General features: G+C 42.5%; 1 long non-coding RNA gene across 1 annotated transcript; it reads left to right on the top strand.

Moving 5' to 3' along the window:
- The first annotated feature begins 13,104 nt into the window (after positions 1–13,104).
- Positions 13,105–51,419, top strand: LOC132344249 (uncharacterized). The gene is made up of 4 exons (XR_009493437.1): positions 13,105–13,251; positions 17,696–17,758; positions 50,980–51,024; positions 51,115–51,419. It is a non-coding gene; the product is annotated as an uncharacterized lncRNA (long non-coding RNA).
- Positions 51,420–72,089: the final 20,670 nt, after the last annotated feature.

Raw genomic sequence — 72,089 nt, forward strand, 5'->3', positions numbered from 1 at the left:
GTGGAAGCAAACTGGCTGAAAAGATAGAAAACAGAGAGAGCAGTGCAGACAGGGTGCAAAGACCCTGGGCCAGGAAGCTCCACGACACTCCAGAGACTGGATGAAGCTCAGTGTGGATAATATAGAGGAGGATGGGAAGAGATGGAAAGTGAGGATCAGAGATGTGTCTGATGGAAGGCAGGGGAAGAAGGAGAGAATCACCTCTTTTGCTCACCCCACCTTCCAAGAACCTGGGGAGTCTGAGATCCCCAAAGAGAACCTGTCTGGAGATGGAGTGACCACAGGGGTCTCTTTGCCATCCTAGCCCCTTTTCCTTGTCTTCCCCATTCTCATGCACATGCTCTCTGTCACACACACACACACACACACACACACACACACACACACACACACACCATGCTTTTTTCCACTTCTAGGCCTCTGTACCTGCTCTCCTTCTTGCCTGCAGTGCAGTTTCCCAGGAGCTCCAGGCCACTGTTCAACAAACATTGTGCCTCCTCTGAAATCTTTCCAGACTGAACAGCTGAATTCAGTGCTTTCTCCACTATGCTCCTATAGCCAGGAACTCCCAGGCTATCATGATTCTGGCTTGTCCATTGGTCTGTCCCTCTGGACTCAGAATTCCTTGTGGGCAGAGCACATGTGCCCCAGGTGTCTGTATCCAGCTCAATGCCTGGCATAGTTGATGCTTATAAAAATGTTTGCTGATAGAATGCATAAATCCATAACTCATGTTTCTAATAATAGAAAACACATTATTGTCCCATTTAAGTCTTGAATATCCCTGGGTCACAGGCAGTGGCAGCTTAGGATATGCTATTGACCTACCCTGGACTTATACAAGGATAGAGCTAATAATGGAGGTTTACTGCATGCCACACAGACTTCCAAGTGCTTTATATCTATGAACTCATCTAATTCTCACAAGAACGCCATATGCCCTTGACAAGCGAGGAAGGCAAAGCACAGAGAGGTGAAGGAAGTTTTCCAGGGCCACACTGGTAAATGGTGAAGCAAGTAAATGGTGGAGGTAGGATCCAAACCCCAGCAGTTTGACTCCAGATTGGTGCAGCCTTATCAAAGCAACTTCACATCTGTCATCTGTCCCAATTCATTTATCAGGAAACAACAATACGTACCCCTTTGTTATAGATGGAGAAACCAAGGGACAGAGAAATCAAGTTGTTAGCTGTGGTGTCCAAAGGAAAGGTAGCTGAGATCGCATTCCCATCCAGCCACTGTCTGCGCCATGCTTGGTTTCTGAATATGCCTGAAGAAAGTACAACTCCCCGTGAGATCTGTGCCCCGGGCCCTATCCCACACGCCATCTCAGGAAGCTCTTTTGAAGGAGGGGAGGATAGGAAATCTAATGCTTGTTTGGGCTTCCCAGCTGGCTCAGTGGTAGAGAACCTGCCTGCCAATGCAGGAGACACAGGAGACACAGATTCAGTCTCTGGATTGGGAAGATCCTCTGGAGGAGGAAATGGCAACTCTCTCCAGTATTCTTGCCTGGAAAGTTCCATGGACAGAGGAGCCAAGTGGGCTGTAGTCCATGGGGGTCACAAAATGTTGAACACAATTGAGTGACTAAGCATGAATACTTCTTCAATATACAACCTAGAGGCAGAACTAGATGCTCTAGTTTCCTTCTTTGGATCCCACTGTGATTCCCTGTTGCTTTCCAAAGTTGGAAGGGGGTAGCACTGAAGAAGCTGAAGTTGAATGGTCCTATGAAGACCTACAAGGCCTTTTAGAACTAACAACCAAAAAAATGTCCTTTTCCGTATAGGGGACTGGAATGCAAAAGTAGGAAGTCAAGAAACACCTGACGTAACAGGCAAATTTGGCCTTGGAATATGGAATGAAGCAGGGCAAAGACTAATAGAGTTTTGCCAAGAAAATGCACTGGTCATAACAAACACCCTCTTCCAACAACACAAGAGAAGACTCTACACATGGACATCACCAGATGGTCAACACCGAAATCAGATTGATTATATTCTTTGCAGCCAAAGATGGAGAAGCTCTATACAGTCAACAAAAACAAGACCAGGAGCTGACTGTGGCTCAGATCATGAACTCCTTATTGCCAAATTCAGACTGAAATTGAAGAAAGTAGGGAAAACCACTAGACCATTCAGGTATGACCTAAATCAAATCCCTTATGATTATACAGTGGAAGTGAGAAATACATTTAAGGGCCTAGATCTGATCAATAGAGTGCCTGATGGACTATGGAATGAGGTTTGTGAAACTGTATAGGAGACAGGGATCAAGACCATCCCCATGGAAAAGAAATGCAAAAAAGCAAAATGGCTGTTTGGGGAGGCCTTACAAATAGCTGTGAAAAGAAAAGAAGCGAAAAGCAAGGGAGAAAAGGAAAGATATAAGCATCTGAATGCAGAGTTCCAACAAATAGCAAGAAGAGATAAGAAAACCTTCCTCAATGATCAATGCAAAGAAATAGAGGAAAACAACAGAATGGGAAAGACTAGAGATCTCTTCAAGAAAATTAGAGATACCAAGGGAACATTTCATGCAAAGAAGGGCTCGATAAAGGACAGAAATGGTATGGACCTAACAGAAGCAGGAGATATTAAGAAGAGGTGGCAAGAATACACAGAAGAACTGTACAAAAAAGAGCTTCATGACCCAGATAATCACAATGTTGTGATCACTGACCTAGAGCCAGACATCCTGGAATGTGAAGTCAAGTGGGCCTTAGAAAGCATTACTACGAACAAAGCTAGTGGAGGTGATGGAATTCCAATGGGGCTATTTCAAATCTGAAAGATGATGCTGTGAAAGTGCTGCACTCAATATGCCAGCCAATTTGGAAAACTCAGCAGTGGCCACAGGACTGGAAAAGGTCAGTTTTCATTCCAATCTCAAAGAAAGGCAATGCCAAAGAATGCTCAAACTACCACACAATTGCACTCATCTCACATGCTGGTAAAGTAATGCTCAAAATTCTCCAAGCCAGGCTTCAGCAATATGTGAACCGTGAACTTCCAGATGTTCAAGCTGGTTTTAGAAAAGGCAGAGGAACCAGAGATCAAATTGCCAACATCCTCTGGATCATGGAAAAAGGAAGAGAGTTCCAGAAAAACATCTATTTCTGCTTTATTGACTACGCCAAAGCCTTTGACTGTGTGGATCACAATAAACTGGGGAAAATTCTTCAAGAGATGGGAATACCAGACCACCTGACCTGCCTCTTGAGAAATTTATATGCAGGTCAGGAAGCAACAGTTAGAACTGGATATAGAACAATAGACTGGTTCCAAATAGGAAAAGGAGTACGTCAAGGCTGTATATTGTCACCTTGCTTATTTAACTTATACGCAGAGTACATCATGAGAAATGCTGGACTGGAAGAAACACAAGCTGGAATCAAGATTGCCGGGAGAAATATGAATAACCTCAGATATGAATATGACACCACCCTTATGGCAGAAAGTGAAGAGGAACTCAAAAGCCTCTTGATGAAAGTGAAAGTGGAGAGTGAAAAAGTTGGCTTAAAGCTCAACATTCAGAAAACGAAGATCATGGCATCAGGTCCCATCACTTCATGGGAAATAGATGGGGAAACAGTGGAAACAGTGTCAGACTTTATTTTGGGGGGCTCCAAAATCACTGCAGATGGTGACTGCAGCCATGAAATTAAAAGACACTTACTCCTTGGAAGGAAAGTTATGACCAACCTAGATAGCATATTCAAAAGCAGAGACATTACTTTGCCAACAAAGGTCTGTCTAGTCATGCTATGGTTTTTCCAGTGGTCACGTATGGATGTGAGAGTTGGACTGTGAAGAAGGCTGAGTGCCAAAGAATTGATGCTTTTGAAATGTGGTGTTGGAGAAGACTCTTGAGAGTCCCTTGGACTGCAAGGAGATCCAACCAGTCCATTCTGAAGATCAGCCCTGGGATTTCTTTGGAAGGAATAATGCTAAAGCTGAAACTCCAGTACTTTGGCCACCTCGTGGGAAGAGTTGACTCATTGGAAAAGACTCTGATGCTGGGAGGGATTGGGGGCAGGAGAAAAAGGGGACGACAGAGGATGAGATGGCTGGATGGCATCACTGACTCGATGGACGTGAGTCTCAATGAACTCCGCGAGTTGGTAATGGACAGGGAAGCCTGGCGTGCTGCAATTCATGGGGTTGCAAAGAGTCGGACATGACTGAGCGACTGAACTGAACTGAACTGAACTGAGCATGCTCCAAGAAATTGGTTCCCCCTCAGACATGTACCCTCCCAGCACAGACTAGAAAGAAGGAGTCATTAGCAGCTAAGAATTGTTTTATTTCTGCTGGCAAATATGATAGATCGGTTATCTCTTTGAGGTTGCCATTTTGTCTCTAATGCATATTTCTGTTTCTTGAGGATGATTTCTGTCTTGAGTGACCAGAGCATTGAATTGTGAGCAAAACCATTGATCTCAGAGCCCTGCATATCAACAGACCTCTTGTTCTAATGAGTACAGCACAGTCTTGCTTCTCTTCTTTTTCTTTAGCTTCCACCAGAACTCAACCAAAGAGAGGCAGGGTCAAGCTCTTCCAGATGTAATCACTGGAAAGAAGTACTCTTATCTCAGTGTCTTTAAATGTTAACAGACAAATAGTTTTACCACAGAGGAAACTTTGGATTAAAGTGCTGAAAACGAAAGCTGGGGAAAGGCACCCAAACATATCCTTCATTCCTATATGTGACCTCGATACAAACATTGGTTTCAGGTTGAAACTTGGCGGCAGAGAAATATTTTAACAGAAGTAATTTGAAGCAATAAAGAAGGCAGTTTGCCATTTTTATATAAGTAATAGAAGTTCAAAAAAGGCAACTAAGAAAAAAAATCAAAACATTATTAGTTTGGAGATTGTTATTGTACCCTCATAACTAAAAGAATAAAAAGCTCCACTTTTTTTCAAGGGTGAAATCTCCCAGACAGTTCTAAGCATGGATGGCCACAATAAAGCCAACAGAAAAGATGTAAGATGAATAAGTCTGATTCTCATGTCTGGGGCATGGAGTTAATAGTAAATAATGAAAGCAAAACGTGTCCATATATGTTTTAAAAGCAGGGTGTATTGAGCATTTGTAATACACTAGGAACTAGAGGAGAAGATGAAAAATAAAGAGAAAAAGGAAGATACTCTTTTCACTGTCAAAAGAGGCTAAAAGCCATACACACAAATAATATAAGGGACTGAAGTAAAAACGAGCAGTTCTAAGTATGGGGGTGTGGGGTGGAAAGAGTGCCAGTTTTAGAGTCAGAGAGACTCGGGTTCAGTTTCCAGTTGTCGTCCTGTGTGATGGGGACAAATGATGTTGGGTCTCAGCTTCAGAAGACACACCTGCAAAAGAGGATCATGTGCCTCGCAGAGCCGTGAAAATGAATCCTGTGTGATACAGATGAAGCACCTTTTCCTTCATTCGGCTCACTGCAGGTATCCAGGAACTGATTTCCCAACCCTCTGCTCCCCTGGGATGTGAGTATGGAGCTAGCTGCTGCAATGTTCAGAGAGCAGCCTTCTCCTCCTTGCCATGATGAAACAGAAACCAAACAAGAGAAAAACCAGTTTCCAGGGGGGCGTGTCTCTCTGTCCAAGGCACGGCCCCCACAGCAGGTTAATTTCTCCAGAACAGCTGAGTTGGATTGGGGCCTGTGTTTACCAAAAGGCCTTCTTACCTAACAAACAAGGTTCATACCTGATGTTGTACGAAGCTACCCCCAAATGCCACATTTAATAGCGGCCGATGAAACACTGGTATTCTTTGTTGGGTTTAATACTGCTTTCTAAGCTTTGTATAACACGATACACAGGACACTACTTTTACTATTCTTATCCAATATTATTTTGTTTACTGAATGGATTCTTGAAGAGAAGGCTCTTTTGGGGAAAAGTCACTGCAGATGGTAACTGCAGCCATGAAATTAAAAGACGCTTACTCCTTGGAAGGAAAGTTATGACCAACCTAGATAGCATATTCAAAAGCAGAGACATTACTTTGCCAACAAAGGTCTGTCTAGTCAAGGCTATGATTTTTCCTGTGGTCATGTGTGATGTGAGAGTTGGACTGTGAAGAAGGCTGAGTGTCAAAGAATTGATGCTTTTGAAATGTGGTGTTGGAGAAGACTTTTGAGAGTCCCTTGGACTGCAAGGACATCCAACCAGTCCATTTTGAAGGAGATCAGCCCTGGGATTTCTTTGGAAGGAATGATGCTAAAGCTGAAACTCTAGTACTTCGGCCACCTCGTGTGAAGAATTGACTCATTGGAAAAGACTCTGATGCTGGGAGGGATTGGGGGCAGGAGGAGGAGGGGACGACAGAGGATGAGATGGCTGGATGGCATCACTGACTCGATGGACGTGAGTCTGAGTGAACTCCTGGAGTTGGTGATGGACAGGGAGGCCTGGCATGCTGCGATTCATGAGGTCACAAAGAGTCGGACATGACTGAGCGACTGAACTGAACTGAAAGGAAGGGCTGGATGAGAGGCCATAAGGAAACATCTGGAGTTTTCCCCAGAGACAACCTGCATCTGAATGCAGGAGTTCACCCGGGACTGGAGAGGAGACAGAGCTGAGCAGGGATCTCTGAAGCTCAGAGGACACCCAGGTGCCAGCGCACACCAGCGATCTGCAGGAGTCTGCGACCTCAAGCAGTTCTCCTGTTGGAATGGCCTTAAATGAAAACTGACAGGAGGGTAATGGAAAAAGAACACTGAGCGTGATTTGCCATGAGGATCATCACTGGGGGAGCCCCGGGGGAACACCTGTGACTGCAGCAGTTGGTGTGGTGCCATGTAAGCGCTTTACATCATTTACTGTGTACATGCCAGGCACACACACAGTGTCCTGTGAAGCAGGCAGAGGAGAAAACTCAAAGAGAGGAAGTAGAAGATCCAGGAGTCAAAAGCCAGTTTGACAGACATGGAGTGTGGATCTCTGGTCTGGCACTTGTCATACATGTGAACTTCCTAAGCCTCAATTTCCTCATTTACAAAAAGAAGATATAGGTCATCATACTGCAGTCCTGATGCAAACATTCCAGATGGTCACCATCACGTCTAGAACAATCCTTGGTTTGGAATCACAGTAGATACTCTACAAAGGTGCATAGTAGGTCCTAAACTAAAATGATGGATGGGTGGATGAATGGATGGATGGATGGATGGATGGTCAGCTACAATACCGTAAAGTTGGTAAAATACAAAAGATGGCAACTGAACATTCAACTAAGGGTCTTTCCATTTTCATTTTACCTTTAAAAGAGTCCTGAAAGAGGTATAAGATGTATATGATTAATCTCATTTGAAATATGAATCAACCTGAAGCTGGATTTCAAATAATCTTCCCAAGCTCATTCAGCTAATTTGATTATCCAGCTACTACTAATTGAGCACCTATTCTGTGCCAGGTACTGTTCTAACCCCTGAGGATACAGTATGAAAACAGATTAAAAAAAAAAAAAAAAATCTCCTCCCCACATGGAGCTTACATTCTCCTTGGAGTAGGTGGAAATAGACCGTAGGCAGAACAATCAGTGTACATACTTTGGACCTTGAAGAACTCAGACAAGGGCAGTCATGAAAATCCCTGTCACTGCAAGATCACCTTGATGGCCCTGGAGTCCAAGACTGTGCATCTCTACCACCCACAGATGCCCAAGTAACGGGATCAAATACCCACAGCCTCAACAACCACTTTCTGAACTCAATTTCATTTCTCTTAAAATTGCACATTTAACTGAGGCATGCATGTGGCAGGGGTGATGCCGAAGTGCAAAGGTCCCTCGCTCTGTTAAAGCCTGATCCCTGAGAAGAGCTGACCTCAGGGCCTTCAGACCAGTGGGAAAATTGAGGTCACTCTTTGCTCTACTGTGTCACATTAGTCGTGCTGTGGTTTTATAGCTTCAAGGAAGTGAAGCAGATAGAGTCCCTGACCTTGGGTGTTGACAAGCTAAAGAATAAAAAATAAGCCCCAGGCTGCATGTGGTATCTAGCAAACACCACAGCATGGCTAAAGGCCTGATGCTGGCCAACACTGAAAAGCAGCAACAGTATGTCAGCACTGATGTCGTGATGATGACTGCTTTGTGAAGCGCTTAGTCTACACCCAGGCCTGTAATGAGGGAAGCACATCACAGAGGAGACATGACCTGAAGCATCTGTAAACCAAAGACAGACATAACATCCTTACCTCCTAATTATCTCTTAATATCAATAACCTCAGATATGCAGAAAGAACACTTTAATTGCAGAAAGTGAAGAGGAACTAAAGAGCCTCTTGTTGAGGGTGAGAGAGGAGAGTGAAAAAACTGGCTTAAAACTCAACATTAAAAAAACTAAGATCGCAGCATCCAGTCTCATCACTTCACGGCAAACAGATGGGGGAAAAGTGGAAACCATGACAGATTTTACTTTATTGGCCTACAAAATCATTGTGGATGACTGTGGTGACTGCAATCATGAAATTAAAAGATGCCTGCTCCTTGAAAGAAAGGTCATGACGAACCTAGACTGTGTATTAAAAAGCAGAGGCATCATTTTGTTGACAAAGGTCCATCTAGTCAAAGCTATGGTTTTTCCAGTAGTCATGTATGGATGTGAGAGTTGGACCATCAAGAAGGCTGAATGCTTTTGGACATCAAAAGAATTGATGCTTTTGAACTGTGGTGCTAGAGAGGACTCTTGAGAGTCCCTTGGACTGCAAGAAGATCAAACCAGTCAGTCCTAAAGGAAATCAACCCTGAATATTCATTGGAAGGACTGATGCTGAACCTGAAGCTCCAATACTTTGGCCACCTGATACAAAGAGTCGATTCATTGGAAAAGACCCTGATGCTGGGAAATATTGAGCACAGGAGGAGAAGGGGGTGACAGAGGATGAGATGATTGAATGGCATTATCAACTCAGTGGACATGACTTTGAGAAAACTCCAGGAGATAGTGAAAGACAGTAAAGCCTGGTGTGCTTCAGCTCATGGGGTCACAAAGAGTCGGACATGACTGAGCAACTGAACACCAACAACTCTTCAGCTGACCAGCTTATACTCATCCATTCTCTCATCTGAAATGCTACCTCCTAACATTTGGTGTTACCTCCCTAAATTCTAAGGCTAGGTTGGTGGTTCTTCCCAAGTACTTTCATATAACCTGGCCTTCCTGATCAGTAAACATTATCTGAATAAGTAATTGAATGTATGTGTATAAATGAATCAGACTGTCTCCCAAAGACTCAGTGGCAAAGTAGAATCCTAGAACGTCCGTCACCTATCTCTCTCCTATTCACTGCAGACTTAGATCTGCCCAAGACGTGAGTGTGCTCACTCAGTTTTGGGGGTGGTTGGATGGTTCCTTTGCCCTGAGCACTGTGCAGCCCATGGGCTTTTCCCTCCCAGGAGTTTATTCCTATCCTGGGTTTGTATCTGTATGTTTCAGTCAGTAGAGCTGGACCTCTGCAGACGATACCTTGTCCTTTCTGCTCCAACTCACAACTAGGGCATCTATGTGAATTTTGCTCCCTGGGAGAATGTTTTGACTCTTCCTGATGAGTTATAAAAAGCACAAGGCTGTCTGTGTTATTTTCCTGGTAGGGGCATCAGGGTAGAAGTCTAAACAGTCCTCTGCTACTGGAAATAGACTTGCAAAATCATAACACAGTCATGGTAGAAAGCCCCTGAAGATTATCCAAGTCGAGGCCCCTTTATTTTATATATATATATAGGTGAGGTAAGGTAAGGTGAAGTCACTCAGTTGTGTCCAACTCTTTTCGACCCCATGGACTGTAGCCTACCAGGCTCTTCATCCATGGGATTTTCCAGGCAAGAGTACTGGAGTGGGTTGCCATTTCCTTCTCCAGAGGATCTTCCCGACCCAGGGATCGAACACAGGTCTCCCGCATTGTAGGCAGATGCTTTAACATCTGAGCCACCAGGGAAGTCTTATATATATGTATATATATGTTTTATATATATATATATATATTCCTTGCTTTCTTCCTTCTTTTCCTCCCTCATTCCATCCTTCTATTTTTCCCTTCCTTCCTATACCACCTATTGTGGATCAGGCAGTTCTCTCAGAATTGGGAATTTAATCAGGCAGAAAACATCAGTAAGCTTATAGTGCATCCAGGCCTTGCAACAAGTAGCCAGACCATAATGACACGGTGTGCTGGGTGAGGAGCTGTTGGCTTATTCATTTGTTTAGCTGTTTCAGAACATGCAACACACACATAGGAAATCATGGGCCCCCATGTTTGTGAAGCGGTTGTGTTCTACTGAATGATTTGTCCTCATTTGCAATGTCAGTTAAGACTAAGAAAATCAAAATTTGTGTTCAGTAAAGTTAATATGAGGGAAGTTAATATGCTTCATTGCTTGATAGTTTGGCCCTGGGTCCAGCAAACAGTAGATATTAAATAAATAACTGAGACAGTCTGACCTTGTTTCCAACGCCATTTCTCACCTTGTCTGTATTTACTAGTCTTTCTTCCAAATGTCTTCTGGCTTGACCAAAAACATAAGTGCCACATCAAGAGCTGAAAAGAGACACAGCAAACATAGCAAGGGACAGATAATACACCAGGCCTTCTGCTGCTTACTGTATGTCATTCATTCTCAGCTATGGCCTCTCATGGAGAAGGCAATGGCACCCCACTCCAGTACTCTTGCCTGGAAAATCCCATGGATGGAGGAGCCTGGTAGGCTGCAGTCCATGGAGTCGCTAAGAGTCAGACATGACTGAGCAACTTCACTCTCACTTTTCACTTTCATGCATTGGAGAAGGAAATGGCAACCCACTCCAGTGTTCTTGCCTGGAGAATCCCAGGGACGGGGGAGCCTGGTGGGCTGCCATCTATGAGGTAGCACAGAGTCGGACATGACTGAAGCGACTCAGCAGCAGCAGCAGCAGCATGGCCTCTCAATTGCATATACATTGCCCTATTTTTCAGATGAAAGACCTTAAGGACCATAGAGGTTCTGTGCCTCCCCCTGATGTCACACAGCTGGTAATTGTGAAGCCAGCTGGGCTCCATCTAAAGCACTCTCTAGCTGTGTACCACGAGATCTAAACAACCCGCATTCTGGAATTGGCTTTCACAGCTTTATGGGAATAAGAATTCCACCTTTTTAGGTGACCACTTAAATGAGTCAGGGATGATTTTTATGTTTAAATTCTGGTCTTTCTGTTAAAACGATCAGTCTCATTACTTTAAATGCAAAACCAGTGTTCAACCAGGCCTTTTGAATAACTATACTTAAAACTCACCTCTGTTTCATTGTTTAAATTTACATCTCCAAGGCTCTTTTTCTCTATGATTAAGAAGGCTCTTTGTGTCAGCTCTCAAATTCTGGCAGTGCTGAGTTTTGATCATCTCTCATTTTGATGTTTCCTTTTCACACATCGTGTTTTGGCACATGACTCCCCCTTCATCTTGTAACTACTCCCCAGAAGTGTCTCCCACAGTTACTGAGTCATCCTTGCTGTGAGACCATTATACTCGGGTTTGTTGAGGAAGCAACCCTAATCTCCATCCCCACCCCCAGCATATTAGTTAGGTCACTTGACTTTATAGAAACCAGCCTGTGGTAGCTTAAGCAAAGAGTGGGATTTATTATAAGGAAAATAATTTCTCTCATGAAAAAGAAGGTCAGGGACATCCCTGGTGGTCCAGTGGTTAAGAATCCACCTGTCAACTAGGGAACACGGATTCGATTCCTGGTCCAGGAAGATCCCAAGTGCTGCAGAGGAACTAAGTTCTCTGTGCCACAATTACGGAGGCTGTGCTCTAGAGCCTGTGAGACTCAACTACTGAAGCAGCGTCCCTAGAGTCCACGGTCCACAACGAGAGGCCACCGCAATGGGAGACCCGAGCACCACGACTAGAGAGTAGCCCCTGCTCACTGTGACGAGAGGAAGCCAACACAGAGCAACAAAGACCCAGCACGGCCTGAAATCAATCAATCAGTTAAAAAAAAAACAAGGTCAGGATGGGAAGAGAAGCTCACAGTGCTGTCTGGACTTCCTCCATCACGCATCTCTGCCTCTGCCTACACGGCCACCTTTTTCTTCTCCTTTAAGGACTGGCTTTCTTTGGTCTCTTTTTCACAGGGGAAAAAGACATGGTCATTTCAAGCTTCCAAATGTGTAAATTACAATCCAGCCACCTAAAAAAATCTCATTCTCTGGGTCAAACTTTCAAACTGGAGATCAAACCAGTCAATCCTCAAGGAAATCAACCCTGGATATTCATTGGAAGGATTGATGCTGAAGCTCCAATACTTTGGCCACCTGATGCAAAGTGCCAGCCCATTGGAAAAGACCTGATGCTGGGAAAGACTGAAGGCAGGAGGAGAAGGGGACAACAGAGGATGAAGTTGTTGGATGGCATCACTGACTCAATGGACATGAGTTTGAGCAAACTCCGGGAGATGGTGAAGGACAGGGAAGCCTGGCGTGCTGCAGTCCATGAGGTTGCAAAGAGTCAGATATGACTGAGCAACTGAACAACAAACTTTCAAACTGCTGGAGAAAAAACTCCAAGTCACAAGATAATAGTGCTTGTTTCAAGCAGTAGTGGCCAGAAAGGTTTTCTTTTTGATCAGAGTGACTGCTTCAAGTCTAATCTATGAAAGTGAGTAGGCATGGAGGTGGGCTTAAAGAGAGAATTGTAAACTGACTAGACCCTGAAATAAGTCTGGCATTTTCCCCTTATTAAATCATCCTTTCTCTTGGAAGTCTGCTGACAATGAGGGAGAGGAAGCCAGAATCAAAGACTTAAAGATCACAATGATTGTTTGCCTCTACGGGAAGTTGGCAGTAACTACCACAAAGGCTTCCCTGGTGGCTTAGAGGGTAAAGTGTCTGCCTGCAATGTGGGAGACCCAGGTTCAGTCCCTCAGTTGGGAAGATCCCCTGGAGAAGGAAATGGCAACCCACTCCAGTACTCTTGCCTGGAAAATTCCATGGACTGAGGAGCCTGGGAGGCTGCAGTCCACGGAGTCACAAAGAGTTGGACACAACTGAGTGACTTTTCACTTTGACCACAAAGGCAGGAGCCACACCCATCTGTTCATAGCTTTGTTCTTAGTGTCCAACCTGGTGCCTGGCACTCAATGAAAATGGGAGGTCTGCTAGTTAAATCATTCATAAAACTCAAGGGGAAGGTATTATTCATTACACCCCCTACCTGCTGCCAAAAGAAGAGTAACAAGTGAAGGAAAGGAGATGAGGGAAGTTATTTCGTAAGTTAACATATCAGACTTAGCACTGGGGGGTATTCTCTGCCATGTTGGCCCATAGCATTTGTCTCCCTCCACGTGAGGATTAGATAAGTGTTTTCAGTGTCTAGGATTTTGTAAGTGCTGCTAGTGCTTGGAGAAATCTTTTTAAGGATTTTGAGGCCAGTCCTGCATATAATCCAAGAAGTTGTACCTATTTTAAAATATATGTGTTTGCAATGGAAGAGCCTTTCTCATATAGACAAGCTTGAAAAGGTGAGCAATTTCATGAGTTTTAAATAATTAAAGACTCTTCTCTATATAGAAATATACATATCCCAGAAATCGACACCCTTTCATTTCCTCTAATTGTCTAAATCTTTGAAATGGAAATATTTTAAAAAAATATCTACTTGGGGTAGATATATATCTATATATATTATAGATATAATATCTATATAGATATAATATCTATAATTAAATATAATATATAAATATATTAAATATAATATAGATATTATATTATATATATTGTATATATATTAGATATATATCTAGTATATCATAGAATATATTTGTAGAATATATTAATTTGTTTTATTTTCTGTTATGTGTGTTAATAACTGTGTTTATTCAGAAGGTGGTATACTTACCTGGACTTTGTGTACCTCATTAAATAGAAAAGAGTAGTTTTAGGATGGGATGGGGCAAAAAAAGGCAAGCCATCAAGACATGAGTCTGGTGCATGAGTTCTCTTGCTGAGTTGCTATTTGTTCTTATTCAATTAACTTTACTTATAATGAGAAATTGGACTCAGTGATCTCGAAAATGTGCTTATATTCTATTGTCTTACAATTTTTCAACCAAAAATTATTTATTGATGAAAATAATTATCTGGGAAGAAAATCTTTAAGATAGTTCTAAGAATTAGAAAAAGTTTTTTTGGGGAAAATTCATCTTACAGTGGAGTTGTTTATAATAGGAGAAATTATAGAGATAACCTAAATATCCGATACCAGAAAACTGGCCACAGAAATTTGTGGTCTTTTCCAGAGAGGATGAAGTAAGGTGATCTAAAATGCTAATGTTGGAGCCATGTAGAAACCTGGAATTTATACATAACCATACTTTGAATGGCTATGAGCAAGGCCATGACATTGGGTATAATATAACTCTGGACTCCTGTGCTTTAGTAAAACCCAGTATCTGAAAGTAGGAAGGAGTGGTACCATTCTGTCTTGGGGTAAACCACACTTGAAACAGGAACCAATTGGAGTATGATCGGAGAAGGCATAAAGGATGGTGAGGGAACCAGAAAGAGTGCCCCATGAGGAAAATCTGGAAGAACCGGATATGTCCAGGTGGAAAAGGAAGAAGCTAAGGGATCTTAGCTTCTCCAGAGTTGCCATGAAAAAGGGAGTAGACTGGGGGGTAGGCTCACTTGGAAAGAATTAGGACTAATGAATGGAAGATGCCAGATCAATCTTAACATGAAAGATCAAAGAACATTTTTATAAATCAAGAGCAGAATGTGTTGCCTCTGGAGAAAGCAAGTTCCCCATCATTAGAGATGAGTGGTATGAGTCTGCAGAGATGGAGATGGAGACAAATCTAAAGGACTAGACAGGGGAGATCAAGGAAGGACAAAGGAAATTTCAGGTTGTAGCTGTGAGGCTTGGTGGTCTCAAGAACTCTTGGAAAAGCAGATTGAAGGCAGGAAGTCCAAGGAGAACTCACATGACTTTTTCCATAGGTTAACTCTCAATGTCCTTTTTTTAAAATTATTTTTTATAGGAGTATGGTTGCTTTACAATGTTGAGCTAGTTTCTACTTTACAGCAAAATGAATCAGCCATACATATACATGCGTCCCCTCTCTTTGGGACTTCCTTCCCATTCAGGTCACCACAGTGCATTAAGTAGAGTTCCCTGTGCTCTATGGTCAGTTCTCATTAGTTACCTAGTTTATAGATAGTATCAATAGTGTATATAAGTCGATCCCAATCTCTCAGTTCTTCCCACCCCACCTTTCCCCCTTGTTATCCATAAATTTATTCTTTACATCCGCGTCTCTTTTTCTGCTTTGCAAATGAGATCATCTGTACCATTGCCTTCTTATTCTAGAGCTACTAAAGCCACTAACACAAGCCAGAAGCTATCTGCTTCTCCCATAATTTTATTTGTATCACCACAGTTTCTTTTCATCCTCGTATCGTTTATCATCCACCTTTACAAAGAAATTCATGAAAGGGTCTATTGCCGCCATAATGAGCTCAAATAAGTAAATATATCTAGGACAAATGTGTAGAAGAGTTTATATTTTTCATTTTTTTTCACTTATAGAAGCAGCATTGATTCACTAAAGAAAACCATTTTTAAAAATCTTTTTTTAAATCTATAATTCAAATATACAAATGACCAAAGAAAGTTAACATTTTGGATTTTCCTTCTCGTCTTGTTCTTTTCCTCTGTAGCACATAGATTCAATTTAACATAAAAGATGTCTTTCTGTGTTAGATCTTCCAATAAATTAGCAAGTTAAACATTTCTCTTCAGCGAAAATGCTGAGGAAGGTGCCATCTTTAGAAGAGAAGATGATCTAGATCAGGAGTTGACAGACTTTTCATGTCAACGGCCAGATAGTAAATATTTTAGACTTTAGACTTTCCAAGTCAAACAGTCTCTTCTACAACTACCCAACTCTGCTGTTGTAGTGGAAATGCCGCATGGACAGTCTGTAAGCAAATGGGTATGGCTGTGAGCCAGTACAACCTTATTTATTGAAAGAGGCAGTGAGCTGCATTTACCCCATGGGCTAGAGTTTGTCAACCTCTTAAGTTAAACCAAATGGCCTAACTAAACCAAATAGCCTTTTGGCCTTTAATAGCTTCAAAGCTCTTATCATAAGAAAAAAAAACAAAAGCTTCATTTAAAACTAAGAACATTCATGTCAATGTATGGTAAAAACCACTACAATATTGCAAAGTAATTAGCCTCCAATTAAAATAAATTAATTAATTAAAAAAGAAAAAAAAACTGAGAACAGCTCTGGCAGACTCCTGTGGTCACACAAATCAGGTCAAGTTCAAGAAAGTCCACTAAGATAGGTCTCCTCAGGCAAACTCCAGATGTAGAAATTAAGCCAGGAACCCCAGCTAGAAAACTGAATAATGAATAGTTTTGAAAATGGGATAGGTTTAGAGAATCAAGACAAATCATTTATACCATTTGATGACAGAATCGAGGCAAGAACAGAGAGTGAATATACCTAATGAATTTAGCACAGAACCCAGTATATAAGTGCTTGATAAGTAGTAACTAAATGACTTGCTTGTTCTGTCACATGCTTATTCACTGTCTATGTAAAGTATGTATCAGACATGCATTAAGCATTTACTGTATGCCTGGAACTTGGCTAGGTACTGACCATATGACAATAAGATACATAACAAAATAAAACAATATATAAAGACCAGATCCTTTGATAAATTATCACTATCTAGGCTGTTAAACTGGAGAAAGCAATGGCACCCCACTCCAGTATTCTTGCCTGGAAAATCCCATGGATGGAGGAGCCTGGTAGGCTGCAGTCCATGGGGTCGCTAAGAGTCGGACATGACTGAGCGACTTCCCTTTCACTTTTCACTTTCATGCATTGGAGAAGGAAATGGCAACCCACTCCAGTGTTCTTGCCTGAAGAATCCCAGGGATGGAGGAGCCTGGTGGGCTGCCATCTATGGGGTCACATAGAGTCGGACACGACTAAAGCGACTTAGCGGCAGCAGCAGCAGGCTGTTAAAAACACTAAGGCAGAATTGAAATAAGGTGCTGTAGGAACATGGTACGCATGCCGTTGAATCAGCCTTGGGTGGTCAGGAGAGGCTTTCTGGAGATGATAACTGAATAAGTTCTGAGCATGAATGAGATGAGGCTGGAAGAAGGCTTATGAGTACTAGGGAGGCATATTCTTCAAGGCAGCAGGGTCCTCATACTTGTGGATGGATGAGGGTGATTGCTTGGTTTTCTAAAGATACACATGAGTTAGTGAGGCTGGAAAGGAGATAGCAAGTTGGAAAGGCAAGGAGGCTTAAAATCAAGTCCTGCAGGACCCCAGAAATCTTGGTAAGGAGTTTGCCTTCACCTTCAAAGTGCGGAGCTCTTTTCAGCAGAGAAGTACCTTGATGGTATCTGCAAACTCATGTTATATTAAAAGGTATTCATCAAAACCCTGCTAGTTACTTCTTGCTGAGAGTTGGAACTGGCTTCTATCTGTGCAGTAGACATATGGGGTTTGGGCTAAAGAAGCAGAAACAAGGCAGTTCTAATGCTCAGTCTTCCTTTCCTTCCCACCCCTTACCCAAGTCTGCCTTGCAGTATGGTTCCATCAAAATGTGGTCAACTGAATTCCTTGCTCACAGATGCCTCCACTTCTACATAAGTGATAAAACTCTTCCTCATTCTCTTTATAGGACAGCCATTGATTGAGCTTGGATTTGTCACGGGGACCTTCTACCCAGATAACGGTGATACTGGTGAGTTATATGGTTGTTTACTTCTCATGCGTCACCTTTGGTCATGAGCAGAGCTGTGGTCAGCTTGATTTGAATGGTACTTTTTATTCTTGAGTCCTGTTGTATTCATGATATTTGAACCTCCCGGGCTTGTAGCCTGGGTATTCTGCTAGGCATATAGGTATTCTGTAGACCTTCAGAGGTCAACTTTCTTTAGGCCATCAGAGCATTGCTGAAGAGTTATGTATAAACCAAATATTTGTGAAGCAAATATAAAATCCACATCCTCTAGAGAAATTTATGTTTAAGGGAGTCCTGTTAAAATATGACAAATATTAGCTAAAAAATTAATCATCACTCCTTTTTTTCGCCTTCAACAAGTGATCATCAGTTCACTCTGGAAGTGTACCTTCTGTTCAACAATGAAACTTTGCTGTCATAACTACTTTGGTTTTGAGATGTTGTTGAAATACTGATGACAAGATACAGAGTTTGCCCCAGATTGAGAAAAACCAAAGGGTAGATATTAAAATGAGATCGTTCAAAACTTCTTGAAAAGAGTTCTGACCTTCACATTAGCTGTATTCCCATGGAAGAGCGGAATGTATTTCCAGACATGTTGTCTCTTTTGGTCTCTTCTTCAGAGCATGTTTTATAGTTTTTGACTGATGGACTGGGATATTGTTCTAATGTTTTGTTTTGTTTTTGGAGGGAGTTTGATTTGGAGTTTTGTTTACCGGGAGGCACCTAGAGGTGTGTGATAAGAAGCTTGTCTTGTTTCTATAAAGAAAGGAGTTCATTCTGGAGACTAAGCTGTTTCTTGCTTTCAGCGCAAAATATTCCTTGATGCATAAATTGGGAATAATAAGTGTACTCAGAAGACACAGTTAACGTAACACATTTTTTTTCATACCTGCACATTTTGCCTGTGCTACTAGCAATAATTTGGGGGAAAACAGAAGCAGATTTGAAGAATCTAATTCACTTTACAATAATTGGTTTCTTTTTGTAGTTTTCTTTCCTTGTATTAACACTTTGTCAATGTTTCACTACCTCTTCATGCACTACTAAAGGAACAATATTTGAATTTTTCTGGGGAAGCCGTAATTTTCTCTCCTTTATCCCACTGATATATTTGGAGTCTTAGATCTTGCATTTTAATTTGGGGCTCAAAATTGAAGTCATTGTATTCCTTCTACCAACCTGATCACATATTTCTCCATTCCTTCCTCCATTCCCATCACCACACATCACAAATGTCTTTGTATTTTTACTTTTGGTTCTAAGCCAATTTCATTTCTATTTTCCCATCCAGTACAATGCAATCACCCTTGGATGGTTGGCACACTGTGGAAAACATTGATGTACTTTAAATTTTTTTTCATTTTTTAACATTGTAAGAAAACAAAATCCAAATTTCAGTTACATTTGAAAAATTATCGCATGCATCTTCAAATCCCAAAATGCCCTGGAAGTAAATTGCAAGGAACTTTTCTGGTATGTCTCTCAGCACACCTAGAAGGAATTATTTTCATCTCTACAATGCTGTTTAATCCAGTTCGGTTGCTAACATTAGTATGTGACAGAGCATTACACGTCTTAGTGTAATTATTTATGTAACAGGGAAATAGTACATTAATCTCATTTGGAGTCAATTTTTACTTCTAGGGCAAATTGGGTAGAAGGACTTACCATAAACTCAGCAAAAATATTTCTGTAAATATTCTATGAAGCAATAGATAGATAATAGTGTTAGAACTACAAGAATGCTTAGCCTTTTTGATGATGATTTCAGGCCTTTTTCCTCAGGCTTTTCAGTGCTCTGCTGGATCGTAGCTTCTGCACACAAGACTCAAAATCTGAAAGAAATAATCTAAGAAGCACCATCAGTGAATATCTTGTTTCACTTTAAGGTTAAAGTTTACTAGTTTGAGGACCAATAAATCTTTTCATATCTGGCATTTACCTTTAATGTTAAATGTTCCAGTAGCCACTCGATGGGGCTACTATTTTATGTACTGATGTGACATGAATGCTATCAAAATTAAATTATCCTATAATATTCTGCTGTGGTGTTGCTATCACATACTTATTGTATTTTTCTTAGTTTGGACACCTTGAACCCCTGACATCTATCTCTAAAATATATACCAATATCAGGAATATAAATTTTTCACTTCAGAGATACATTTCTCTCAGCTCTAGAAGACATAGAGTTCTAATTATTACCCTTGTGTCTTCAAAGATTCCTGCCAGAGTTGGCAACTTGGGTTTAGCCATTTGATAATGGATTCTCAGGAGACTAGGATTAAGGCAGGTGTGGAGGTGGCAAGTATCATATTTTATTTTTTTTTAACTTTGAAAGGCAGAGTCAACTAGGAAATGGACCATTAATTCAGATATAGTGTTTGGGGATAGTTATTGATATACATGGAATGCACACTTATTTATGTGCAAATTAACTTTAGAAAACATAATCAGCAGCATCAATATTTCAACCCATATCAGTTCAGTTTAGTCACTCAGTCCTGTCTGACTCTTTGCGACCCCACGAATTGCAGCACACCAGGCCTCCCTGTCCATCACCAACTCCCAGAGTTCACTCAGACTCAATGTCCATACCATCCTATCCTCTGTCGTCCCCTTCTCCTCCTGCCCCCAATCCCTCCCAGCATCAGAGTCTTTCCCAATGAGTCAGCTCTTCGCATGAGGTGGCCACAGTCCTGGAGTTTCAGCTTTAGCATCACTCCCCATATACACACCACTTACTTTAAGTGTCGTGAAAATTTGAGTCTGAACCTGCTTAGCACTTGGGATCTTTTGGCTACCTGCAGTCCTGTGTTGCCTTATGGGGTAAGCTTAGTCTTCATCCTTTTTGACACCTCTGCAAAAGACAGTGTAATTTAGCATAGAAACATGCATATTATCATATGTGAAATAGATCACCAGTCCAGGTTCAATGCATGAGGCAGGGTGCTCGGGGCTGGTGCACTGGGATGACCCAGGGGGATGGGATGGGGAGGCAGGTGGGAGGGGGGTTCAGGATGGGGAACACATGTACACCCATGGCTGATTCATGTCAATGTATGGCAAAAACCACTACAATATTGTAAAGTAATTAGCCTCCAATTAAATAAATTAATTTTTTAAGTGTAATTTAATGATACATGGAGGGAGACCACTGTTTGATCTACATCAGCTGTATGGTTAAATTCATAGCTTCTCCCCGCCTTTTTGCTTAAGCAAATTATCTCTAGAGATTTCTCTTAAAAGTCAGCCTTAGCCTTTGACAGACACACCACAGGCACCTAAGTGTTAGGTCTTCTTGAAACATGACTTATCAACATCTACCTCTATTAGACTTGAAAATTATATGTATCACTTGAAGAGATTAGGTGATTTCCACTGCCTTTCATTGCACTGCCTGGAAAGTACAGGTCATTCTCCAGAAGTTGTAACTTCTTGCTATACTATGACATCCTTGTACAAGCTTCCTGGGGACATTTGGAGCAATTTGTGTATATCAAAATTCAATGTAAAATTCAAAATGGGGGGCTACCATTGCAAATATCTCACCCGAGATGTCAGTCTGAATAGATCTATCTTCTACAAATGGCCAAGTCCATAGATATGCAGGCAATAAAAACTGTCACAAATTATTTCTCTCCCTGGGAGCAGTGAGAAAGTTCTTTCTGGCATTCCTTGTAATACACGTTCAAATTTCAAAATCTTTAAGATATGAAAAGACATCTTAAGATATGATAAGAATTTCCTCTTTGCATGAAAGAAACAGAACATTTAACATTTCAAAGGACAAGTATCTCCTATATAAACACGGAAAAAGACCTAAGCTGTGAAGCTGTGAGCATTCACTCCAGTATCTACAGAGAATATTCTCCACAGTGTCTCTCTTCTGATCTTTCTCCTCCTCTCTTTTCCTCTCACCCTCCTGTATAGTTTTAGGTGTATGACTCTCTCCCTCTGTTTATCTTTCTCTCTGGAAGAAAACCAACTCGTTATTGTTTGGCTGAGGATTTGTATTATAAACTGTAATGGGACGGATTGGGTAGGATGCCCACACATCCAGCCCCAAACCACATATGTGTGGCTCTTGTCCCCATGTAATTATTAACAGGGCTCTGTTGTGTTCAAAGAAGGGTCCAGGTTTGACTGATAAATTGTATGAATGGCTAAGTGTTAACACAAGTTTGTGTGCTCAACGTGCAGCGAGACCAAATAAACTGAAGCGTTGGAGTTTGGAGCAGGGAAAAGTTCATTGCAGGTCCCAGCGTGGAGACTGGTGGTTCAGGCCCTACAAAGCCCCCATACTCCTCAAAGGGTTTCGGCAAAGCACTTTTAAAAACCAGTTTAGGGAGTTTCAAAAGGGAGGGCACATAGGTATACCTATGGCTGATTCATGTTGCTATATGGCAGAAACCAACACAGTATTGTAAAGCAATTATTGTTCAGTTAAAAACAAATAATTTTTTTATACAGCCAGGTTGAGGGGAGGGAGCAGGTTGCAGAGTCTGTGATTAGCTTGTGCACAGTTCTCTACTGGCTGATGGTGAGGCAGCAGGGTAGTGTCACAGGGATTAACATTGTCAGTCCTTGGGCTCCAGGAGGCCTGGGGCCACGTGCTCACAGACAGCAAGACAGTTGTTGTTTAGTCACTAAGCCGTATCCGACTCTTTTGCGAGTGACCTCATGGACTCTAGCCACCAGGATCCTCTGTTTATAGGATTTCCCAGGCAAGAATACTGGAGTGGGTTGCCATTTCCTTCTCCAGGGGAGCTTCCTGACCCAGTTATCAAACTCATCAAACTCGCATCTCTTGCTTCTCCTGCATGGGCCCGTGGATTCCTCACCACTGAGCCACCTGGACAGCCCTTCGGTACTCTCAGTCATCCAGTAATTAACATCTTCCTTTTGTTGGAGAGGGTGGGGTTTTTTACATCTGCAAAACAACTCAGGAAATATGCATCAAATACTATCATCTAGGTGCTTCAAAGCGCAGCTAAAGCAGAGGATATGCGGGAAGGCCTGCCCAGAGAAGGTCCCATGGGATCCAGCTCAGTTACACGGGAGCCCCAGTCAGATCATAAATTGTGGCTTCTCAGCAAGAGCCTGGAAAGTCCATCTGGCAACAGCAAGGGTGGCTGAGGACTACGGAAGCCTCGTTTTCTTGATGACAGCCAAAGGAAACTGGGGTACAAGTTATTCAAGGGAAGGAACGAAGGGGGTCTGGAGGCCTTGCTTGGGAAGGTGACACAGCAGATACTTGCAGACAGCCCTGAGGGGCAAGAGGTACGGTGGCAGGGGAGGCAGACCTGGAGCGAGGAGGCGGGAAGCCAGGCCCGAGTCCCTGGACTTGGCTCCTGCGATGGCACGGATGGTGTGCTGCAGACACCCAGTGGCTCCGGTGCCTCTCTTCTTTCCCTTCGAGTTTTCCAGGAGGGTTGGTCATGTTAACTTGAGAGATGCCAGGTGCTCCACCACCCAAGTACACACAGGCTTGTCTCTACCCTGAGGCTAGATTTCAAAAGCAGAATATCACACTTGTGGGAACCCAGGGTCACCCGAGAACATCAGGGATCAGGACCCACAGGGGAGGCAAAACTCCGCAAGACATAGTCCTGGCCACTTAGATACTTTAAAACCGAGCTGGCTTCCCTCCTTTGTTTAATGAGCAGAGCATTCCCTCACTGACCCCTCCCCCTACTCAGCCTTCCACGTTTTTTCTATTTTGTCTTCCAGTCTCAGCCATCCTCATAAAAGCCTTCTCTCTCCCTTAATTCAAATACATCCTAGATAGAATTTGATGGTCCCCTCTAAGTTTTTTGGAGAAGGAAACGGCAACCCACTCCAGTATTCTTGCCTGGAAAATCCCATGGACAGAGGAGCCTGGCGGCTACAGTCCATGGGGTGGCTAAGAGTTGGACACGACTGAGCGACTTTTCGCTCTCTTAGTTTTTGCTGTTCATTGGCTCAGTCGTGTCCGACTCTGCAACCCCGTGGACTGCAGCACGCCAGGCTTCCCTGTCCATCACCATCTCCCAGAGCTTGCTCAAACTCATGCCCATTGAGTCAGTGATGCCATCCAACCATCTCATCCTCTGTCGTCCCCTTCTCCTCCTACCCTCTATCTTTCCCAGGGTCTTCTGAGTATTTGAAACTGTCTCTAAATGGAATCAGGGGGAAAATGATGTTGATTTTTGAGCTCAAATCTTTTTAACATATTTTACTTTAGATTCACATGTCACTCACTCTCTGTGTAAAAACTACTTTTGATCTAGTGTATAGACCTTTAGCAATCACTCTCTCATAATTTGGCTGCAGTCACTAAATATGAAGCCTGAAAACCAAGCTTCTTCCAGAGGAGGTAGCAAGGGAAGATCTTGGCTACTCGGTGTGTGCTGCAGATTGTGGGCAGGGTTGTGCTCGGATGGGCAGCAGGGTGTTCTGGAGATCAGTCAGTCACCTCTTCAACAAATAGTTACAAGCTGTCTACTAGCAACCAGATGCCCCTGGGCCCTGGGGACTCCATGAAGAAAAAGATGATTAGGCAGAACTCTAGGATGGAGCTTGAAGATCAATGAACCACACGGGTGTGGAAGACAGAGAGCTCTGCCTTCAAAGCCTGACTCTCATTTATTTTTGTTGTCTTAGCGTGGTTTCATTGCTCTGATCCCCTGCTTTCCTCCTGGGGAAGCATGTGGCTACTCAAGAGAGTTAAAGGATTCATTTGAAACAATTTTGAATATTGTGAGAGGTAGGGATGGAGGGTCACAGTGGTTTTTTTGTTTTGTTACAGACCTCTAATTTTTCTAGCACATTTGTTAAAAATGTTTCACTGTTGGTGCTTATGTGACCAGCCCTCCCCCCTCAAAAAAAAATCTTGGGTGCTGCCTCTTTAATGGGCTTTTGTAGGCAAAAATGTTGCACTTAAGTTTCTGCATTTTCAGTGCTGGGGGAGGTGTGTTCACGCTGTGTGTCCCTTTATGGAAGGGAGAGAACAGGAGGAGACGTCCACGGGGCACTGCTGCCTTTTCCCTTATGATCCAGCTGCATATCCTTTACGCATATCCTTTACTATGTCACTGTTACGTCTTAGCCATGGGTGCAACTAGAAAGTAAAAATAAGCAATATTCTTTCTGATGACTGGTGAGGATGAGGAGAGGTTAGAACCCTTGTCCATTGTTGGTGGGAATGTAAGATAGTGCACTGTGGGAAATGGTATGGTTATTCTTCAAAAAGTTAAAAATCAGTTTACCATATAATCCAGCAATTATACCTCTTGATACATGCTCAAGAGAATTGAGAGTAGGATCTTAAAGGGATATTTGTGTACCTGTGTTCCTAGCAGCATTATTCACAATGTCCAGAATGTGGAAGTAACCTAAGCTTGAGTTGACAGATAAATGGATAAGCAAAATGTGGTATATACAGGCAGTGCAATATTCAGCCTCCAAAAGAAAGGGAGTGCTACATGTTGACACATGCTACAACACGGATGAAACTTGATGGCATTATGCTAAGTGATATAGTAAGTCACATGCATAAAAAAATACACTATGATTCCATTTATATGAGGTACTTCAGTTCAGTTCAGTCACTCAGTCGTGTCCAACTCTTCGACCCCATGGACTGCAGCACGCCAGGCCTCCCTGTCCATCACCAACTCTTGTAGTTCATTCAAACTCATATCCATCGAGTCAGTGATGCCATCCAACCATCTCATCCTCTGTCGTCCCCTTCTCCTCCCACCTTCATTCTTTCCCAGCATCAGAGTCTTTTCAAATGAGTCAGTTCTTCGCATCAGGTGGCCAAAGTATTGGCGATTCAGCTTCAACACCAGTCCTTCCAGTGAGGTACTTAGAGTAGTCTAATTCAGAGAAACAGAAAGTAGAATGGTGGTTGCCAAGTGCTGGAAGGAAGAGAGAAGTTAGCATTTAATGAGTACTGAGTTTCAATTTTGCAAGATGCAAAGAGTTCTGGAAATAAACAGCAGCCATGGCTGCAGAACAACATGAATGTCCTTAATGCCACTGAACTGTCACTTTAAAATGCTTCAGATAGTAAATGTTTTATGTATTTCACCACAGATTTTTAAAACTTGGGGAAAAGTCTTTTCCCTCTCGGACTGAGTTGACATCTTTGTTGAAAAAATAAAATGGCAATATAAACAGGAGTCTATATCCATCTCTCTATGCTGTTCTATTGATCTATTTCTTGATCTTTATATCAAGACAATATTATCCTGAGTACTGTAGCTTTATAGTAAGTTTTAAAATGAGGTAATGTTAGCTCTCCAACTTTATTCTTTCAAAACTGCCTTGCATATCTTAGCATTTCCATATAAATTTTAGAATCAGCTTGTGAATGTCTTCCCCTCACCTAATAAATAAATAAATAAATCCTCTTAGGATTGTGCTGAATCTATAGACCAGTTTAGGATGAGTTTACATCTTACATGACTGAATAGGGCATATTCCTCCATTTATTTAGATCTATTTTAATTTCTCTGAGCACTGTTTTATCATTTTCAGCATAGAGATTTTCTATATGTTTTATTAAATGTAGTCCAAAATGTTTTATGCTGTATAAACACTATTTTAAATGAAATCTTTTACAAATTAACTATGAGGATATATAATTACAAGTAATTTAGGCATATTAATATTATACCTTACTATCTTATTAAATGCATTTATTAGGGCTGGTATATGTAGGAGAGTTTCCTTTGAATTTTCTATGTAAATGATTATATTGCATGAAAATAGAATCAGTCGTATAATCAGCTGTGCTCTACTGCTATCAGTCTTCCTTCTTTCCTTCCTTCCTTTTTTTTTTTTTTTTTTGACTTGTTGCTTACCAATATTTCTCTATTATTCTATGTTAGGTATGAAGTTTGCTATAGGATTTCTATAGGAGTGCCTCATCAGGTTACAGAAATTCTCAACTATTCCTAGTTTTTTAAGACTTTTTCTTTATAATGAATGGGTTTTGAAATTTGTAAATTTCTTTTTCTACGCCTATTAAAGTGATTCTGTGTTTTATCTCCTATACTGTGTTAATGTGGCAAATACTATTAATTGATTTTTAAATGGTAAAGCAGCCTTCCATGATTCAATTTGCTAATCTCCCTTTGAGTATTTTTGCATCTATGTGCAAGCATGGTTAGTCTAATTTTTTTTTAATATTTTGTCAAGGTTCGGTATTGTGGTTATGCTGAACTTCCACTTTAAAATGCTTCACATAGTAAATGTCTTATGTATAAAACAAGTGGAAAGTTTTTCCTCTCTATTTTCTGAATTTATGTAAAATTGGTTTAACTTCTTTCTTTAATTTCTGATAGGATATAATTTCTTCCTTTGGTATCTGATAGGATTCACTGGTCAAAACTTCAAAGTCTTCTATTTTTTTTCCTGTGGGTGTGTTTGATGATTCAGATTTATTAGATATGAGACTATTCAAATGACCTGTCTCTTCTCAAGTCAGTTTTACTAACTTGTATTTTTCAAGAAATATATTGAATTCTTAAGTTATTCAATTTGTGGCAAGTTATTCATAATATCCTTCAGATGTCCTTTAAATGTCTGTAGCATCTATAATAACTATCCCTTGTTTATATCTAATATTGGTCATTTCTGTTTGCTCTCTTTTCCTTGATCCATCTAGCTAGAGTTTTACTGTTTCTCAGACTCTTCAAGGAATGGACTTTTGATTTTGTTAACTTTGTTTACTGCTTCCCAGTTTTGCATTTCCTTGATTGCTGCACTTCTTTGTATTTTTTGTCTATTTTGAATTTACTTTGCTATTCTATTTGTGAAATAAGGTTTCTTGCAGTGTGATTTCCCTGGTGGCTCAGTCAGTAAAGAGTCTGCCTGCAATATGGGTGGCCCAGGTTTGATTCCTGGGTTGGGAAGATCCCCTGGAGAAGGAAATGGCAACCCACTCCAGTATTCTTGCCTGACAAGACTGAATGACTCACTTTCACTTTTCAAGGTGAAATAAGAGGTCATTGTTGTTTTAAGCTTTCTTCTTTTTTTTTAAACACAAGCATTTAAATCACCACCTATTCTAAAAATGTTTATGTATCTTTGTTAGCATTCAGATCAAAATATTTTCTGCTTTCCCTCCCAATTTCTTCTTTGGTCCATATTTTATTTAGAAGCACATTGATTATCAAATATTTTAGATATTCCTAGATATTGCATTGTTACAGACCTCAGTTTAGTTACAGTGAGGTCAGAGAATATGCTCTAGGTGATTTCAATCCTTTTCAATTATGGCCTTTCTTAATGGTCACATGCACTCAAAAAATTAGCATTATATCATGGTATAATGTTCTATAGATATCAATTAGGTTATGATGGTTGACAGTGCTGTTCAGAAAATTTATCTTTTTTTTTCCCTAGTTCCTGAGGGAAGGGTGTTAAAGTCTCCATCTACGACTATGATCACTACGTATCTCTCTGATTCTGTCCATGTCCTTTCATCATTACAAAAGGTCTTTCTGTCCTTGCTAAAGCTCCTTGTCTTGAAGTCTGTATCAGGCAGGGTTCAGAGATCACACAGCATTTGAGGAGCAAGTTTAATGTAAAGAGTTATTAATTAACAATAGAGGATTAACTACTAAGGGACAAAGAGACCTCTACAGAGCACAATAAAAGCTGATACAGGGAGCAGCCACTACCTCTGGGGCAGAGGAATAGTACACAAGGAAGAGAAACCTAAGCATGGGACTCAGATCTTGTTGGAAAATGTGTGATTTGGCACATTGGTGGCAGAGAAGGTCAGCGAGGTGCCACAGACCAGAGCTCTCATGTAGGAAAGAACATACCAGCAAGCTGATGAAATGCACTAGGAAACTACCTAATGAGCCGTCTGAGGCACCAAATAAACTGTCCAGGAAGATACCTGCTAGGGTGCTTCTGAAACTCATTGCGAAGGTACCTATGGGGCACCTGCAGGAGTGTTTGGATTCCCAGCTCAGATGCCGATGTCAACCTGCTGAGAAGCCACCCACAAGGATGCCACTGAAAGTCCTTGAGAAGTGAGCACCATGGAGGTCCCGCACCCACTGTGGACAACCACGTGCCCCAGGGTGTCAGTCAGTCAGTCAGTCAGTCAGTTTAGTCGCTCAGTCGTGTCCGACTCTTTGTGACCCCTTGAATTGCAGCACGCCAGGCCTCCCTGTCCATCACCAACTCCCAGAGTTCATTCAGACTCACGTCCATCGAGTCGGTGATGCCATCCAGCCATCTCATCCTCTGTCGTCCCCTTCTCCTCCTTCCCACAATCCCTCCCAGCATCAGGGTCTTTTCCAATGAGTCAACTCTTCGCATGAGGTGGCCAAAGTACTGGAGTTTCAGCTTTAGCATCAGTCCTTCCAAAGAATACCCAGGACTGATCTCCTTTAGAATGGACTGGTTGGATCTCCTTGCAGTCCAAGGGACTCTCAAAAGTCTTCTCCAACACCACAGTTCAAAAGCATCAATTCTTCAGCGCTCAGCTTTCTTCACAGTCCAACTCTCATATCCATACATGACTACTGGAGAAGGTAAGAACACACCAATCTGGGAGAGAAACCTTTACCTCCTGCAGTGACCCTACAGCGCCCTCTACTGGCAAAACATAACAGAGCCGGCAAAGGTGAAATATTTGCTTCTAACATCACAAAGTAGGCCAAGGAGGATGAATTGGAGATAAGAAACAGAAAAATTATTTACTGGCAAGAGTTGCAATTTGTTTGATATGAGATCAAGCAAGTCAAGTCACTTTATACTTACAGTTTTCATGGTTTATCTTCTTCTGTACACTTAATTGTGACCAATCTGCATTTTTGTATTTAAATTGCATTTCTTTTAGGTAGCGCCTAGGCGGTGCTTCTCTTTTTTAATTCTTTCAAGTTTCTGATTTTTAATTGGAGTGTTTACTTCATACACATTTATCGTATTGTAACTATTGATATGTTTGGTTTTAGTTCTACTAGTTTATTACTTTTTCTTTTTTTCAGTTTGTATCCTCTGTTTGTGCTGCTTTCTTCTTTACAACATGCTTTGGAATTTTTTTAGGATTCAATTTTTACTTTCTCTCTCGACTTTTTAGTGTATTTCTTTGCACTTTAAAAGTGACCACTCTATTGATTACAATATACATTCTTATATTTTCTCTCTACTTACAGTTAATCTTGCAATACTTGTCATAAAATGTAGAACTCTTACAATCCCATAGGTCTATTTATCTCTTCTCATCTTCCTTTGGGTTATAATTGCCCTATTATTATAACTACATACATTATAATCCCCTCAAGACAATGTTATAATTTTTGCTTTAATGAGTCCTGTATATTTTAAAGAGCTTTCACAGAAAAAAAAAAAAGCTAGTGTATTACATTTACCCAGTTATTTACAATTTCCAGTACATTTTCATCCCTGCCAAAGACTCAAGTCTCCATCTGGTATAACTTCTCTTCAGCCTGAAGCCCCTCCTTTTATTATTTCATGCAGCACAGATCTTCAGACAATAAGTTCTCTTAGCTTTGTTTTATTTTTTAAAAAATCTTTATTTCAGCTTTATTCTTGAAGGAAAGTATCAATGGATATTCTTATTCTGGGTTGTTTATCTTTTAGCACTTCAAAGATACTTTCACCTGTTTCCGGACTCCACAGTTACTGATGAAAAGTCAGCAAGATTCTGAATGGTTATCACCCATTATGTAATGTATCATTTTCCTTAAGGTGCTTTAAAGACTTCTCTTCATCTTTGGTTCTCAGCAATTTGACTTTGATTTTCCGGGATGTGGTTTTCTTTATGTCTATCATCCTTAGAGTCCTCTGAATTCTTGAATGTGAACATTTATGTCTTTCCCAAAGACTGGACATTTTCAGCTGTCTTAGAGTTCTCCAGAATAGCAGAACCAATAGAATACATAAAAAGAGGCATAAAAAAAGAGAGTTATTATAGGAATTGGCTCATATTCTTACAGAGGCTGAGAAGTCCCATGATATGTCATCTGTAAGTTGGAGAACCAGGAAATCCGGTGGTATCAGTCAGTACGTGAGGCTCAAGTACTGAGTTATGGAACTTGATTCTCATATATCAAATGGCTAAGGGCAAGGAAAGATGGATGTCTCAGCTGAGGGCAGGGCGTACGTTCACCCTTCCTCCACTGTTCACTTTGATTCAAGTTCTCATCAAATTCAACGATACCCACCCACACTGTGGAGGGTGATCTTCTTTCTTTGATCACCCATTCAAATGCTAATTACTTCTGAAAATGCTTTCACAGACACATTAGTTCAGTTCAGTTCAGTTGTCCAGTCATGTCTGACTCTTTGCAACCCCATGGTCTGCAGCACACCAGGCCTCCCTGTCCATCGCCAACTTCCAGAATTTGCTCAAACTCGTGTCCACTGAGTCGGTGATGCCATCCAACCATCTCATCCTCTGTCGTCCCCTTCTCCTGCCCCAATCTTTTCCAGCATCAGGGTCTTTTCAAATGAGTCAGTTCTTTGCATCAGGTGGCCAAAGTATTGGAGTTTCAGCTTCAGCATCAGTCCTTCCAATGAACATTCAGGACTGATTTCCTTTAGGATGGACTGGTTGGATCTCCTTGCAGTCCAAGGGACTCTCAAGAGTCTTCTCCAACACCACAGTTCCAAAGCATCAATTCTTCGGTGCTCAGCTTTCTTATAGTCCAACTCTCACATCCATACACAGACATGTCCAGAGATAATATTTTGGCACCAGGGCCTGGGTTCAAGGAAAACAATTTTTCCATGGACTAGAAGATGGGAGGGATGGTTTGGGGATGATTCAAGCACATTTTATTTATTTTACACTTTATTTATAATATTTTTATATCAGTTCTATCTCAGATCATCAAGTATTAGATCTTGGAGGTTGGGGATCCCTGTTTTCCAGCGATCTGTTGATTCAGTCTAGTTGACACATAGTATTAACCATCCCAACAAGCACTGTATCTTGAAGTAATTTTTCTGCCCGATTCTATCTTTCTCCTCCTGGATATTCAGAAGGAAACCTTTCGTTACTGCCCTAGTTCCTTTGAGTCTCCTTTCATTTTTATTAATTTTTTTTCCTTTCTACTCTCAGTTCAGTAATATCTAAACTCTTTCCCTCATCCTCTCCATCCTATTATGTCCACCCAGAGAATTTTTATTTCACATATTCTATTTTACAGTTTGATCATTTCCATTTGATTATTAGATTTGTTTTCCTTCTTTTTTGAAATTGTGTGTCTTTTCACTCACCACAACCATATCTTCCTTCACTTCACTGACCACAGCTAAAACCGCTTCTTTAAAACCCTTGTCTGCTAATTCCAACCCTTGGGTCTTCTTAGAGTCAATCTTAGCATGTTGTCTTTCTTCTTGCAACTGGGTTACAATTTTATGGTTCTTGGTATATTAAGTTACTTGGGATTTTATCCTGATCATTGTATTCTGGAACCTCTAGATTCAGTTACAGTTCTGAAGAGTGTTGATCTTTTTGTTTTAGCAATTAACTTGGTGCCTGAGTCAGGATTCTCCCAAGAAACAGAACCAATATGTATGATTATGATAAAAGAGGTGTATTTCAGGGAATTAGGTCACAAAATTACAGAGCTGGCAAACCTGGAATCTGTCGGCTACAGGCTAGAAACTCAGATGGGATTTGATGTGCAGTCTTGAGACTGAAATCGTCTCCAGAAAACCTCAGTGTTTGCTCTGAAGACCTTCAGCTTATTGGATGAGGCCCACCTGCACTGCCGAGTGTAATCCCCTTTCGCTAAAGTCGACCTATTGTAGATATTAACCATGTCGGCAAACCTTCACTAGATTAGTATTAGATTGAGTAACTGGACCGCAAGGAGATCAAACCAGTCAATCCTAAAGGAAATCAACCCTGGATAACATTGGAAGGACTGATGCTAGAGTTGAAGCTGCAATACTTTGGCCACCTGATGCAAAGAGCTAACTCATTGGAAAAGACCCTGATGCTGGGAAAGACTGAAGGCAAAAGGAGAAGGTGGATGGATGAGATGGTTAGATGGCATCACTGACTCAATGGACATGAATCTGAGCATATTCCGGGAGATAGCGAAGGACAGGGGAGCCTGGTATGCTGCAGTTCATGGGGTTGCAAAGAGTCAGGCAGGACTTTGTGACTGAATAACAGCAACAAAGAAACTGCAGACTGCCTAGCTGACGCATTAAGCTAACCATCGCACTTGGTTAGACTCACACTGCAAAGTTGCACACTTGTAGTAGATGTGCATTCTTTAAATTTTAAGTGCAAGCTACTTTCACCTTGCCCCACACATATAGGAATAAGTGGGGGATTGTACAGGGTTTATAAACACACTTTGGCTCTGTCTCTCTCACTTTTCAGGGGCTGTGGCCACCCTGAACTCTGTTACTTCGCTCTTCGCTGGAAAGACTAGGGGTTTTGTATTATAGTTTTCCCACTCAGCAACCACAGGCTACATGCTTCTTCCAAAGTTTTTATTTCCTCCAGAATCTGCCTGCTATTTTTTCACTTTCTAGTGCCTGCACATCATTGTTTTGATTTCCATCTTTGTTTTATGTTTAGCTCACAGTTTACAGATGTTATCTATAGAAGGGTGGGATCTGGTAGAAGTTTACTTGGCTATACTGAAAGCAGAAACCTCACAGGGATTGTGACTGTTAAATGAGATGATGAAAGAAAAATCTTGGCACATTTCCAGTCGATGGTGAGTGAGTGATCAATAAATGATAGCTATTATTATTTATTAGGATGAACAGCTAACAGAGTGGTTGTTCTGGTTAAACATTTGGTTCAAGGTCAAACTCTGCATGGCTCTTAGGGATCAAGGGGCAGCAAATCACCAGATTCTTCAGGAGATAATCCCATAGGGGCAAGGTCGAGGTCATGGCCAAAGTTATTTTCCAAGACTGGTTCCAGCTCCTTCCAGGAACTAGCGCTAATTCAGAAACTGAGGCAACCGTCCCATTGTAAAAATGAAAAGCTAATCCAGACATTTTTTCCAAAAGCAATAACAGAACACTGGGGCTTGGCCAAGCACTCACGACAACACGACCAGCCCACTACTATAATGTCTGCTTCACCAGGGCAAGGATTTTTATCTGGTTTATTCATGCCTATATCTCCCGGAGTCCAGTCCAGTGCTTGAAACACTGCAGATGCTCCATAAACACTGGCTAAATGAATGGATGAAAATTCAGAGAGCGAGACTCGTTTGAACTTCTGCTGGCTGAGTTTGGACATACTCTTCTGAAGCAAGGTGTGCTCTGAGAAGAAGAAAGCTGAGTCTGTGGGTAGGGGATAACGCTAAATAGCAGCAAAGAAAAGGCTCAAGGAGAAATTAAACCCTCCTCCAGAAAGCCTCCCTTTCTCAGCTCTGCCAGAGGAGTTATCTTCCATCTCAGCCTGTCCTGGGGCTGGGAAGCATTAGGACTGCATGAGTGGCCTGTGCACAACCTCTGCTTGAGGTTTCATCCACATCTGGAAGCAGTTTTGGATCATCTCGGGTTTGGCACCACCGAAACAAGGGCTCTGCCAAACCCTCACTTTCTTTCATGTTTCAACCCTAACACCCCTCAAACCATCTTGAGCCTGTTGATTCTACTTCTTCATTTTCACTTATGTCATCAAAACATTCACTTTAAACGTATCGCTGGCAATCAAAGGAATCATCTGCTGTGGGTCAGGGCAATGAATCAGCTAGATCTGGACGGTCTTCCCAGCCATGCACTGATCCCTCAGTCGCTTTCACAGTGCTCAATCTGTCCCAGCCACAAAATCTTTGCATTCACTCTTATTCAAAAGAAACTATTAAAAAAAAAAAAAGGAGCGGGTGGGACGATCTGAGAATATAGCATTGATGTATATACACAACAGTGTGTACAATAGGCAGCTAGTGGGAAGCTGCTATGCAGCCCAGGGGACTCAGCTTGGTGCTCTGTGATGACCTCCATGGGAGGGATGGGCTGGTGGGTAGACTCAAAAGGGAGGGGATATATGTATGCTTATAGCTGACTCATGCTGTTGTGTAGCGGAAACTGGCACAGAACTATAAAGCAATTATCCTCCAATGAAATTCTTTAAAATATGTGCTCACTGGAAGATATCAGGGGAATTCAGATTTATGTATACACACACACACACACACATGCATACCTCAATCTAAGGAAAATATGAACACCCAGAGATAAGCACCATGAACGTGAATCCTTCCTTTCCATAGTTTTTCTCTGCTGTGTATTTCATTCAATTGACATGATGATACAGTGTAATTTTCTACCATTTCATTTAATATAAGGAGAAATTTCATGTTATTAAATATTATATATAATGCAATCAATCAAGAAATGTTTATTGACTGTCTGCCAGATGTCTAGCAGAGAAGACAAAGCTGTTGACCTCAGGGAGCCTGATGGGTCCTAAAGGAGACACACAAGAAGTGAATCACTTAACAAGTTGTAAAGGCAGCAAGGAAGATTGAGGTAGGGTGGGAGGGTAGTGTGCTGTTTGAGGGAGGGCCTGTCTGCGGAGATGCGGTTAAGCAAAGGTCTGAATAAAGTGAGCCTCCATGATACTCCATGAAAAGAGTGACCTAATACTAATTCATAGACCGCACATCCAATATTAAATATGTTGCTGTTGAAAATACCTCACGATCAAAATGTCACTGCTGAGCACTTTGAAGGTGGCGAGCATTTTGAGTTTTGAGCGCCACTCATGAAAAACTAAAGCTGCCAAAGTGAATAAAGGGAGTTAAACAGAGGAGAAAAGGAAGAAGGAGAGGAGAGATTCTTCGGAGTTTTCCGAGAGGCTGTCTCCTGGGTTATAATCCTCGGGAAAGTCCCCAGATAAAGCTGAAACTCACGGCTGAGAAAGAAAAAAAGAGAAGGAAAAGGAAAGAATCAGTCATAGGGGGAATACAGAGAAGAGAGAGGAGAAATGATATACAAGCACGTGTCTCAGTGTGTGAGTGATGAGATGGCACCTATGGACATGGCTACATAACAGACTGGAGAGAAGATACTTTTCTACAAGAGCAGAAGTACCAGCAGAAATTCCTATTTTATTGGCCAATATAAAACAAAATGTAAAGGAGTAAGACTTTCTTGTAACAGCCTAACATTCATCTTTGGTAAGGGTTCTATTTTTGCTAGTCTTGCCCTTTCGGCAGCCACAGGCTAGGCAGAATCAATTAGGCCCTTCTTAAGTTCCTATAGAATTGTATCTGTGCCAAGCACAGTGCTTGGTAATTAGAAGGGATGGAAACACTGTTTCCTGAGTGAATAAACACATTAAGAACGACATTTAATAAAGTCTATCCCATATTATAGATTCAAGCATAATTTTTTCCTAGGGGTGTCGTCAGGTCCCTGGGAAATAGTCCCTCCTCTTCTATATTTATGGTATTTGGTGCAGTAGAGAATATGCTGTGTAAAGGAAGATAGGAAGGAAGGAGGCAGGAATAAGACCTCTCACTACAGGCAAGAAAATCAGTTAAACAAAAGCCATGGCAACAGGAACCAGGAATTCCAGAGGAACCAAAAAGGGAAAAGAAAAGACAAGGTTAAAAAAAGCAGGGGGGAGGGAGGAGGAGAACGGGGCCAGAGGGAAGAAGCGAGGGAGCCACGCTCACAGCGGACAAACCCGAAGCTCGAGGCGCCCTCAGGTCCAGCCGGGAAGCAACTTGTTCAGTGTTGCTAGGCCAGTGCTGTGACTTGGCAAGTCTGATTTGGATTCAGAAACAAAAAGCCAAGGCCTGTCTGGTTTCAGTGCAAAAGACTTAAGCATTATACAAGTAACAATAAAGCAGCAGCAACTACTACCACCATTTCCACCATTTATTACCTATCATGGATATGTCACGGGGTCTGCCATTTTTCTCTCTAATTCTCATCACAATATGGGCATGATTATTCCTCACCTCAAAGTGAGGTGAATACGGCACAAAAAGGTGAAATTACAAGCCCAGAATCACAGGGGAAAAAAAGCTGCAAGGTATAATTTAAACCAGGTCAGTTTCGGTATGAAGCTGTGCTGTGCACTAGTAGACTAGCCCATAGAAATGCGTCTCTGGGCTTCTCAGGTGGCTCAGACAGTAAAGAATCCACCGGCAGTGCAGGAGACCTGGGTTCAATCCCTGGGTTGGGAAGATCCCCTGGAGAAGGGAACGGCAACCCATTCCAGTATTCTTGCCTGGAGAATTGCATGGACAGAGGAGCCTGGTAGGCTGCAGTCCAGAGGGTCACAAAAAGTTGGCCACAACTGAGCGATTAAGCACACACACACAGAGCATCTCATGCCTGTCAAGCGCTTCAGAAGTTGTTACCTGCTCTTAAAGCCCCTCCCTGCAATCAGAAGCCATTTCAGACGACCACTGTCTCCCTGGGGCCCCACAGTAGCAGACACCGGAAAGTGTATCTGATCAGCTTCATGCACCGCCTGGCTTGTATGGTCCAGGCAAGAGGCTGTGTTGCATCTCAAGGTTCATGGCTGCTCAGCTGCTGCTCGGCGCCGTGGAACCCCAGGCTCTGTGTTGGCTGACAGCCCCCAACTCCCTTCTTTTCTTTGCCACTGTGGTGGTGTAGTAACAGGGCATTCTGTTCTGTGGGCACTCCTCATTCAATACATGTTCATGTGTGCTTCAACATTCTGGGAGGAGGCATGGCCTCCTAAAAGTGGATTCTAGGCATGGGATTTAAAATAGCTAATGTCAACTACACTCAAAATTGTCAGTACTTGTTTGAAAGTCCAATACTTTGGCCACCTGATGCAAAGAACGGACTCATTGGAAAAGACCCTGATGCTGGGAGAGATTGAAGGCAGGAGGGGAAGGGGATGACGCAGGATGAGATGGTTGGATGGCATCACTGACTCAGTGGACATGAGTTTGAGCAAGCTCCAGGAGATGGTGATGGACAGGGAGGCCTGACGTGCTGCAGTCCATGGGGTCGCAAAGAGTCAGACACGGCTGAGCAACTGAACTAACTAACCAACTTCTGCTATTTTGTGTCCGTTTCTCCTGTATCCTTCTTACTAGATCTCAGAGAGGCCATTCCATGGGCTGGTCTATATTATCATCTTCCTATTGAAAGATGGGCTTGAATGATAGCTTTGTAGCTTCTTTGTTCTGTGATGCTAGTCTGCTTACTTAAGCTGTCTGTGCCTTCTTCTTTCTTTAAATGTTGTATTGAGATATAATTGACATGTGTGTGTGCTCAGTCATGTCTGACTCTTTGTGAGCCCATGGACTATAGCCCGCCAGGCTCCTCTGTCCATGGGATTCTCCAAGCAAGATTACTGGGATGGGTTGCTATTTCCTCCTCCAGGGGATCTTCCTGACCCAAGGATTGAGCCCTCATCTCCTAAGTCTCCTGCACTGGCAGGCAGATGTTTTACCGCTGAGCCACAAATATGCTGTCCTCTATAACTTGGTGCCTTTTAAAAGAAAATTCCACATATAAATATGACCATATGATATTTGTCTTTCTCTATATGAAAGACAAATTACAATTATTATTACATTCATCATAATATCCTCAAGATTTGTCCATGTTCTTGCAAATGGCAAGATTTCATTCTATTTTATGGTTGAATAATGTTCCATTGTGTGTGTACTGTATGTATACAAATGCATATATGTGTATACATACATACATACATACATACATATATATATATATATACATACATACATATATATATCACATTTTCTTTATCCAGTCAGTTATCAGTGGACACTTGGCTTGTTTCCCTATCTTGGCTATTATGAATAGCGCTGAAATGAATATAGGGGTACAGGTTTTTTGGATAGTGTTTCATTTCCTTCAGATGAATACCCAGGGTGAAACTGCTTGATTATGTGGCAATCCTATGTTTAAATTTTTGAAAAACCTCCATACCGTTTTCCATAGAGGCTGCATCAATTTACATTCCTCCTCAACAGAGCACAAGCGTTTTCTTTTCTCCACATCGTTGCCAACACTTGTTCCTTCTTATCCTTTTGATGATAACCATTCCAACAGGTGTGAGGTGAAACTCACTGTGTTTTTATTTGCATTTCCCTGATGACTAATGATGTTGAGCATCTTTTCATGTGCCTGTTGGCTATCTGCATGTCTTCTGTGGAAAAAATGTCTGTTCAGTGCCTCTGCCCATTTTTTAAATTGGATTGTTTGGGGGTTTTGCCATTGAGTTATACAAGTTCACTATTTATTTTGGATATGAACTCCTCTGGACCTTATTTTCTTCATTTTGAAGTGAGTGATAACAATCCCGCATCCCATGGTGAGAGTTAAATTGAGAAGAAAATTGTAAAACCCTTAATATTCTCATAATAGATACTCAGTAAGGATGAAAATCATGGGAGTAGTAGCTGTTGCTGTTTTGTTGTTATTTTTAAAGTTCTTGTCTTTTACTCTGGAACCAGATTGGCCTTGGCTTTTTCCTTCTGCATGTTATAAATTATCTGTTCCTTAATAAGCTTCCACCATCATCTTATTTATTCTTCAAAATAACTCTGGAGGAGTTGAGAAGAAAATATTAGCTCTTGATGTTGGGGGAAACAGAAGGTCTTTCTGGAAGAAGTGGCCTTTGGGCCAGGCTGTAAAGGAAGGTTCGTTCCATATCAGGGCAAAGTGAGAAGATCTGGTTGAGAGTGGTTGCTATGGGTGTCCCTTCAGAGCTTCCATGAGTATGGCCCAGGAATGCAGTTTATATACTGAACTTTGTCCTGGGAAATCAGCAAGCTTGGCAAGGATCTTTAATGCCCTTTGAAATATGGTATACTTGAGTACATTGTAAAGTTCATGTAAGGGACCTCCAATCAGCTGGTGATGGCAGGAGAGTTTAAGGATGATAAAGATCGGTCTGAAGTAAGGTGACTTGGGGTTTGTGGGCTGCAGGATGCATCAGTAATGTTTTGGGAAGAAACACCATGAGTCACAAGCTACAGCTGTATATCTTTATAGTGCTTAACAAGAATTCTCCTAATGCAACTTCACTTTGGAATCAGCAACATTTTTATAGTCCAAACCATCTGCCTCTTAGACATCCTGTGTGTCACTCACATGCGTGTGTGTGCACACGCATACACACACCCACACGAAATCAGGCCTTGACTTCAAACGACTTCTTAATACTTGACTTTTTCTAATAGCCTCAACTGAACTTGTGTGCCTTCTTTCTGAATGAATGACAGTGTCCAGTGAAAATCCATGTATTTCTAAGGTAGACCAATCAAGCCCATGGCAATTTAACTAAACTTTGCTCCACTTGTTACTCCAATTTCTGCTTATGAAAGCCTGATTCATTTGCAAGTATGTTTTAAGGGAAATGTATAGCAACTCATAATTAAAGGCATGCTAGAGGAGTGCCTCTCCCTAAATATTTGTTTTAAATTAAGTGAGCCATGCTTATTCATCAGAAGTTTACTATATTATATACTAGAAAACATGGAAATATATTTGCCACACGTGGCAAAGCAATGGTAGATATTTGTGCATCTTTTGGGTTCATAAATCTGATTTTTAATAGTTTTATACCAAATGAAAAGAAATGCAAAAAAACAAAATGGCTGTCTGGGGAGGCCTTACAAATAGCTGTGAAAAGAAGAGAAGCGAAAAGCAAAGGAGAAAAGGAAAGATATAAGCATCTGAATGCAGAGTTTCAAAGATTAGCAAGGAGAGATAAGAAAGCCTTCCTCAGCGATCAATGCAAAGAAATAGAGGAAAACAACAGAATGGGAAAGACTAAAGATCTCTTCAAGAAAATTAGAAATACCAAGGGAACATTTCATGCAAATATGGGCTCGATTAAGGACAGAAATGGTATGGACCAAACAGAAGCAGAAGATATTAAGAAGAGGTGGCAAAAATACACAGAAGAACTGTACAAAAAAGAGCTTCACGACCCAGATAATCATGAGGGTGTGATCACTCACCTAGAGCCAGACATCCTGGAATGTGAAGTCAAGTGGGCCCTAGAAAGCATCACTATGAACAAGGCTAGTGGAGATGATGGAATTCCAGTTGAGCTATTTCAAATCCTGAAAGATGATGCTGTGAAAGTGCTGCACTCAATATGCCAGCAAATTGGGAAAACTCAGCAGTGGCCACAGGACTGGAAAAGGTCAATTATCATTCCAATCCCAAACAAAGGCAATGCCAAAGAATGCTCAAACTACCACACAATTGCACTCATCTCACACGCTAGTAAAGTAATGCTCAAAATTCTCCAAGCCAGGCTTCAGCAATATGTGAACCATGAACTTCCAGATGTTCAAGCTGGTTTTAGAAAAGGCAGAGGAACCAGAGATCAAATTGCCAACATCCTCTGGATCATGGAAAAAGGAAGAGAGTTCCAGAAAAACATCTATTTCTGCTTTATTGACTATGCCAAAGCCTTTGACTGTGTGGATCACAATCAACTGTGGAAAATTCTTCAAGAGATGGGAATACCAGACCACCTGACCTGACTCTTCAGAAACCTATATGCAGTTCAGGAAGCAACAGTTAGAACTGGACATGGAACAACAGACTGGTTACAAATAGGAAAATGAGTACATCAAGGCTGTACATTGTCACCCTGCTTATTTAACTTCTATGCAGAGTACATCATGAGAAACGCTGGGCTGGAAGAAACACAAGCTGGAATCAAGATTGCTGGGAGAAATATCAACAACCTCAGATATGCAGATGACACCACCCTTATGGCAGAAAGTGAAGAGGAACTAAAAAGCCTCTTGATGAAAGTGAAAGAGGAGAGTGAAACAGTTGGCTTCAAGCTCAACATTCAGAAAACTAAGATCATGGCATCTGGTCCCATCACTTCATGGGAAATAGATGTGGAAACAGTGTCAGACTTTATTTTTCTGGACTCTAAAATCACTGGAGATGGTGACTGCAGCCATGAGATTAAAAGACGCTTACTCCTTGGAAGGAAAGTTATGACCAATCTAGACAGCATATTGAAAAGCAGAGACATTACTTTGCCAACAAAGGTCTGTCTAGTCAAGGCTATGGTTTTTCCAGTGGTCATGTATGGATGTGAGAGTTGGACTGTGAAGAAAGCTGAGTACTGAAGAATTGATGCTTTTGAACTGTGGTGTTGGAGAAGACTCTTGCGAGTCCCTTGGACTGCAAGGAGATCCAACCAGTCTATTCTAAAGGAGATCAGCCCTGGATGTTCTTTGGACGGACTGATACTGAAGCTGAAACTTCAATACTTTGGCCACCTCATGCGAAGAGTTGACTCACTGGAAAAGACCCTGATGCTGGGAGGGATTGGGGGCAGGAGGAGAAGGGGACGACACAGGATCAGATGGCTGGATGGCATCACCGACTTGATGAACATGAGTAACTGAACTGAACTGCACTGAGAGGTATTTGCTGCTTTGTGAGATGAGAAAGCCTGCTCCTCCATACTTTCCCCAACCTTTCCTTCTGACTTAAATCAACTATGCCCCTACTTTTATTTTGTCAAGATTTTAGGCTTGCCAGGTAAAATTTAGGACACCCAGTTAAGTTTTAAGTTTGGGTACATAATGAAAAACTTTTAGTATAATTACATCCCAAATATTGCACGGGACATAGTCATACTAAGAAAATATGTGTTGCCTGTCTGAAATTCTAATTTAAATGAACACCCTCAGTGTTTATTTGCTAAATCTGGAAACTACATTTCCATTCTCTTCTGAAACTGAACACAGTGTTTCCTATTTTATCTTCAGATGAGTTTAAAACACTCAGCACCATCACACTTCATGATGCTACTTTCTACTGCACAATAAGGAGTTCAGCTTGGGGCATAGAATCCCAGGACTACTGAGACAGAATATAGCTTTCATGTGATTTAATTGATTTATTTCATTTTATTGAAGAAAAATCCCAGACCCAAAGTGGGTAATGAGCTTACACAACCCCACAACAAAAATTGGAGGTAGATGTTTTATAGTCCTTTTTCTCTTTCCTACCATTTTCTTCCTTACCCAAAATCAGATTTTTCTGTCCATGTCCATACTTAAAGACTCTGAATTAGGTCTTCATGGTACACAAAGAGAGGTAATATTCACAACTTGCATGTATTTCTCATCCTACAATGGTGAAGCTGGTGTCTTCAGTAGTGTACTCACTAATGCAGAAGGCTTTAGACCCACATGGACTAGAGTTCAAATCCCAATTTCACACTTGCTAGACTGCGACCTTGGGCACATCCCTAAACTGTCTGAACCTCACCAATAAAGTCTGCTTTGTAGTTGTTACAAGGAAGAACTAAGATGGTGTATGTGGTACCCTGAGCATCATGCATGATGAACCATAACAGCCACTCCACACATGAGAGCGGTGGTTCTTACCCACAGGATAAGTCCAATCACTAACCCCAGCTTCACATCCATCAGGGACTGAGGGTGATATTAGAACCACAGAAAGATAAAAATATTTTCAGAGCCCCTTTGAGGAGACACTCACCCTCACTCTCCACTTTCTTGTTTCTCATGTCTTTGTGCATTTATTCCATCAAGTATCAGTTCAGTTCAGTCATGTCCGACTCTTTGTGAGAGTTTACTCAAACTTATGTCCATTGAGTCAGTGATGTCATCCAGCCATCTCATCTTCTGTCGTCCGCTTCTACTCCTGCCTTCAATCTTTCCCAGCATCAGGGTCTTATTCCAGTGAGTCAGTTCTTCACATTAGGTGGCCAAAGTATTGGAGCTTCAGCTTCAGCATCAGTCCTTCCAATGAATATTTAGGACTGATTTCCTTTAGGATGGACTGGTTTGATCTCCTTGCAATCCAAGGGACTCTCAAGAGTCTTCTCCAATACCACAGTTCAAAAGCATCAATTCTTCGGTGCTAATCTTTCTTTATAGTCCAACTCTCACATCCATACATGACCACTGGAAAAACCATAGCTTTGCCTAGATGGACCTTTGTTGGCAAAGTAATGTCTCTGCTTTTTAATATGCTGTCTATTTTGGTCATGGCTGCAGTCACCATCTACAGTGATTTTGGAGCCCAAGAAAATAAAGTCTCTCACTCTTTCCATTGTTTCCCCATCTATTTACCATGGGATGGATCCTATGATTTTAGTTTTTTGAATACTGAGTTTTAAACCAGCTTTTTCACTCTCCTCTTTCACTTTCATCAAGAGTCTTTTTAGTTCTTCACTTTCTATCATAAGGGTGGTGTCGTCTGCATATCTGAGATTATTGATGTTCCTCCGGCAATCTTGATTTCAGCTTGTGCTTCATCCAGCCCAGCATTTCACATGATGTACCTTGCCTATAAGTTAAATAAACAGGTGTATGGTATAAATAAGCAGGTATACCATATAAATAAGCAGGTATAATTAAATAAGCAGGTATACCATGAAGTATAGGGACTACAAATTCTACTAGGTACTTGAGTATTTAAACACCTTTGTTGTTGTTCAGTCACTAAGTTATGTCTGACTCTTTGTAACCCCACAGACTGCAGCACACCAGGCTCTCCTGTCCTTCACTATTTTCCGGAGTTTTCTCAGATTCATGTCTATTGAGTTGGTGGTGCTACATAACCATCTCATCCTCTGCTGTCCCCTTCTCCATTAGCCTTCAATCTTTCTGAGCATCAGGGTCTTTTCCAATGAGTCAGCTCTTCGCATCAGGTGGCTAAAGTATTGGAGCTTCAGCTTCAGCATCAACCCTTCCAGTGAATATTCAGGGTTGATTTCCTCTGGGATTGAAACACATCTTAAGTTTTGTTTCATTTATTCTTGGCCTTTTCCCTGTTTTTTTTTTTTTTTTCCCCTCTGAATATGTGCTGGGGCATCTGGTGGGAAGCATAGGTAACCAGCTTGGGCAAAGGTACAGACTGTTCTGTTGGGTGAAGCCTGAGGAGGGCTCACAGTCTCTTTCGGGTGGGTGCAGCAGCTGCCTGACTTGTCCCTTTGCCCCCTGATCTGAGCTCACAGTGCAGCCTCCCACAGCCCCGTACCGCTCCCAGGGAGATGCGTGCACAGTGTAGATCTTAGCAGATCACGCCTCCGCATAAATCAGCCACAACCCAGCAGGTCCCCTGCAGAGGTAGGACCTCTCCCCGCTAGCCCAGCATGCGAACGACCCCAAAGGGCCCTCCAGCTTCATCCCTCCGCCCTCCCCCCCACCATGCTTTGATCCAACAACACTGTCATCTTTCAATAGTGTTGGTCTCACTCTTGCTCTGCCCAGAAATCTCCCGCTTCCCTTCCCCACCAGGGAGCCTTTCTAAACACTTTCTGCCCTGTTGAAATAACACATCTTCTGGGGAACTGCTTCCACCCCTACCCCACGCAGTGTTAGCAATTCCTTTTCTACAGCTTTTTGCTAATACATTCGGATACTCAGTGGTGCCTTTGAAATGTCATTCACCAAGGGCACATCAAGGTCATTAAGAGTCACTCAGGGCCAAAACACGGGCATCCAGGCCTTCTTCCAGATCAGAGTCTCATCAGCTTTTGTCAGTTGTAGATGCACAGTTCTCTTCCATCCCCTGCACATAGATTATGGCATATTCCAACAAAATCCAGTCTTCAGCCTCTGCTGTTACCCCATCTTTCACCATCCAGAGTGAACCAGGCAACCTGCTCTACAGATCCACAAATAATTCTGAATTCCATCCTGCAAGGTACGATACATACCTCTTTTGTTTCACTGACCACTTTAAAAATGGATCCTCGTTACACCCTTGCCTTACCCACTAGACTGAGAAGTCCTCAAGGCCAAGGACTGAATAGAAGCATGTTGTTTCAATCCAGTAAATGCACAGCAGAGTGCTAAGTTCACCGTAGATATTCACATGCAGGGTGAGTGAATGAATGAATGAATGAAGGCATATGTAAATGTTATGGAAGATCTGAGCAAATAACCACTATGCCATAGTGACATGCCACGTGAACCAAAGTCAGCAGTTATGCGTCTCCAAGAAAAAGAAACAAGAACGCTGTTTCATGTCAGAACAAGCAGAGCATGTCAGAACTATGATCTGTCTTTGCTACTAAAAATAAATTTAGGGAATAATTTTCAAAGCTGTCTATCAGAAAGGTGACCTGCCCGATAGGTAATAAGAATGTGGTAGTGTGGTTGTCAAGGCATCAGCCCTGGGGTACCAGGTGCTAGAAGGACTCGCTAACCAGCACAGGGCGGAACCTAACAGGCAGCATCACTCGCTGAACAAAGTGACTGTGGACAGCAGGTCCTGGGCCACTGTCTGAGCCTGACGCTCCTGAACAGGCTTTTGCTGGGGGACCTGACACAGCACATGAGGCCTGACTTGGCCTTGGGTGTCTCTTGGCTTACAAATGGGGGCTGAGGACTATATGCTGCCCAGTCATCCAGAGGACTCAGGGACGCTGATGGAGCTCTGATTTTTGAGTGCCTGCTGTGCACATCATTTCGTGTGCTTGCAAAGATTGCTCCCCAATGATTAGTATGATATGTCCCCTTTCACAGCTGAATGCGTTACCCAAACTCTTCAAAGCTGAGCAGCCATGTTATCTAAATATGCCAGATGCCTGTGATGGTACACAAGTGAACAGGAGAACTGTATCCTAAACTTGGGATGTTGTTTACCAGCTGAGTGATCCAAGGTCTCAGCCTAAGTGTGACAGCCTATAAAATAGGGCTTCCCAGGTGGCGCTAGTGGTAAAGAACCTGCCTGCCAATGCAAGAGATGTGGGTTCTGTCCCTGGGTCGGGAAGATCCCCTGGAGGATAAGTTGACATTAATAATACTTAGAAACAGGTCCTTTTGAAGATTGAATGAAATAGTGTAGTATGTATGTGAAAGCTCTTTGTAAATGAGTGGGTGTTGTCATTGTGATCAGCCTTTTAAGTCAGCATCCGCATTTTGGAACCTGTACAGTTCAAAGAGATTCCATTCATACAGGAACATGCCTGGTGCATAATGGTTGTTATTTATCTCACCAGAGTTTCTCAGCCTTGGCACTGTTGACACCTGAGACAGATGGTTCCTTACTCTATGGGGCTGTGGATTGTAGGATACTTAGCAACGTTCCTGACTTACCCACTAGATGCCTGTAGCATGTACTCCCCCCAATCCTATAATTGGGAAAACTCCTCAGATGTCGCCAGATGTCCGCTGGGCAGCAAAGCCATCCTCCATTGAGAACTACCAGTCAAAGGATTCATCATGTGTCAGATTGTGGTAATAATTTTATATGTGTATCCATCTGAACCCTGTGACCCTCTTAAGAGTTAGTATAAAGTAAACAGTACAATTCTCATTTGATAAGTGAAATCAAATTTCAGAGGTTGTAATGAATGTACCCAAGTTCATGCAGAAGACGGGAAGCCCATTCCTGGGCCAGGGCTCTGGGACTCTGAAATCTGTGACCTGCACTGTGCTGTACTCAAAAGGACGGAAGCCCAGCCTGGGTGGCTTTGGTGAGCTGGCAGACAAGAGAGTTGCCAAGTGTTAAAAACTGGCCAGGCCCCTGCAGGGCCAATAAATTTCAGTGCTAGTTGACAATAGGGCTCATTCTTATTCTGATTCCTTATTCCTCCCATGATCAGGCTTTAGCTCTTGATGATGGTGCTATTTATGGCATTGACCTTTAAGCATATCCTGGTCTTCTGGACCCCAGACACTATGGAAAGAGCTTCAGAACCAGCAAATGGGATTCAAGCCCTCCTTTGTTGACAAAGCCCAATTTTTGAGCCACCACCGATGGCCCTGGACTGTTTGACTTTTGACTTTTTAGCAAGCAGGACATTTCTGCTTCATGTGCTGCGGGCATTCACTTGATGAAATAGACACTGTGGACATGGCGATGCTGACCCCCAGACTACAGCAACGCCCCCTCCCTCATCTATGACAAGAATAACAGTGAAGCCAGTTACGATAGCTAAGTCACAGCTACAGGAAGTACCACTGGCCTTGTTACCTTAATACAGCTGAGTTGGGGACATCAGGTCTGTCCAAAAAGTAAACTGTGGCCTCAGCTGGACACATTTTAGGCTGAAGCACACCAACTTCTGTTCAGTTGTGCAAGAAAAAAGCCAAATAAATGATTACGTATGAAATAGACAGCCAATATCTGAACTATTGCATTTAAAAAGTAAAATAAGTTGGGCTTCCCAGGTGGCACAGTGGTAAAGCTGCCTCCTGCCAACACAGGAGGCACAGGAGACAAGGTTTCCATCCCTGGGTTGGGAAGATCCCCTGGAGAAGGAAATGGCAACTCACTAAAGTATTCTTACCTGGGAAATCCCATGGACAAAGGAGCCTGGAGGGCTACAGCCCATGGGGTCACCAAGAGTCAGGCACGACTGAGCACAGCACACATATCTCAACTGTTATGTCTGAAAACTAACATACGTTAGTGAATGTTTAATGACTTTTAGCTTTTAGGGGAATGTCCTTTACTCTGCGAGGTTTTTTGATCGACATTCTCCTGCCTCAGGTTTCATACCAATTTTCAAGGACACACAAGTGAAAGTAGAGTATGTCGTCTCTTAAGCACCCTTCCGTCACATCTGGTTCATAAGTCGGAGATTCAGGGGCCTTCTCCAGTGGTCCAGCGGTTAAGACTTCACCTTCCAATGAGGGAGATGGGGTTTGATCCCTTGTCAGGAAGCTAAGATTCCACATTCCTCTTGGCAAAAAAAAAAAAAAAAAACATAAAAAAAGAAGCAATGTTGTAACAAAGTCAATAAAGATTATTAAAATGGTCCACATCAAAAAAAAAATCTTAAAAATCAGAGCTCTCCAGTCTCATATTGCCTTGGCTTCCTCCATCGGTGAGTCTGCCCCTCTCTCTTCACCCCTCTCCCCACCCTCTGTCTCTCCCCTCCCATCTGACCTGAAAAGTGATCAGCCAGCAGAGGACTAGGGGGAAGCTCTCGTGTTGGCATCCAGAGTACTTGTGTGATGGAACAGCATCTGTCTGGTAGCAGAGTCAGACTCTGCCGGCAGCTGTGCGGAGATACTAGATCTGGCAGTAGGAGGCAAACTCAGGGATGACGGTGTTGACGAATCGACAAAAATAGTCTGTGTCCTGTTGTGAGGAAGGGAGGGGATGGGAGAGGGGGCCAAAGAGACGGTGCCGCGGGCTCTGTGCGAGAGAAACACGTGCTTTACAAACCCAGACGTGGACAGTGTGACTCCAAGCTTTGGGAGGCCCTCTTGTTTTGGAAGAAAAGAATATTCAAGCCGGGTGGCCTCCTGGTGCCAGGGCCGGTCTCTGTCAATGCCTCTCTGTTAGTCAGCCATGGCCTACTTCTCTTTGTTGGTCAGACTGAACTGCAGTTGGCCGCCCCTCCACTCCTCCTGCACCACCTCTTTTGGGAAGCTTGCAAAGAGCTTAAGGGAAGTCGCCAAGGAAGTGACTGGTTTTACTGGAAAGCAGAGCCCCTGACCTGTTGAAGGGCCCTCAGGCTGGGCCCTTCCTTCTCTTTCCCACACTCCCTCCTCGTGGCCCACTTTGGTCCTCTTACTTTGGGGATGTCGTTTCAGCCCAGCCGTCTCCATCTGTAAACAGAGGGAGGTGGGAACAAATATTGATTCAAGGGATTAGACCCACAAAGAAAGAAAAGAGTCCTCTTGCTGCCAGCCAAACAGGGCATCCTCTAAATGCATCTGCCAGCAGAATAAGTAAGTCTTGTACTCAGTCAAGAGAGACAATGGCCCAGGTCCTTGTCATGCCAGAGAGGAAGCAGCTTAGCATCGCTGGGTCACCCTCTGTTAAGTGAGCTTGAGTAAGTGGTGGCAAGAGGTTGCTGAGTGGTGGGCGGAGTGCTGACTATTCTGCCAGCTGATGCTATTGAACTCACTTCCAGGGGAACGCAGCAGGAATACGTTGTGGACAATGCCCCTTCTATTCTGACTAACTGCTGGTGCCAGACCCTAAGCTGGCGGTTGACCACCTAATAGCAATGGCACCTTCTTCCTGCCCCAGGGGAACCCACATTCTATTCCAAGAACCAAGGATAGGAGGCAAGGGAAGGAGAAAAGAACCAGAGCATGTGCATTCATTCATTCAACAAATACAAGATGAGTTCCTCTCTGGGCCAGGCACTAATGTGTACCCCAGAGACACAGGAGTGAACAGTACAGTAACGACCAGAGTATTCATCATCGGGTACTCATCTGAGCTTTCGGTCCCTGTGACATGCTTATGAGTCCATCATTATTATTATTGGCCCCAGTTTACATGTGAGGAAAATGAGAGAACAGAATTAAGTTACTTTACCCACACTCAGAAGTAGAGCTGGAATTTGAAATTGGACAACCTGGGCCCAAAGCTTTAAAGAAGAGGGTAGGATGGAGGAGTGGGATATTAGATGGGGCCATTCTCAGGAGAGAACTTTGAGCTGAGAGCCTGAGTAACCAGAATGAGGCACTGCTGACCATGAACCAGATCTGTGGTGGGAATCATAAATGTCCTCCCTTCCCATTCCCACAACAGCCCTAACAGGCAGCTCAGAGCACCCTCATTTCCAAAGAGGAAATGGAAGCTCACATTTAGGTAGATCACCAGGATGCATGACTTTAATGTGGTAGAGTTGGAATTTGTGGCCCCATCTTTCCAACTCTAAAGTCCATGTTTTATTAAATATCTGCTGGCCACACTGTGCCACAAAATGGAAAATGTTACTATAATTATGTCTGGAAGATTTGAAAGCTCACTGGTGTGGATCTGTCTTACCTGAGATGGGCTTCAGGGGGGAAAAGCCTGTGTAACAGAGACCTACTGGATGAGTTGGCCAAATCTATGCAAAGAGGTGAGACTGGGGTGCAGGAATTCTTGGAAGCAGGTACAGAGCAGGTCCAAAGGCACAGAGCAGCTAAACACAGCAACTAAACACTAGGGCGTATCTAGGAAACAATACCCAGATGTGGTTAGAACTATGTGCCAGGGCTGGATTATTAAGAGAAGAAACTGGAAGGCAAGGTTAGGGCAAGTTTTGAAGAGTATGGGTTACTATATTAAATTGTGTGACATAAAGAATAAATTATATTAAAATCATAAAATCTCACTATATCATGAGACCCATGAAATGCATTTCAGCCAACGTTTATTAAGCACCTCCTATGTGTACATTTCTACTGAGGTGGCCAGAAAGATCAGGTTGGCCATAAGTTGCTTTGTAAAATCCTGAACAGACTTTTTGGCCAACCAGTACATAAGGAGCTCAGGTTAAAACAAATGCCTTTTGCTTTCAATTCTTGTAGGTAAATCTCCGTCATGCGTATCAATCTGCTTTCTGGACCTGGAAGGTAAGCTGCCGCAGGTCTGACTTGGGCATTGTTTTCTGGTTGAGGATCCTGCCTTAGGGTCACCAGCTTGAGTGTCAATTTTCATTTCAGAGCCTGTGGATCTAGGAGGAGAGAAGATTGGAATGAAAATCTGTATTGACCTCAGAGCAGTCTTTGGAACTTGCTTTTCTTTAAAAAAAAAAAAAAATGGTATCACCTCATTTTATTCTGCTTTGCCTTTTTTTCAGGAAAAGAACAAAATGAAGCAAGGGCAGGGAACACGTCCTGTAAATATCAGGCTCTCTGCTGGCTAGTTTCTGATGAAGCCTGATTGTAGGTTTCCATCTGTAGGCAGCAGCCGGGCACCCCGAGAAGCTTGTCCTTAGTCTCAGCCTCAGTTTCTTCATCTGCAACAAAGGGATAATAACAGAGGCCTATGACATAAAAATAAGGTCATACATATAACATACTGGCATATGAACAAGTGCTCAGCATGTATTGGAATGGATTATAATTATCACTAATAATAATTCTACCAAGTGTTAGTTTTGAAGTGTGCAGTTGGAAGGAAAATTTTTTAATTGGGGGATAAAGACTCCCCTATCAGAGGCAAATATGCCATATTTCAAGCACCTATTTATCCCCTAAACACAATGATCACATTTATTTCTCAAACCATGCTGAAACACAAGGATCATCTACCCATCTCAAAGATGAAGAAACCTGGCTTGGAAAATTAAAGAGGAACTGAGGATAGGCTTTGTCTGACACTTGCTTAGCACATAATGTGTTCACCCGCTCATCTAACAGAATACTTTTGAGCAATTATAATCTGTTATGCACTGTGCTAGGCTCTGCTTGGTATACAGTCAACAAAATTGATAAGGAGTTTCCTCTAGTGGAACTCCAAGCCTGGTGATTTGCTTAAAAGAGGTGGGGCTCGTTTAGAATGGGACAGTTACTCAGGGGAGAAGGGATCCAGGCAAATGAAATTGAAAAGAATTTAGTATTTTCTTGGAAATTATAAAGGGTCAAGTCGGTGACCAAATTCATGAGAGGCAGAGTGATTCTCATGAGGATAAGAAAACAGGGAGTGGCCAGATCATGGGAGCTTCACTAAGAAATGTGAACCCTGATTTAAAAAACCTACTTATAGAGGGGCTTTCCTGGTGGTCTAGTGGTTAAAGTCTCTTCATGCTTCCACTGCAGGGGTCACGTGTTTGATCCCTAGTCAGGGAGCAAGGATCCCAAAAGTGACATGGCCAAATATATAAATACATACATTTTTTAAAAGTGTAACATGTCTTAAAAGATTATTTGTGGAACTTCTTCACTAACTTTTTGGATACTGCTGGATATAAGAGTCTAGTTTGGAGAATAAGTGGGTGAGAGATGCCATCCCAATCAGTACTACATTCAGTCTCGTTCACAGAAAATCAACCATGTAGTATTTAAGCAAATCATATAACCATATTTTAAAATGGCATAAGCATAAACTTGTAGATAGATGGGTGCAAGGATGGTCAAGGTCAGATTTTTCATTAATTTTCTTAGCCTTTCCCTCATACTCATCACATGGCTGCTTTAGCTCCCAGCCTTACACCCTCATTCCAAGTCAGGAGAAGTGAGGAGAAGCATAAAGACAGGTTAAACAATAATGGTGATATTTGAATCTCTAAACATAATTCATTTTATTATCATGCTTTATAATGTAACTTACTTATAGTTCTTCACATGTGTCTAATATTCTATAATAAAAGCTTTTAAGAGAAGGCAAGTTATCAAACATATGAATAGCATGAAGCAATTTAAAATTTCTAAGTATAAAGATACATGAAAGCATGTAAAATGCTAAATGTAGATTGATGGTGGTTTAGATATTCTTTTGAGGCTTTCTATCTTTTCCAAATTCTGCAGTAGGTATGTATTATTTTGGTAGCAGAAATATAGAAAAAAAATATTATTGAAAATGTTTAAAGCATAATTATTTAGTTCATTGGTTCTCAGTTCAGTTGAGTTCAGTTCAGTTGCTCAGTCGTGTCCGACTCTTTGGGACCCCATGAATCGCAGCACGTGAGGCCTCCCTATCCATCACCAACTCCCAGAGTTCACTCAGACTCATGTCCATCGAGTCAGTGATGCCATCCAGCCATCTCATCCTCTGTCGTCCCCTTCTCCTCCTGCCCCCAATCCCTCCCAGCATCAGAGTCTTTTCCAATGAGTCAACTCTTCGCATGAGGTGGCCAAAGTACTGGAGTTTCAGCTTTAGCATCATTCCTTCCAAAGAAATCCCAGGGCTGATCTCCTTCAGAATGGACTGGTTGGATCTCCTTGCAGTCCAAGGGACTCTCAAGAAACTTCTCCAATACCACAGTTCAAAAGCATCAATTCTTCGGCGCTCAGCCTTCTTCACAATCCAACTCTCACATCCATACATGACCACAGGGAAAACCATAGCCTTGACTAGACAGACCTTTGTTGGCAAAGTAATGTCTCTGCTTTTTAATATGCTATCTATTTGGACATAATTTTCCTTCCAAGGAGTAAGCGTCTTTTAATCTCATGACTGCAGTAACCATCTGTAGTGATTTTGGAACCCAGAAAAATAAAGTCTGACACTCTTTGCACTGTTTCCCCATCTATTTCCCATGAAGTGATGGGACCAGATGCCATGATCTTAGTTTTCTGAATGTTGAGCTTGAAGCCAACTTTTTCACTCTCCACTTTCACTTGCATCAAGAGGCTTTTGAGTTCCTCTTCACTTTCTGCCATAAGGGTGGTGTCATCTGCATATCTGAGGTTATTGCTATTTCTCCCGGCAATCTTGATTCCAGCTTGTGTTTCTTCCAGCCCAGCGTTTCTCATGATGTACTCTGCATATAAGTTAAATAAGCAGGGTGACAATATACAGCCTTGACGTACTCCTTTTCCTATTTGGAACCAGTCTGTTGTTCCATGTCCAGTTCTAACTGTTGCTTCCTGACCTGCATACAGATTTCTCAAGAGGCAGATCAGGTGGTCTGGTATTCCCATCTCTTGAAGAATTTTCCACAGTTTATTGTGATCTACACAGTCAAAGGCTTTGGCATAGTCAATAAAGCAGAAATAGATGTTTTTCCGGAACTCTTTTGCTTTTTCCATGATCCAGCGGATGTTGGCAATTTGATCTCTGGTTCCTCTGCCTTTTCTAAAACCAGCTTGAATATCAGGAAGTTCACGGTTCACATATTGCTGAAGCCTGGCTTAGAGCATTACTTTACTAGCGTGTGAGATGAGTGCAATTGTGCAGTAGTTTGAGCATTCTTTGGCATTGCCTTTCTTTGGGATTAGAATGAAAACTGACCTTTTCCAGTCCTGTGGCCACTGCTGAGTTTTCCAAATTTGCTAGCATATTGAGTGCAGCACTTTCACAGCATCATCTTTCAGGATTTGAAAGAGCTCAACTGGAATTCCATCACCTCCACTAGCTTTGTTCGTAGTGATGCATTCTAGGGCCCACTTGACTTCACATTCCAGGATGTCTGGCTCTAGGTCAGTGATCACACCATTGTGATTATCTGGGACGTGAAGATCTTTTTTGTACTGTTCTTCTGTGTAATCTTCCCACCTCTTCTTGATATCTTCTGCTTCTGTTAGGTCCCTACCATTTCTATCCTTTATCGAGCCCATCTTTGCATGAAATGTTCCCTTGATATCTCTAATTTTCTCTTGGTATCTCTAATTTTCTTTCTCAATGAAACTAAGCCATGCCCATGGGGCAACCCAAGATGGGCAGTTCATGGTGGAGAGGTCTGACAGAATGTGGTCCACTGGAGAAGGGAATGGCAAACCACTTCAGTATTCTTGTCTTGAGAACCCCATGAATAGTATGAAAGGGCAAAATGATAAGATACTGAAAGAGAAACTCCCCAGGTCAGTAGGTGCCCAATATGCTACTGAAGATCAGTGGAGAAATAACTCCAGAAAGAATGAAGGGATGGAACCAAAGCAAAAAGAATACCTAGCTGTGGATGTGACTGGTGATAGAAGCAAGGTCCAATGCTGTTAAGAGCAATATTGCATAGGAACCTGGAATGTCAGGTCCATGAATCAAGGCAAATTGGAAGTGGTCAAACAAGAGATGGCAAGAGTGAATGTCGACATTCTAGGAATCAGCGAACTAAAATGGACTGGAATGGGTGAATTTAACTCAGATGACCATTATATCTACTACTGCGGGCAGGAATCCCTCAGAAGAAATGGAGTAGCCATCATGGTCAACAAAAGAGTCCGAAATGCAGTACTTGGATTCAATCTCAAAAACGACAGAATGATCTCTGTTCGTTTCCAAGGCAAACCATTCAATATCACAGTAATCCAAGTCTATGCCCCAACCAGTAATGCTGAAGAAGCTGAAGTTGAACGGTTCTATGAAGACCTACAAGACTTTTAGAACTAACACCCAAAAAAGATGTCCTTTTCATTATAGGAGGCTAAAATGCAAAAGTAGGAAGTCAAGAAACACCTGGAGTAACAGACAAATTTGGCCTTAGAATACAGAATGAAGCAGGGCAAAGACTAATAGAGTTTTGCCAAGAAAATGCACTGGTCATAACAAACACCCTCTTCCAACAACACAAGAGAAGACTCTACACAAGGACATCACCAGATGGTCAACACTGAAATCAGATTGATTATATTCTTTGCAGCCAAAGATGGAGAAGCTCTATACAGTCAACAAAAACAAGACCAGGAGCTGACTGTGGCTCAGATCATGAACTCCTTATTACTAAATTCAGACTTAAATTGAAGAAAGTAGGGAAAACCACTAGACCATTCAGGTATGACCTAAATCAAATCCCTTATGATTATACAGTGGAAGTGAGAAACACATTTAAGGGCCTAGATCTGATAGTTAGAGTGCCTGATGAACTACGGACTGAGGTTCGTGACATTGTACAGGAGACAGGGATCAAGACCATCCCCATGGAAAAGAAATGCAAAAAAGCAAAACGGCGGTCTGGGGAGGCCTTACAAATAGCTGTGAAAAGAAGAAAAGCGAAAAGCAAAGGAGAAAAGGAAAGATATAAACATCTGAATGCAGAGTTCCAAAGAATAGCAAGGAGAGATAAGAAAGCCTTCCTCAGTGATCAATGCAAAGAAATAGAGGAAAACAACAGAATGGGAAAGACTGGAGATCTCTTCAAGAAAATTAGAGATACCAAGGGAACATTTCACTGGTTCTAAGAGTTGACAATTCCCATTCAGTTGTCAATGAATTTCTTGAATTAGGCATTGACAAATTTCCCTGAGAGTTAACAAATTTCTTTTCATCTGTATAGTGGCTCCCCAAACATGTTTTCTGTAGCCTTAGTTCTCCTTCAAACCCGTCTCATCTGTTGGAGAAAGGAAGTTTATAAAATATTTTTGAGTGAAGATTAGAGATTACAGTGGGTGAAGGTGAGAGCAAAAATTGCTTTGTCTGGTTAAAAAAAAAAAAAAAAGTTTTTCCACCACACACTTTAAACACTTTCAGGCTCTTCTCATAATATGGGGCTTGTGCTTATGTCATGGGTGCTGTCTGCGGAGAAAGAAATGAACTAGAAAACTAGAAGATGTGTTCATTGGCTTTAGGCAGATATTTCCTCCATCAGTGTATATAACAGTGGTGAGCAAAGCCCTTCCAATCTGCAGGTGAGAAAAACTGTCCATTCTTGCTTCATGCATCAGATCTAGAGCCTTCAGAGGCAAAACTAAGGCTTGAGGCTCAGCAATTTCCAGTTTTTCCAAGAAGAAGAGCTTCTCTCTAGAGTCAGATTATGACACACTAAATAATTTTATTATCTTTTGATTGGAATATACACACATGTCAAAATATACATACCAATTTCAAGAACGACCTGAGTCTCATATTTCATCAATTATAAGCACATCTCCACATATGTGATAACGTAATTCAGATATGTGTCAGAGATACTAATTTTTAAGGCATCCACCAACGTTTGGTACCCTTGTAGATTTCAGATCCCTTGCAGTGGCACCCTGAAATGTGGAAGCATAAGTTGGCATTCACTCTGCCAAACCATTCATTCTGAGGACATGAGGCTCAGAGGAAGGAAGTGACTTGTGAAAGGCAGTGCCACTAGTCAGTGGTGGGGCTGAGATGGAAACTCGGGGCTTTTTATTTCCAATCATTTATCCCAAAGGTATCACAACACCTGCATAAACATTTCAGGGGCTTCCCTTTCTGCTTCTACAGGCATATCGAATGACTTCCCATGTGATTTGTAAAACTAACACCGCATGATTCCACTTGTCAGGAGCTAGGTGTGGGGGAAATGGAAAGTTATTGTTCAACAATGTATAAAGTTTCATTTAAGCTGGATGAGCAAGTTCTAGAGACCTGTTGCACAACGAGGTACCCACAGTTAACAGTATTTGTACTTAAAAATTTGTTACGTATAAGAGGGTAAATCTCATATTACATATTCTTACCACAAAAAATGGTAAAGAAGAGACACAAGCTTAAGAAAAGTTTAGGTGGTATTTGCTTTATCCTTGATTGTGCTAATGGTATCATGGGCATATGTTCCAATATCATCAAATTATACATCTTCAATATATGGAGTTTTGTTGCAGATCAATTATCCTCTAGAAAACTGTTTAAGAAAAAAAACACGGGTCTTTGCAGCTAAGCATGAACTGTCTCCTCTTGACTACGGGCAACAAAACGGTGGTTATGAAAGAGTTCTCTCTCTACTCCATTCTTCAATAAACGTTTATCACACACTGAAGGTAGAACTGCCTTGGTGACTGAAAGCGTCTTGAAGAGCTTACAGTCTAGAAGAGGGGAGAGAAATATGTTATATAAATGACAATATAAAGTGATATGGGACAATTGAGATCTGATCCAAATTCAGTGGGAGCCTGGAAGACGGGAAGAAATTCCTCTCCTTCAGAGGAAACTTTCCTTCATTTCTTCCTCACTAACTCGTTTCGAGTCTCCTCTGAAGAGGGTTTGTCTTGTCTACATCTCTGGCAGCAAGTAGATCTCTACATTCTGGCCTGAGTCCAGGAAAAAGAAGCCATCATCTCTCTGATTCTACATACACCCTTTCATCAGTGAGGAACTAATAAATACCATTGAAAAGATGAATCAACGTTCAAAGGAAAAAGGTCAGTGCAGGCAGAAGGAATATCTTTTTTCTTTGCTGCTGCTGTTCCTGAGCCTCTTCTGGCCCCAGCCCTATTTCCAAGGTAAATTTCCAGCCACCCCTTGGTCTGTGATGAGTCAGCATTCTGGTAGAAAACAGAGGGCGTACTCAAAACATCGGAGTGGTGGAGGAGAGAAGCATAAAGCTGAATTACGAAGGTCCAGGCAGAGTGAGAAGCCTAGCGAGGCTGGAGAAGCGTCCTGGAGCGCGTCTGAGTGTGCGCAGCGGTTCTTAGGCTGGAAGCCTGTGGGATCCCTGAGACTCTGTCAGAGATCCACAGTGTCAAAACCATCTTACAAGAGATACTGAGATAGTTTTTTGCCTCTTCTGTTCTTGTTCCATCATGAGCACTCAAGGGAGTTTTCTATCTATGTGACCTGAGATGGTGTCTCCACTCTGATGGCTCCTGGAATGTACGTTTGCAGGTCTCGTGTTTTAGAATTTTTCAGTTTTAATTTCTAGCATGGTAAACATTGAGAGAAAAACAAAAGCTCTTGGGGAGGGGTGTCTTCCACGATTTCTAAAAGGATTCTGAGATCAAAACATTTGGAAACTGTTATTGGTGCTGTTCAGTTACCAAGTCTTATCCGACTCTTTGCAACCCCATGGACTGCAGCACATCAGGCTTTCCTGTTCTTCACTATCTCCTGGAGTTTGTTCAAACTCATGTACAAACTCTGTCATCCCCTTCTCCTCCTGCCTTCAATCTTTCCCAGCATCAGGGTCTTTTCCAATGAGTCTGTTCTTCACATCAGGTGGCCAAAGTATTGGAATTTAGCATCAGTCCTTCCAGTGAATATTCAGGATGAATTTCCTTTAGGATGGACTGGTTGGATCTCCTTGCAGTCCAAGGGACTCTCAAGAGTCTTCTTCAGCACCGCAGTTCAAATTTTGGCTCTCAGGCACTCATCAACTGTTGGATTATTGCAGTTTGGAGACAGTTGTTGTGAAGATGGCCACCTGGCGGGACCTGGGCAACCACTGCTGCAACTTTGCAGGGAGGGAGCCTGGGAGGGAGAAACCCCAGTGTCATCTTGTCCCTCCTTCCAGTCTGCTTCCAGGTCCTCCCTTGGCTGGACACAATGCCAGAGAGCAAGGGTGGCTGTTCTGTGAGGCACAGATCAGGGTAGAAAAGAGTAAATATGGAAGAGTCAGTGGAAACTATGAGCACATTTGGATATTGGAAGGGAATTTTTAAAAAATAGAGGGGAAGCAAGGATCCTTAAAAACAGGATCCAGAAAGAAGACCTCCAAATAGCTGCTGAGCTCTTTGTTCCTTTCACTTAAGCTGGCTAATGAGGGGGAGGATCTGAGTTTAAATCCCATGATTTTGTAAGTATGAGCAAGTTAATGGATCTCTCTGGGCTCAGTTTCCTCATTTCCAATATGGGATACCAGTATCCACAGTGCAGAAGGTAGGATTGGCCAAGTTAATAGATAGTCAGTACTTAGTCTGCATCCTTCATTAGCATCTATCCCCTTTTTTCCCTCCTGTGCAAACTCCTGGGAAGAGATTCCAGTAACTACTAGAGTACTTTGTACCTTATGAGGGGCTCAATTTTAAACCACAAACTGGGACTCTGATCATTTTCATCTCTTGCTGAGGGTTTACTGGCAGGTTAACTATTCAGAGTGGTTACACATTTGGATTGTAAGAAAAAGACTACTCATAATAAAATGTCGTATAAATGCTAATTATGTCTTATGGGAATTAGTCCTTTAAAACAACCAAATCTTAGAATCCTAAGATTTCATTGAAGAAAAAAAAAAGGAAGAAGAATTTCTGCAGTATTGCTGATCTGTATGCCTTTCCCTGTGTTTCTATCATCTCCCTCCAAAGTTCCTGACATTCTGCAGTGGTTGAGGGGAAGAGAGATTTATTTAAGCCAGAGCAGACTGAGGCTGTTTTTGCCCTGCACTGGTTTTTCTGCCCCTCTCTCTGGATGCTTCTATTTGTAGAGTCCCTCTACAAAGCTGCAGTCACTATGGCCCTTTGATTCCTTCATGGGATGTTCAGTGTTAACACATGTTTGAAACCTGCTGGGAGCGTAAGCCCTGCTTAATAGAAATAAAGGTGTGATTAAGGAGATAATCCGGTAACTGTCCATCACATTTTACAAAGTTATTACCCACTTGCAAATCTCTAAGTATTAGGGGCTACACTTTTTTTTTTCTTCTTGCAAGGAACATTCACTGCCTGTGGCCCCAGTGAAAGAACTTTGTTTTCCCATTTAATTAGTGGTTTGCATGCTTTCGCCCCTTCATGTACCCTCTTTCCCAGCCCCATCACTCTGCCCTCTCTTTGTCCACCACCCCCATTTTCTCTCCAAACCCATACACACTATTATATGGACATAATATAAATTTAAAATTGGAAACACTTTAGTAAAGAAGCAAAGCCCACCCCACCACCCCAAAATAAGCTCTAGGCCAAACTGCAAATTTGTGTTGATAGCATGCAGTTATTCAATTAAAGATCAGACGGAAACTGGGCAGCCAATTTATCATTCACCTTGATGGATGGGGTAAGGAACTGCTGGGCCATTGTCGAAATGCAAATGATTTTTAACTCTGAGCACTCAGGGAAAATGAGATTGATTACAGAGCTGGTTTTTCCTCCCATTACTCAAATGGGTAAATAGATGATAGATAAGGAGGGATGGGGTGGAGAGTATCGGGTGGAGATTGCAACCAGACCTGCTGTCTTCTTGTCACAGAAGGCATTTAGCAAATGAGCCTCTCTTATTCTGAGAATGCAGGTTGAACAGAGGCTTGAGTTCTGCATTTTGGGTTTTTGTTGCTATTGATGATGAAAATGACAAAGCAAGAGGGGAAGGTGATTCCACAGCAGAAGGGGAGAGGGACTTAGATTCATCAGAGCCAGGATTGTTATCTTGACTCACAAATTCACTTCCTGCCACCATATCCACCCCCCTCCACACACACATTCATTTGTAAAGCAAACCCAGAGTTAATGGTCAGAATGTGCAGCCCCCAACACTCGCTCTCCCATGAGCTCTCTGTTGTTGTTCAGTCACTCAGTTGCATCTGACTCTTTGCAACCCCATGGACTCCAGCACACCAGTTCTCCCTGCCAACCGCCATCTCCCAGAGTTGACTCAAACTCATGTCCATTGAGTTGGTGATGCCATCCAACCATCTCATCCTCTGTCATCCCCTTCTCCCACCTTCAGTCTTTCCCAGCATCAGGGTCTTTTCCAGTGAGGCAGTTCTTCGCATCAGGTGGCCAAAGTATTGGAGCTTCAGCTTTAGCATCAGCCCTTCTAATGAATATTCAGGATTGATTTTCTTTAGGATTGACTGGTTTGATCTCCTAGCAGTCCAGGGGATTCTCAAGAGTCTTCTCCAACACCACAGCTCTCTGTAGGTCTCTAAAAACACAAATCACCTTCTCCCCAAGACTCTGCTCCGGTGAACCATGCGCTGTGGTGTAGTAAAAAGACAAGGGTTTGAGAGTTAGTGATCTCATCAACTCTGACAATAGGGGCAGGAAGAATGTGGGAGGAAGACCATGAGCTCAGTGTTGGACGTGTTTCGTCAGATGCTTTGAGGACACAGGGACATGTCAACCAGAGCAAAAGTCAAGGGTCTGGGGTGAGGAGCAGATTCTATCTCAGGGCACTTACTCCAGTTGCGGTTCATTATCTGCTCAGCGCCTTTCTTCCCTGACAAATACGAACCTGTCTCTTCATCCCCGCATCCTCAGTGCCTGGCTCAATAAAGAGCTGTGAGAGGAAAGGAGGTGGTAGGGAGTGGGGAGGAAAGGAAGAAAAATTGATGACCAGGCAGGCATTCGTGATCGTCAGCTTCTAGGCTGTGGGTGTAAACTGTAAATCACCTTCTCAGATTACTTTATAAATCCTTACCACAAAAGAAGCAGAGGAAAGAAACAAATAGGTACTAAGTATCCCCTGCTTATCTGGGAGAATGAAATCCTAGGATTTCTGCCTTCCTCCCCTGTTATTTCCACCAGTTATTGCCTGGAGAAGGCAATGGCAACCCACTCCAGTACTCTTGCCTGGAAAATCCCATGGACGGAGGAGCCTGGTAGGCTACAGTCCATGGGGTCGCTAGGAGTCGGATACGACTGAGCAACTTAACTTTATTGTCCAGCAGTTGCTAAAGACGCTTCTCCTTGCTGGACTATTTCGACCCCTGCATCTTCACTCCTTGGTAGATATAGGTGACTAAATTGGGTGTTCTAACTTGTTCCCCGCTGTGCATTTACATCCCCTCTCCCATCTTCTGCTCTGAAGCTGCTGTGTCTTCTGTCTGTTTTTAAATAGATTACAGCACACACCTTCCTTCCTCTTGCCTATGAACAAACTCTTTCCTGTGGTCTTGTTCTGACTACACTGAGAAGCCTCTGTGTTGTACTGATGAGTCTCCACATGTTCGCAGTCGGTCAGACTTAGAAATATGACTTAGAAATCAGATGTAGATGAGTCTGCACATGTTCACAGTTGATCAGCCTTAGAAAAATGACTAACTGAAGACTAATAGGAGCCAGGCTGAGCTCACATCTCTGCCTGTGAGTCTAATACGGTCAGAAAAATGATAAATGGTGCACTACAGTAGCTTGACTTTGGCATTGTGCTTAAAATACTGTCAGGGAAGGGCATGTGCGGGGCTTACCCGGTGGCAGCCCCTCTGCTGGGGGGCTTCTTACCACTCACCCCTGGTGTGACCAGTTTGCACAGGATGGCATCAGTTTACCCCTGTTGTCCCAGCATAATTCTCAGCAGGACTCTCCCCAGGCAGTGTCCTCATTTGAACGAACAATTAGGCATGCACCCTAATCATACAGTCATTTAATAGTCCCTCATTATCATCCTCTGAGCTGATATCTCTGATATTCCCATTTTTAGATGAGACAACTGAGGTTCCGTCAGCTCCTATCACTAGCCTGAAGTCTGGCAACTCGTGTGTCAGAATCCAGATCCCCAGTTAGGAATGACTTCCTCTAAAGCAGGCTTTCCAGCACACCATGAGTAATTCGATATGAATTCAGAAGACGACGATGGCCAGAGTTCTTGGTTTCCAAGCAAAACACTTCTTCTGGTGATCATGGCCGGATAATTCCCACTCTGCAAATAAAAGAAGCCTTCGCAGGGATGTTTTCCTGTCTTGTTGATGTACACCTGGCAGGATTTTAGTCGGAATCAGCCCTTAATAGGATTGGCGAGGGGAGAAAAGTCTGGCTTTCCTGCCTGCCCAAATTCCTCTATTCATTCTCCCCTAATCCCGGACCACTCCATCCCGTCTTCAACGAAACCCAGGGGGACAGGACTCTGTCAGCACAAAGATCTGAATGCAAATTCTAGAGTCAGTATATAGCTGAGTAAATGCAAGCAAGTACTAAGACCACTCTGTGCCTTGGTTTCCTCCTATTTAAAATGAGGAACACCGTCTACTTCGTAGGATGGTAGTAAAGATTCAATATGAGGGCGTAAGCCCTCCTGCAGGGCCAACATGTGGTGGGCACCCCACAGATACCAGTCCCCTCCCAAACTCAGCACAGGTCAAATATTCTACCTCAATTTCAAGAGAACACAGCTCTCTTTCTCAGGCTTTGCTCAAACTGTGAATAGAAAGGCATATTAAATACCCTGGGGGCTTGGGAAAGGGGTCCTTCAAGTGATTCATTTTTAAGATTGTCTGTGGCTGTTGAGAGTGCAATTGTTTATTTGTGGTTTCCCCCTGAAGATGATAAACTCTGGGAATGTATGATTGTGCCGTGTCATATACCCTCTGAGGGTGCCATTTGTAATGAGTCTGGACGAATCAATAGCAGTTTATGCAGTGAAGAACAACAACAGCAAAAAAGAATGATGTGTCACTCTCAACAGCAACAATCTTAAAAGTGAATCCCTTAAAGGACCCCTTTCCCAAGCATCTATAGATGCTACTAGTCTGGGATGTCGGACATGCCTTTCTAGTCACCATTTGATGTGCGTGTGTGCTAACAAACACCTGGGGTCTTTAGAGAGTCTTGTTCTCTTGAAATGGAGGTAGAATATTCAATCTAGGCTGAATCAGGGAGGAGACTGTTATGGGACTGAACAAGTGCTAAGTTGTGAAGTATGGGAGGAGCTCAGGGAGCAACTCAGAGAGGCTGCCCTGCTGGGGGAATAGAACGAGACGAGTCACACCTACTGGGCACACAGCCTGTGCTCCGCACAGCACTCAGCACTTTACTTGGATTAACTCAGCTCCCCAGTCACTCAGTATGAGGGATCCTCTTACTATTGTATCCATTGTGCGATAGTGGACTAAGGCCCAGAGGGATTGTTAGCAAGTAGCAGGACAAGAATCTCATCCCAGGCATTCTCTTTTTTACATTTATTTCAGGGTGCTACATGCTAAGTCGCTCTATGTTTCACTTTATGAAATGGCAATCCCCCTCCAGGGCATTTGAAAAGAGACATGTACTTCTGATGTTCCCTGCAGCACTATTTACAATAGCCAAGACATGGAAACAGCCTAAATGTCCATCAACAGATGAAAGGACAAAGAAGATGTGGTCCCAACACACCGTGGAACACTCCTCAGCCACAGAGAGTCGTGTCCACCTCTTTGAAACCCCATGGACTGTAGCCCACCAAGCTCTGCCCATGGGATTCTCCAAGCAAGAATACTGGAGTGGGTTACCATGCCCTCCTGCAGGGGAATCTTCCCGACCCAGGGATTGAAACTGGGGCTCCTGCAACTCCTACATAGCAGGCAGATTCTTTACTGCTGAGCCACTGGGGAAGCCCATTTAAGCCCATTGTTTTATGGAAGTATCCTTAATTTACAATGTTGTTTTAATTCCACCATACAGCAAAGTGATTCAGATATATATATATATAGATAGATAGATAGATAGATAGATAGATAGTTTTCAGGTTCTTTTTCATTATCACAGGATATGGGATATTATTCCCTGTGCTATACCGTAGGACCTTGCTGTTTATCCATTCCATGCATAGTAGTTGGCACCTATTAACCCAAAACTCACAATATATTTCTCCTGCTTCAAACTCCCTGGCAACCACAAGCCTATTCTCTGTCTGTGAGTCTATTTCTGTTTCATAGGTAAGTTAATTTTTGTCATACTTTAGATTCCACATATAAGTGATATATGATATTTGTCTTTCTTTTTCTGACTGACTTCATTTAGTAGGACCATTTCTAGATCCCTCCATATTGCTGCAAATGGTATTATTGCATTCTTTTTTATGGCTGCATAGTACAGCAGTGAACACTGGAAGTGCATGTATCTTTTCGAGTTATAGTTTTGTTTGGATATATGCCCAGGAGGGGGATTGCCATTTCATAAAGTGAAAGTGAAAATGTTAGTCACTCAGTCATGTCCAACTGTTTGCAGCCCCATGGGATGGGGCCTGCCAGGCTCCTGTGTCCATGGAATTCTCCAGGCAAGAATACTGGAGTGGGTTTCCATTCCCTTCTCTAGAGGATCTTCCTGAACCAGGGATTGAACCCAGGGTCTCCCACGTTGCGGTCAGACTCTTTATCATCTGAGCCATCCGTGATCCTATGGCAACTCTATCTGTAGCATTTTGAGGAACCTCCATACTGCTTTCCATGGCGACTGTACCAGTTCACACTCCCACCAACAAGGTAGGAGGACGAACCCATGCATTCTGACCACAGAGCCCAGACTCAGCAAGGGGTTGAAAACAAAGCTGATCTCGGGTGTTGGGCTCAGCCTGGGGTGGGGCTGGGGTTCCCATGAGCCTGTGAGAGGAGAGGGTTGACTTTCACTTTGGAAAAAGTCATAGAAGGTAGTAGAAGCCTCCCCAGGTGCTGAGGTGAAACATGGAGCATGTAGACAATTGCAGAGTCTAGAAGTGAGTGAATTTCCTAGTTGACCTAAGTCATTCCTCTTTCTGGTTTTGTGGTATTTGCCAGGGCTTCTCCAATTACTTCAAGGGCTGTTGTGAAATGCTCAATGTAATCTCTAAAGAAAATCAATTAAAAAACACATGTTTGTTACTGTGAATTATTCATGAATGTTAATATACTTAACTCTATATGAATTTAAATTAGTCTTACTTGGAATTTTTTATATGTACTGTTACCCAAAAGTTATCCATTCAATGTTTATTGAGGTCATACTATATGGTAGAAAGCATGTTAGGTATATCCCCTGAAACTAATTGACAATGTGGTTAATAATATTATCCCCCAAATGTTTGATGCATGCTATACACTCTTCTGTTGGAGAAGGCAATGGCACCCCACTCCAGTACTCTTGTCTGGAAAACCCCATGGACGGAGGAGCCTGGTAGGCTGCAGTCCATGGGGTTGCTAAGAGTCGGACACGACTGAGCGACTTCACTCTCACTTTTCACTTTCATGCATTGGAGAAGGAAATGGCAACCCACTCCAGTGTTCTTGCCTGGAGAATCCCAGGGGCAGGGGAGCCTGGTGGGCTGCCATCTATGGGGTCGCACAGAGTTGGGTACGACTGAAGTGACTTAGCAGCAGCAGCATACACTGTTCTGTATGCTTCAGACATATTAAATCAATTATTCCTCATAATATCTCTATTACCCTATTTGAAAGATGAAGAAACTGAGAAAGTTGTCCCATAGAGCCCAATCTGTTTATCCTCAGAGCAAATGCTATTAATCCTGATGGTACATGTACATTGTCAGTACATGTTTGTAATAAGTAGATTCTTGGTACACATATAGTGACTGAATAGGCCAAACATTGAAAGTACAAAATAATGATAATATCTAATTTTTTGTAAGATTGTGCCAAACACCTTTCATGCACAATCTTATTTAGAAATAATGTATGTAACAGAGCTTAGTTTCTGTGAGAAGAGATAAGATAGGAATGGTAATAACAAACTACACAATAAATATAATTAAAAAAATAAGAACCCAAAGTGTGTAAAACAGAAATGTAAAGACAGATCCATTGTATGTGGAGAGATGGAGATGGTTCATGGATGAGGTGGTGCTAGGCTGAGCCTGGGAGGATTTCAGTTCAGTTCAGTTCAGTAGCTCAGTTGTCTCCGACTTTTGCGACCTCGTGAACCGCAGCACACCAGGCCTCCCTGTCCGTCACTAACTCCTGGAGTTCACTCAAACTCATGTCCACTGAGTCAGTGATGCCATCCAACCATCTCATCCTCTGTCATCCCCTTCTCCTCCTGCCCTCAATCTTTTCCAGCATCAGGGTCTTTTCAAATGAGTCAGTTCTTTGCATCAGGTGGCCAAAGTATTGGAGTTTCAGCTTCAGCATCAGTCCTTCCAATGGGAAGATTTAGGCACTCAGAGATGAGTGTTGGGGAGGCAGAACAGAGCAGGAAAGCTCCTGCTAGGGAGATTCTTGTAAGAAAAAGCACAGAAAGAGGAGAGCAGAGAGTCTATGTGGAGCATTTGTAAGTTTCCTTGAGCTGGAAAGTTGCTGGTCAAAACCACCTAGTGACTTTTTCTTCTGTCTTCCCTTTACCTCTTACATCAGTTAGGCCAACATTTCAGCGACAAGTACACAGGAAACCCAGATTCAGTGACTTGGACATAATGGTTTATTTTTCTCACACGACAAGGACTCTGGATAAATGGATGGCCACTGGCACTGGTGTACACTGGCAGCTCCCCAGAGCTGGGCGGGCTGGCATCTTTGTCATTCTCTTGGACTTTTCTCTATGGCTTTGAGTTTGTGGTCCCAGCCTCAGACATCATCCTTGAATTTAAAGCAGGAATCAGGGGTGATGGGGTGTTGGGCCACACTAATTGGGTCTCCTCCTCTTATTGTGAAAGTAAACCCATTCAAAGGATACCCTTAGAAGATATGTGCTTGTGTCTTGTTTACCGGAATTCTGTCATAGGGTTACTCCTAGCTGCAAAGGAAGCTGCAGAAAGAGTATTTTCATTGATAGATTCTTTTATGTGAGAGGAAAGAGGGAAGGAATGGAAGTTGGTTCTCTAACTAGTGGTATTCATGGAGCACTTAGTTAAGTGTGAAGTGTTAGTTTCTCAGTCATGTCTAACTCTTGCGACACCATGGACTGTAGCACGCCAGGCTCCTCTATCCATGGAATTCTCCAGACAACAATATTGGAGTGGGTTGCAGTTTCCTTCTCCAGAAGATCTTCCCGACCCAGGGATTGAACTGGGTCTCCTGCATTTCAGGCAGATTCTTTACCATCTGAGCCAGCAGGGAAGCCCCATGGGGCACTAATATGCTGATAATAACTCCCTCTTACCTGAGGGCTTCCTCTGGGCCCATCACTTAACATATATTTCTCTTATTACAAGAGATCGGTGACAGCTGTCATCTCCACTTTACCTAGTTCTTCCAGCTTCAGTCATTTGCCCAAGGTCAGACAGCTGGCAAGGGACAGCAGACCAAATGCTTCCAGCCCAAGTCTCAGCCTGGATGCCCTCTGTTCCCCAGAAGGATTATCACTAACTGATCACCTACAATGTGACTGGCTAACTCTGGGATTTTGTTGCTTCTGCTGATTCTCATAAAAGCCTCTGAGTGGTCAATAATTTACTCTAATTTGACAGATGAAGAAACTGAATCTCAGCGAGTTCATATGACTTGCCAAGGTCACATGCCTGCAGGTGGCTGAGCTGAAATTCAAAATCGAGCCTGCTTCCTTCTAGAGTCCACATTATTCTGTGTTGTGGCACCTTTTTTAAGGTTCTATTGGGGGAATAACTCTAGTTTGTCCTTCCTAAAAACCCTGGGTCTCTCCCTCCTCTCCAGTCCATGGCTACTTCCCTGGCTCAGTCCCTCATCACCATATAATTATATGATTCTATGAGTCTATTATTATTGCTGTTGCTTAGTGGCTAAGTCATGTCTGACTCTTTGCGACCCCACGGACGGCAGGACAGACGGCAGGTTTTCCTGGCCTTCACTATCTCCAGGAGCTTGCTCAATCTCTTGTCCATTGAGTCAGTGACACCATTCAACCATCTCATCCTCTGCCACCCCTTTCTTCTTTTCCCTTCAGTCTTTCCCAGTATCAGGGTATCTTCCAGGGAGTTGGCTCTTCTCATCAGGTGGCCACAGTATTGGAGCTTCAACTTCAGCATCAGTCCTTCCAATGAATATTCAGGACTGATTTCCCTTAGGATTGACTGGTTTGATCTCCTTGCAGTCCAAGGGACTCTCAAGAGTCTTCTCCAACACCACAGTTCAGAAGCATCAATTCTTCAGCACTCAGCCTTCTTTGTGGCCTAACTCTCACATCCATACATGATTATTGGAAAAAAACATGACTTTGAGTCTATCATGGAGAAAAGTGAAAATAATTTTATTTTCTTCTACCAGGCTCACACTCCCAAAACATAAGTTCTATCACATGGCCCACCCCTCTCTTGCATGGCTCCCCACCACCCAACAAAGGGAGTGCAAATTTCTTAATCAAATATGACCCTCACCAAATCCTTACTTTGCCTCCAATTATTAGTTGACCTTTACTTTTGACTCTTCCTCTACTATTTATTGCATGAAGCCAGGTCTCACCAAGGTACAAATTTGCATTTATTTATTTCAGTCAGTCCAAGTCCCAGTCAAGTAGGATCTTGAAGAAAAGAAGGAAGCCTAGTTACAAGTGTGGAGAAAGGACATTCCAAGTGGGAAATGTGACAAGTAAAGCCATGAGGGTGAGAGGATGAAGGATTTTACTCAGTGTTCTCATTAGTCAGATGCAACTGCAGGAAGGAAGGGTGCAATAGGAAGTCACAGTGGAAAATTTTGCCGATTAATGTGTTCAAACTCCAAACTAGAAGAGGAAAAAAAAAAGAATCACATTCAGCCTTCTATCAGTAGATACCAATCTCAAAAGTAATTCCTTTGGGTGACAGTCATCATCAAATGCTTTTGACTAATTCTCCCAGAAAACCGCTCCTTTGAACAGCATCTTATGAAGTTGGTCAGCTAGAGATAGGAGCATCAGTCTCTGCTTTCCAAGTCTGTCCTAATTAGAGAAGGAATCCAGTGTGGGCATAATGGAAAGTCTTTAGCATCAGAAGAAACATGGATTTGAACTGTGGCTGTGTGTGGCCTTGGGCGAGTAACTCATTCCACCCTTTCAAGTCTCAAGGTTCTCATCTGTCAAGAGCAGATAATTGAGCTTATATCTCAGTGTTGTCACAAGGCCTTGAGAAATGTGAGGGAGGAAGAGTGGAAAGATCAGTGGGCAAGCACACCCAGCTGTCATCACTCTGAATCCACATGGTTTTGTTGAGAAATTGCTAGAGAAGGGCCTCTGCCAACCTGAAAATCATCAAGGCAGGAGTCACAGCCAGAGGCAGTTAAAGGATGCAGTTTGTTTCATGTGGCTTCATTTTATGTCTAAACAGGGAGGGAACTCACATGACTAGGATGCCAAACTGCTTGTGCATGGCGGGATATGGACTTGGTAAGAGTGATTTAAGAGGACCAGGAATATGCACACAGTCATCTTAGTTAAATCTTAGCCCAAACAGGCCAAGTTCTGGGCTTGGCCTTGCTGCTAACTGGCTCTGTGACCTTGTATAAGTCATGGCAAGCTCTCTGCCTCTTGCACAGCATCTTTAAAATGGACACCAAGAAACAGAAGATGGCTATGGGAATTAAAATTGTGAAAATAATTTAAACTATATTTCATTGTCAATATTTTGCCACAGAATCATTTTTAAGCGTGAGGCAGATTGTTGATGCGGCTATGTTGCTCCTTCACGCAGGAGCCAAAGTCACAGAAAGGCCCTTCATAAATAGTTCTGTCCCCAAAAACTCACATTGTAGGAGAAGAGGCTGACCTGTGCATAAATCACTCTAACACAAGGTAAATAGTGGTAAGGACCGCAGGAAAGGCACAGGCCAAAGGGCCTGGGGACATGGTAGCTGGGAGATTAATTTATAAGAGGGGAGTCTGGGAAGGTTTCATGAAGGAGATAGGATTTGGGCTGGGCCTTGAAAGCTTGAGAGAGCTATGATTTATACCGTCTTGTCCTGTAGATCATGGAACATGCCGAGCTTTCTTCTCTCAGGTAACTCTGAGCTCCTGAAGGGGAAGAATGTTGGCTTTCATCTCCCACCACCAGCACCAAAGCATACAATCTGGCAGCCAGCCGGTGCACCAAAAATATTGTTTGAGTCCCGTTAATAATGCTGATAGAAGGATGAAGAGTCATACTCATCATATTTGTTATTGCTGTTCAGTTCCTAAGTCGTGTCCGACTCTTCACGACCCGTGGACTGCCGCACACCAGGCTTTCCTGTCCTTCACTATCTCCCTGAGTTTGCTTAAACTCGTGTCTGTTGAGTTGGTGATGCCATCTAACCATCTTATCCTCTGTTGCCCTCTTCTCCTCCTGCCTTCAATCTTGCCCAGCATCAGGGTCTTTTCCAATGAGTCAGCTCTTTGCATCAGGTGACCAGAGTATTAGAGCTTCAGCCTCACTCCTTCCAATGAATATTCAGGGTTGATTTCCTTTAGGATTGACTGATTTGATTTCCTTTCAGTCCAAGGGACTCTCAAGAGTCTTCTCCAACACCACAGTTCAAAAACATCAGTTCTTCAGTGCTCAGCCTTCTTTATGGTCCAACTCTCTTACCTGTATATGACTACTGGAAAAACCATAGCTTTTACTATACAGACCTTTGGCAGCAATCTTATTCATCATATTAGCTGTGTTTATTCTTTATCAGGTTCATGCTCTGTTTCAGATGATTTAACACATCATCTCTTCTGACCTTCCCAGGAACCCCTGAGCAGAGGGGTTATCATCACACACTCTGCTCCCCAGCTCCTGCTTTATAGGTAAGGAGACTGAAGTTCAGTGGGACCCCCTGCCCTCACAAGACCCCACACTTTTAAGCAGTAGGACTGGAGTCCCACTCGGGTTGCTT

This window comes from Bos taurus, chromosome 29 (assembly GCF_002263795.3).
Source record: "Bos taurus isolate L1 Dominette 01449 registration number 42190680 breed Hereford chromosome 29, ARS-UCD2.0, whole genome shotgun sequence".
Classification (NCBI taxonomy): domain Eukaryota; kingdom Metazoa; phylum Chordata; class Mammalia; order Artiodactyla; family Bovidae; genus Bos; species Bos taurus.